This window comes from Nylanderia fulva, unplaced genomic scaffold, assembly GCF_048542155.1.
Source record: "Nylanderia fulva isolate GAGA-0341 unplaced genomic scaffold, ASM4854215v1 Scaffold618, whole genome shotgun sequence".
Taxonomy (NCBI): Eukaryota; Metazoa; Arthropoda; class Insecta; order Hymenoptera; family Formicidae; genus Nylanderia; species Nylanderia fulva.
In genome coordinates, this window is record NW_028190719.1 from 1 (window position 1) to 60,717 (window position 60,717).

Here is a 60,717-nt window from a genome sequence, read left to right on the forward strand (position 1 = left end):
CTATAGATGCTTAATTGGAATCCGGCATTCAAAGCAGCTATTGCAAGAAATACGTAGTACAAAACATTGTGTTTGCTATAGATAAGTATACATCGAAAAATTAATAAAAAATTAAGAAATAAACAGTAAAAACCTCCAAAAAATGACTTTCATCAATTTTTAAGTTAAAATACAATATATTTTGGAAAGTATTTATTGTACATGTACGTTCAATACGTATTTTTGCACATATCAATTACATTAAAAGTTTTTAAAATACACATTTACTTTTCTTTTTCCCTCAAAAATTTTTTGTCTAAAAATCTACTTTTCATAAAATACTATAATAATCTTTAATCCTTAATAAATCCATAAAAAGAATATTATTACTGTCAAAAACAGAAAATAAATTTTAGTAAGCTAGTTTTTTTTAAAATATCGCGTTTTAAAGGTAAAAATAAAAATAAATAAAAATTTTAAAACGGGTGATCATAAAAATTTAAAAAAATTTGGACAGCTTTCAAGCTGTTTTTAAACCAAAAAGCAGCTTTCGAACATTTTAACTCATGGATTGTTATTTTCACATAATTGTTAATTTAAAAAGAATGTTTTTTTTTTTTTAGTTTTGTAACTACTAATATTAAATCTACTATTTTTTAATAAACTTTGTCTCTTATAATTCTAAAAACAATTTTAAAACAGGCCCTTTTTTTTATTTAAAATAACCCCCCCCAAACACGTTAAAAATTTGTATTAATTTTAATAGATATCACATGTCTAAAACGGTCTACAGAAATTTGTGTGTTAATTTAACATAATATGAATATCAGAAAGAAATATTTTTATCGGCTCTAAATATTAAAATATAAATATGATGTTTTTTAAATGGGTCAACAGAGCCAAAGCAAAAAAAAGATTAATTTATATATGGAGTTTAAATTTATAAATTGGAATTTAGTGATCTCAACCAAAGATACATTTTCCGAATAATTAATTTTTTGTGCTTTGGCTCTTTTGGCCGATTTAAAAAACATCATATTTATAATACAAATATATATCAAGTAATCATACGAATATTGTATTGATATTTTAATACAAAAAATGGGAAATTTTAAGTAATTTGAAATAAATTTTGTAAAAATTATATTTTTTAATGCCAAAATAAACTCAAAAATGTTAATTTTTCATTTTATTATCTCTACTTGATTATAAAATAAAAATTACATTTTGTTCTGTAAATATTATAGATAATATTATTGGTAACAGATAATTTTTTTAATAATAAACGAAACATATTTATTATGTAAAATTAAAAAATTTCACCTTATGTTACTTTTTATACTTTTTTTTTTTCAATTATTTCAATAATTTTAACATTGAGTTCAATTAACACAACACATTGTTTTTAAATTAAAAACACTACGAATATATGTTAAAAAAATTTTTAAAAGAGAAATTTTAATAAGAAACTTCCAAAAAAATTTTTTACCCACGTAATCATCCATTTAAAACGGGGTGAAAATTTTCTTTTAAATTTTTGTTCTGTTCAAAAACCATTTTTTTTTCTCAAACCTCTTCCCTTGGCTTTTCCCAACCCCCCCAACAATACGCTTTTGACTTTCCTTTCCCCCCCCTTTCCTTTTAAAACCCTTCCTCCCTTTTTCCCCTTTTTGGTATTTCCCCCTTCAATCATCCTTCTTTCCCCCCTTAATCCCCCAACCCCCCCTCCCCTCCCTCCCCTTTTTTCCCAAAATTTATTTATAAATTATATTTTAATTTTTGTTAAAATACGAAAAAAATTAAAAAAATTTGCCTCAAAAGTAGCGAAAAATTAAAAAAATTTCCCCAAAAAATTATATTAATAATACGAGAAAAAGGTTTTTAAAAAATTTGCAAACAAAAAAATAGTGAAAAACAAAAATTTTTACTAAGTAATGACAACATAATTTTAAATTTTAGATAAATTTCCTATTAAAATCCAAAAATTTTTTAATTATTTTTTTTATTTTAAAACGGGGTTTTTAAAAATATAAAATAAAGAGGGTTCCGGGTTTCCGGGAAGAAAATGGGGAAAGGGTGTGAAAGGTGGCAGGTATTTTTGAGAAAAGATGAAAAAGGGGGGAGGTGTAGGAAAAGCGGTGAGAGGGGGTGAAAAAAGAGGAGGAGAATTTTAAAGGTCGGAAAAAATAAGGGGGGGCGTTTTTGATTGAAAAAGGGGTTTGGACCCTGGGCCCCGGGGGGTGTCGGGTGTGGTGTGTTGGGTTAAAAATAGGTTTCCACAGGGAATTTAACCCCAGGGTTCACTACGAGTTGGAAACGGTTTGGGCCTAGATAAGTGAAACAAAGAAAGAAACGTAAGGGAAAAGGGTTAATAAAAAATTTAGAGATAGGGGGGATAGAGCCCAAAAAGATAGGATGTTGAGGAAAGGGGGGAAAAAAGGGGGATGAGGGAAAATAAAAAAAGCAGGGAAAGGCCCGAAAATTAATGATTTTTGGGAAAAGGGAGGAAGCCTTTTTGGGTGTTTTTGGTTTTTTGAAAACCCCGTGGGGGGGGGGAAGATCTTTAAAGAAAGAGGAAAAGGCCTTTGGGGGAGGGAGGCAAAAGGGGGAACACTTTTGGGTTGCATTTTTTTCAAAGGGGGAAATTGGCCGACAAAAAAAAAAAGGGGGGGAGATATTGGGGAAAAAAAACAAAAAAAATTTTCGGGCAGGAAGGGGGAAAAAAATTTAAATAAAAAGGGAAAAAGGGGGGTTACGTATGGGAAAGGTAGGGGGGAAAGAATAAGGAGACCGGAAAAAGAAATAGGAAATTTTGGGGAAAAAAAGGGGGAAAAAAATGGGAAAAAGGAAAAAAAAGGAAAGGGGAAGAAAGGGGAGTGGGGGCGGAAAGGAGGGGGAATTTGGGGTTAAAGAAAAAAAAGGAAATTAAGGGTATGAAAGAATACAGGGAAAGGGGAAAAAAGGAAAATTTGAAACAAAATTTAAAGGGGGGAAAAAAGAAATTAGGAAGGGGGAAGGGTTGGGGAAAGAAAAGAGGAAAATTAAAGGGAAAAAGGGGGGGTAGGGAAACCAGAGATGAATTTATTTAAAAAGGGGGAAAAAAAAGGGAAAAAGAAAAGGTTGGGAATGGGGGTATAAAACAAGGAAGGAGGAAAAAAAGGGAAAAGGAAAGGGGAAGGGAAAGGGTTTTTAAAGGACCCAAATTGGGGAGATAGAAGATTGGGTTGTAAATTGGGAAAGGGGGAGAAAAAATTGGGAAGGTTTCTGTAGAAAACGGGGGGAGAAAAGGGAGGGGAAAAGGGAACCCAAAGGAAAAAAAACGGGGGGCCAAATGGAAAAGGGGAAAAAATTACGGATTAGGGGAGAATGGGGAAATAGGGAAAGGGTTTTTGGGGTGGGAAAAAAATTTGGGGGGGGGAAATTAAAAGGGGGGGAAAAAGGGAAAATGAGGGGGAAAAAAGGGGGTTGGGGAAAGGAAAGGAAAAAAGTGAATGAATAAAAGGGGGAAAGAAAAAGGAGGGAAAAGGAGGAGGTTAAACAAAATTTAAAAGGAAACAAAGGGGAATAGAAAGGGGGGGTTTCGGAAGGAAAGGAGAAAAAAAAACAATTTAAAAAAAAAAGGAGGGGAAAAGGGGAAGGTGGAAAAATAGGTTTTTTAAAAAGTGGAAGCGGAAGAATAAAGGAAAAAAAAGGGTTTCGGGGAAAAAGAAATTTGGGAAAGGGGGTTGTTTTAATTAAAAAAGGAATAGAGAAAAAAAAAGGGGGTGGGGCCAAATTAAAAAAAGGTTAAAGAAAGGGTTTAAATGGGGAAAAAAAAACAAGGTTTTCCAATGGAAAGGGGGGAAATAAACAAGGAAGGACCGATGGGGGATAAAAACCCAATTTGGTTGTAAGGGGAGAGGGGGGAAGGGGGGTCAAAGTATCTTTTAATTTGGGGGGGGGGAATTTTTGTTTTTTTGGGCGGAATTTTTGGTTTTTTGGGGAGGTTTTTTGTTTTTCTTCCCCCCCCCGGGGAAATGGAAATATTTTTGGAAGGAATTTAAAATAAAAAAGAAAGAAAAAAAAAATGGGCGAATTTTTTGGGGGGGGAGATTTAAAAAAAGGAAAAGGGGAAATGGGGGGGGGAGGAAGAAAAAGATGCAAAAAAGAAAGGTTAATGGGGAATGGAAGAAAAAAGGGTACAAAAGAAGAAAGGTGGGGGGAATTTTTAAGGGGTAAGGGAAAGGGAAGGGGGGGGGGAAAATAAAATATCAGGAAAGGGGAAAAAAGGGGATGGTATTGGGTTCCCCTGGGAGGGTGGGGGTTGGGTTTTAAAGGCCCGGATTAAAAAAGGGGTGGGGAGGGGGAGGCTTTCTTTTTCCCCCCGGCCCCCACCCCTTTTGGTTGGTACCCCCTAGGAAAGAAGGGGGGGGAGGAGGGGGGTTAAAAGGGGAAAAAAGGGGGGAGGGGGGAAAAAAGGAATTTAAAAAAAGAGGGGAAAGGAAAAAAGGGGGAGGAGAAAGAATAAGAAAGGAAAGTTGGGGGGGGGGTGGGAAGGAAGGGGATTGAAAGAAAGGGCAAGGAAAAAATAAAAAAAGGGGAAGGAGAAGGGAGAAAAGGAGTGGGAGAAGGGGGCCGGGGGGTTTTGGGGGGGGGGTTGGGGCCCCCGGGTGTGTGGGGGCCCCCAGGCCCCCCCGGGGGGGGGGGTTGGGGGTTGGAGGGGAAAAATTGGGGGGGGGGAAGGGGTTTTGTTAGGGCGGAATCTAAAGGGTAATGTTTAAAAAAGGGGGAGGAGGGCTAAAATGTCCCAAGGGGGCGATAGAGGGAAAACGGAAGGAGAAGTTGGAAGATTTTTAAAAAGGGAAAAAAAAAGAGAGAAAGGGGGGAAAAGAGGAGAAAAAAGGGGGGGAATGGAAAGGAAACTTCTTTACTTATTTTGGGTGGGTAAGGTAAAGTTGTAAAAAAAAGGAGGAAAAGAAAAAAGGGGAGAGATTAGGAATCAGGAGATTAAACAGGGAGAATTTAAGAGGATCCCGGGAAAAATGAAAAAGGAAAAACACGGGGGGGATGGGATCCCCAGTGAGGGATGAAAAAGGAGGGGGAGGGTAAAAGTTTGGGGATGGGAAATGTTCAATAAGAGTTTGGGGAAGGGGAAAGGTGGGCCAAAAGGTTTGGAAAAAAAGGGATCAAAATGCCACTTTGGAAAGGGGACGGGGAATAAGGGAAAAAAATTAAAAGGGAAATGACCTTGAAAGCCAAAGTATACAAGAATTTCGTGGGGATTTTAAAATGAAAAGGGTTTTAAAAGGGAAAAAATGGAGGGGAAGAAAATTATCCCCGGGGAGTCAGACAGGGTTTTTTTTAAGGGAATGGGGGGGAAAGGAAAATTAAATCTATGTGTTAACTTTGGTGATAATAGGGTAAAAAAAGGGGGAAAAAACGCGGCTTTTGGGCCCGAACGGCTTTGATTCGGTAATAGGGGGGGTTTTTAAGGAGCAAGAAGGGGGGGGAGGGGGGGAAATTAGGGTAAAAGAAAAAGGGCAGGGGGGAAAAGGGGTAAGGGATTTTGGGGGAAGGGGGAGGGGAAAATTTTTTTGCGAAAGGGGGGGGCAGGTTGCCCCAAATTTTCCCTTTTATTCACTTTTTATAGGGTATAAGGGAAATGCAAAAAAGGGGGTTGGGGGGGGGTAAATGGGGGGGAAAAAGGGCATTTTTTTGGGTCCAATACTGGAGTTGGGGAGGTAGGAAAAAAAAATATGTTTTTGGGAAAAAGGGAAAAATTTTAATTTAAAAAAAGGTTTAAGGGGAAAGGGAAAGACAAAGGAATTTTTTTTTAAAAGGGAGGGGGGAAAAAAAGAAGAGGGATGGAGATGGAAAGGGGAAAAGGTTGAAAAAGTGAAAAAATTCACTTTTAGGGGAATAAGGGAACAGGGGGGGAGGGGGATAAAAAAGAGTTGAAAGCCGGGGCTTAAGACGGGGGGGGAATGGGAAAAGAAATTCAGGGACTGGAGAAAAAGTAAAGGTAATGGAAAAGGGGTTGGGGGGACGGGGTTGGAAAATGGGGCGGAAATTGGGGGGGAAAGGGGAGGGGAGAGGTGGGGCAAGCGACGTGGTTTGGTCCCCAGGGGTAGAAATTTGGGACCCGGGGGAAAAGGTAAAGAGGAGATGGAAAAACAAAATTTTGGTAAAAAGGGGGGGAAGGGGGTAGGGATAGAGGAATTTTGGGGAAGAAGGGAGGAAAATTTTGCGGGAAAATTTTTTAATTAAAAAGGATAAAGGGGGAAAAAAGGGAAAAAACAGGGGAGGAAAAAAGGGGGAAAAATTTTGGGGAAAAAAGGGAAAAAAGGGAAAAATGGGGGGGAAAAAGGGGAAGGGGGGGGGAAGTTTGGGGGGGGGGACAAAAACGGGAAAACAAAAGAGGGAAAGGGGGGGGAATAAAAGAGTCAGATATAATAGATGGTTGGGAATGGAAGGGGGGGTTTTCCGGAAACCTTGAAAGGGAGGGGGGAAAATGATGGAAAGGATAGTTAGGTTTAAATAACAATGAATGAAAGGGGGGAGTACGGGAAAAAAAAAGGGGGAAAAAAAATGTAGGGGGTTTCGGGATAAAAAAAAAATGGGGGGGATGTGATGGAAATGTGGGGGGGGAAAAGGGGAGAAAAAGGAAAAAAAGGGGAAAAAAAGAAGGGGTATTGAGGGAAAGGGGGAAAGGGGGGTATTAGAGAATAAGAAAAAGAGGGAAAAGGGGAACGGAAAAAAGGGGGGGGGGGGGGGGAAAAGAAGAAGGAATTTGGGAGGGAATGGGGAGGTTGAATGGGGGGGGAATTTTTTTTTTCGGAAAACCCAAAACGAACGATAGGGAGGGACGGTCTTTTCCCCTCTAAAATGTTTGGGGGGGTGTTGTTTTGTTTTGGGTGGGGGTTGTTGTGGGTTTTTGGTTTTGGGGCCTCCTTCGCGCCTTCTCCCCCTTGGGGCAAAAAAAATTTTTTGTAAAATTCCCTCCCTTCGTAAAAATTTTTTTTTTATTTTTCTTTTTTCCCCCCTTTTGTTTTTTCCCCCGGTTACCTTTGTTTTTTTGTTTTTTTTTGTTGTTTTTTTTTTTTCTTGGTTTTTCGCCCCCCCCAAAAAAATTTTTTTTCTTTTTGGTGAAAAAATTTAAAAAAATTTTTTTATTCTCAAAAACAAATTTTCCAACTTTTTTCACCATAGGACCAATTTAAAGGGGGAAAATTTTTTTAAGGGGGGAAATTTTTTTTCATAAAAAATTATTTTAAATTTAAAAATATTTAAAAATTTTTAAAAAAAGGCATAAATAAGGCACAAAAAAAATTAAAATTTGAAATTTAAAAATTTAAAAAAAAAAAAATTTTTTAAATTTAAAATTAAAAAAAAATAAAAAAAAAATTTAGTTAAAAAAAAATTTTCGCTTTTTTGGGTTTTAGCCCCTTTGGCCCCTTAAAATTTTTCCCCTTAAAAGAATGCTTTTATTTCTTATTTTTATTTTTTTTAATTTTTTTCTAGTATTATTAACAAAAATAAAACATAATTTATATATATAATTTTTGAGAAAATATTTTTGATAATGATTAATTTTTTTCAAAAAATTATTTTGGCTATAAAACTAATTTTTGAGACGATAATATATTTGATTACGACTTTCTGTAAAGAATTATTGTTGCTTGCGAAAGATATAACTTAGCACTTTTTTACATCTGTAATGTCTTTTAGTGGGATTTCACATATTTTTTTGCAAAGTTCATTAAAAGATATGTTAAAAAATATGTATATGTAAACATATATCTATGCTTACGTACGCATATGCTTGTGTACTTACATATGTATGTGCATGCATGTAGTTTTTATATAGTGATTCTCAATATATTTTATACTACAGTTACTTTAGATAAAAATTGAGCGATACCTCAGAAAAAATGTTAGCAAACTGAAGTTTGGTAAAGACTTTCGTTTTTGCATGAAATTAAAGAAAAAAAGTTATCATTGTACAGTGGCCGCTAAAAAATAAAATTAAACAATTAATACCTAAATTCTGTTATTTGCATGAAGTATTCTATAACTTTTTTCGTATAAGCTAAACTTTTGACTTAAAAAAATTCACAAGTTGTTTGTTGCGGTGTATTGACAGAGCGTGGTGGAACGTGCCAACAAACGTTATGTAGATTAAAGTATTGCATGCGCGCACAAAAATGTCATAACTTTTGAATAAATTATCGAAACAGAAATGAAAAAAAAACTGTTAAAAATCTGGGGATTTCAGCTTTTTTAATGTAATTTGTTTTGTTATTTTATGATAAACTTTCTAAAAATTCTAAGACTATCTGTTACTAATTTAATGAGAGAAGACAAACATTACATGTAACATTTTGCTTAAACTATCGTAATTTTTTAAAGTATTAGCGTAGAATAACAAAAGGTTGCATTAAAAAGTTGAAATCTCTGGCCTCTCAACTCAGACTCTCAACTCTCGACACTTTACACAATTTTGTACAATAATTCATTCAAAAGTTATAACATTTTTGTGCGCGGGGTGTTACGCTTCAATCCACATAACGTCTGTCAGCACGCTCCGTGAATACACCGTGCAGCGTACGTCTTACAAAATTATTTACAATAAAAAGTATTACTTGTATGAAAAAACTTATAAATAACATTTTATATACAAAATATCCATTCTTTAATTTTGTACTTTTGGTATTTTTTGTTTTTTCTGTAAAATCGATATTCAACTAGACACTCTGCAAAGAACAAAAATTTGAATCCTAATTGTTTACTTCTTTTTCTTGAAGACTATATAATAATGATAATGTTTTTCCTCTTTTCAATCTTATGCAAAAACAAAGGTTGCCAAAATTCAGCTTTTGTCCGAAGTCACAACCCTAAATTGACTGTAATATTATTAAATAGAAGAGAGAAAGACAAAGGTAGGGGAGAGAGAGAGAGAATGGGAGAGGGAGAAGGATAGAGAGGAGCGAAGGAAGAGAGGGTGGAGAGAGAGTGTTGTGGGAAAGAGAGAAAAGAGAGAGAGAGGGAGAGAGAGAGTGGGGAAGAGAGGAGGGAGAGATGAGAGAGTAGGCACTGGAGAGCGAGAAAGAGCAAGTGAAGACAAAGAGAGAGAGCAAATGGAGGAATGCGAAAAAGCGAGAAAACACGCGAGAGAGCAAGGGAAATTGAGAAAGAACGAGAGAAACCGAGAGAGAGCGAGAGAAAACAAGAAAGGCGAGAGAAAAAGAGAAAGAGAAGAAAGGGCGAAAGAGAACGTAAGAGAGCGTGAGAGAACGAGAAAAGGCAAGAGATAGCGAGAGAAAGCGAGAGAGAGCGAGAGAAACGCGAGAGAGAGTGAAAAAAACCAAGAGAGAGCGAGAGAGAGCGAGAGAGGTCGAGAGAAGCGAGAGAGAGCAGGAGAGAGCGAGAGAGAGCGAGAGAGAACGAGAGAGGACGAGAGAGAGCGAAAGAAGGCGTGGGAAAGCAAGGGGAAAGGTAGAGGGGGGGGGGAGAGCGAGAGAAAAAGAGAGCGCGAGAGAACGAGAGAGAGAGAGAGAGTGAGAAAGAGAGCGAGAATTTATTTTTCGTTTGGTTGCTTAAAAGGTTAAGCAGCTGAGGAAAATGTCACTATACTAGGATGGGTGGCCGCGGATAAGGTAAGCAGCTGCGGACAAAATCACTTTTTCGGGATGGGTGGCCACGGACAAGTACGACGCCGTAGTCGGACAAAAAAAGTGACACATTTTCAACCAAAAAATGACTAAAAAAAATTCATATCTCCGCAATCAATAGAGCTATCAAGTTCGTTAAGGTCTCATTTACTCGGAAAAAATCGCGCTTTCGATTGATATGGTCATCTTTTGAAAAATATGTTCCCGTTCATAAAATATTTCAAATTTTTGTTTTCAAGGTTACGAAAATCGTGTTACGTCCGGTAAAGGATACACAGTCCTACGGATAATTTTTGCTATTGTTTCGATATTTTTGCTATTTTTTCGATATCTTTCGATATTTTTTTTTGTTTTTTGTAGATTGTATTTTAATTTGACGAATGAAAGATATAACTTAGCGAGACGCTACCGTGTCTCCTGATGTCCACCTCAAGTACCTCTCCTGCATCTTTTCCATTCTCTCTCTCTCTTTCCATCTCCATATTTCCGTTCCGTAGCTCATCACTGTCTACACCAACTTGTCAAACAACCATAATCTTCTCCCCCAATTTTTTCCAAACCTTCTTTTCCATATTCCCTATACTTGCTCCATAATAACTGCCGCTCTCCTCATCCTTTCCTTCATCTGTCCCTCTTGTCCTTCATTTCTCTGTAGCCTGTATCCTAGATATGTAAATTCCTTTACTTTCTCCATTTTCTCTCTCTCTTCCATTTCCACTCCCTTTTCTTCCACCTTCCACCCTTTCTCCTAAACTTTATTATTTTCGTCTTCTTCGCGTTCAATTTCAATCTCTTATGTTCCAAATACTCCTCTAATCTTTCGATCATACTTCTCAATTCTTCCTTTTCTACCAACAACACCATATCATCCGCGTACGCCAATGTATATATTCTTTTCTCACCTATCCTCATTTCTCCTCTTCTCACCTTCCCCTTTTTTTCTCAAAATCCGCTTTTAGAATGTTAAATAGCATTGGGCTCAATGGACAACCCTGCTCCTTACACCTTTCTCTATTCAAAATTTCTCCCCAACTTCCTCCCCTACCTTTATCCTGCAAATTGCCTCCCTCATCATCTCCTCTAACCCTTCTTCCTAATCCTTTCCTTATTCCTCTCTCTTTCATTGCTCCATTAATTTCTCCCTGTCCACTGAATCGAACGCTGCCCTCAAGTCTACGCAACATTGCCGTCAGCCTTCCACCTTTTCTTTCTAATTGTCTATTAATCAGATAATTCATAATGCAGATGTTGTCTATCGTATCCATTCCTCTCCTAAATCCTGTCTGAATTTCCGGCACTTTACCTTTTTCCTCCACCTCCTTCCTCAATCTTTCTGTTAGTATCATCGTATATACTTTATACAATGTTGGCATCAAGGTTACTCCCCTGTAATCCTCCACCTCTTTTCCTTCCCTTTTCTTCATTATCAGCACTATCACTTCCTCCTTCCATCTCTCCAGCCAGTCTTCTCCTCTCCAATTCCTGTTGCAAAATTCCAATGTCCATTCTTTCAAGTTCTTTCCTTCATACTTCCATACCTCATTTGGGATCTCATATATCCCTGTTGCTTTCCTTCTTTCAACTTCTTTATCGCCTTTAATATTTCCTCTCTACTTATTTCCTCTTCCTCCTCCTCCTCCTCCCGTTCCTTGTTTCCCTCCTCCTTTCTCTCCTTTCTTACTCTCCTCTCTTCTACTCCTCCTAACAGCTTCATAAAATATTCTTTTCACTCTTTCATCTCAATTTCTTCATTTATTTCCTTCCATCTTCTTCTCTCCCTGTTTACTATTTCCCATACCTCCGATTCTCTTTTCACCTCCGCTGCCTCCCTTTCCCATTTCTCATTTTCTTCCTTTTTCTTCCTCTCACACAATCTCTTGTATTCTCCTCTTTTCTTCCTATATTCCTCCCTCTCTCCTTCTTTCCTCCTTCTCCTCCTTAGTTCTTTCCTTACCTTCCTTTTCTCCTCTCTACACTCCCACCATCTTCTCTTCTCCCTTCCAAACATCCGTATCCTTGTTCCCTACTCCCGCTACATTCCAGAAAACCACCTTCCATCCTTTTTCTCTCCTTATCTATCTCTATTTCAGAATATCTTCTTTTCTCCTCTCCTTTTCCTCCATTACTTCTTTTTTTACATTTTCCTTCTCATCTTTCAAAACCTCCTTCTCCTCATCCCATCTCCACCATTTTTCTCCTATTCTTATCTTGCCATTACTTATCCATGTTCTTTCTCCTCTTTTCTCTTCCCTCCTTGCTATTTCTCCCAACTTCCGTCTTATCTCCCTTTCTTTCCACGTTAAATCCGTGTCTATCCTTTCTTTTCTATCTTTCAGTTTCTTTTTCTTCTCCATCATCTCCCATTTTTGTTCTTCCTTCTCTAATTCTACCATCACTATCTCCCTCCCCTTCTCTCTGTCCTCCCTTATCTTCCTTATTTTCATTATCTTCACCCTCGCTTCTATCTCCTCTAGCAATTTCTCCACCTCCTCTTTTCTTTTTCCCTCCTTGACTACTAGGTCTTTTATTACTATATTCTTTCTCTTTTCCTTCTTTTCTATTATCTCTCATTTCCTTTCCATTTTCCTTACTCTTTTTTGTAATTCATTCTCTATGATTTCCCCCTTCTCTTTTTCTCTTTCTCTCCCCCTTTCCTCCATCTTCCTCTCCAGTGCCTCTATTCTCCTTTTCATACCTTCCATGTTCTCTTTTAACTCATTTGTCTTTTCTTTCCATCTTTCCATCTGCTCCTTGTAATCTCTTCTTATCTCTTCCATTTCTTCTTTTATTCTCGCACTCTGCTCCTTTATCTCCTCCCTCAATTTCCCCATCATTTCCCTCACTTCCTGCCACATATCCTGTAACAGTTTCTTAATCTCTCCCTTCTCTCCTTTCTCTTTACCTCCTTTCTCCGGTGATCTCGTTATTTTATTGTTTCTCTTAAAAATCTCTACGCCCTCCTCTCCGTTTTTTTCCTCTAACTCCCTTTTTTTCTCTTCAGCAAATTCTCTATATTTCCTAGGCTATCACTTACTTCTTTCTTTTCCTTTGTTACTTATTACTCCTATTACTCCTCCTCCCTCCCTCCCTTGTTTCCTTCTTTCTTTCCGCACAACATGTTTACTAAACCCTTAGATTCTAATTCCTATCTTCTTTCCTCTCTATACTCTTCTTTTCCCGTGTTTTCCTTTCTACCCACTTAGCACCTCTCTACGTTCTCCCTACTACTTGTTTCTTACTTCCTAAATTTACTAGCTATTCCCTAGCGCCTGCTCTATATCTTTCTGCTCCCCCCTTTCTATGTATTCTATACTCTCTGCCCACTATCGGTTGTCAGCCAAATCCCTATTTCTCTTTTTCCTACGTCTTCTGTCTAACTAGTCTCGCACACTATACTCTTACTCTCTCACTTTTTCTCCCCCTTCTTCCTCACACTATCCTCTCCTTTCTCTCTGCACTCTATACCCTCTAATCTCCCTCAAATATCCGCATTCACACTCCACGTCTGCATCGGAAACGGAAGTCCTCAAAATTTGACTTTTTGTTTTTTCGATTTCTTCGTCCGTCGTTTTTGTTGCCATCAATTTTATATTACGAATCTCAGCAATTATAGTATCTATTTTCAAATCAATGTTAGCCAATACACGTAGAATTGATTTATTGCAATTCTCATTTATGAAAACAATAAAAATATAATTAAAAAGATGATATATAATTACGAATATTTATTTTTTTAATAGATTTGTTTCTGATTTTGCGGCAAATTTGACTGTCGAGTTAGTGACAGATCGTTAGTAATAGATTGGTCATTTATAGGTCAAACTTGATTTTTCTTTTTATTTTTGCATAAGCATTTAATGTATTTAGATCGGATTTTTCGGTCTCACTATTTTTATTACAGCTGGAGTCTACGTCGTCAAAGTTAATCGGCGGAAAAGACTCAATAATTGCAGATGACTTTTTAGTTGATTTTTTTTTTGACTTCAGAATCAGTATTAACATTGGACATTATTAAAGCCTACAAACACTTTTCCTTTGCACGTTTCAAGGTTTCTAAAAAATTTAAAAAAACGATAATTAAGGTTAATATTTATGAATCTTATAGAATCTTTTTTGCAAATGCATTGACATAGAATTATCAAAATATAAGAAATTATCATATACTTGTCGAAGCCAATATTTTTTTTTTATATTATACAAACTCCAATTTTGGGCCGTATCTTCTTGATTATCAATAGCTCTTGATGTTCTTGTTTTACTTTTATACGGAGGCCAATAACAATGAGTTTTGCAAGGTGTCAACCATTTTTCAGAAGCCATCATCAAATTCAATAATTGCATATTGATTAGATGTCATCATTGAGAGCTGAAAATTTGATAAATATTAGACTTAATCTACAATGTGCTTTTTGTTTCCTGTGTCTTAGAAATTAATCTAATCCTGTTCGATTATTCTTTTTAAAATCAACTGCAATTGGTTAATTTCTTAAGAAACAAAAAGCAAAATATATTTTGTGGCCATTAATGTGGACCATTTATTATTAAATCGTACCTACTGTGTTCTATTCTTTAAATACAATTTTAACCATTCTAAAACTGTTCCTCTAATTTCATATTGATATAATTTTTCTAATAATCTTTCTCTATCTATTGTTTCAAATGCTCGCTTGAGATCCATGAAAATTACCCCCACCATTTTTGCCTCGCTAATTAACAATTTTGATTCGTCAATGACTATTTGAATCGCTGTTTCACAGGAATACTGTTTTCTAAAACCTGACTGATGCTCTGTTATAATATAATTTTTTCCAAATACGTCTCAATTTGCTTTTTAACTACTAATTCTAACACTTTCTCAAATACTTGTAACATATTAATAGGCCAAAATTCACTTGCTTTTCTGGCTTTTTCTATTTTTGGAATCGGTATTATCGTAGACGTTTTCCAACCTTTTGGACAGCAACCTTGCTTCACAGAGTTATTTATTATATTAATAAATTCCTCCTTTATATTACATAAAATACTGCTTTAAATATATCACTAATTATTCCCTCTTCCGTATTTTTCTTTTTGGGTAGTTCCATAACAATTTTATCTAACTGCTCTATTCTAACCATTTAAAATTTTCCATTATTCCCTCGCTTTCAATAACAAAAATAATTCTTTTACCTGGACTTTCTAACTTATCTCTATCTATAGATTTTACTATGTCATCAATACTTTGTATATAATATAAGTAGGAATACTAGGCGGATTCTAACGCTGGTCCTCTGAGGGGGGTGCGGGGCGAGGGGGTATCTTGAGGGCGCGGGGGGAGAATGACGTCACGCGGGGCGGGGGTTTTTGTAGGCGAGAGGGGTATGCCATTGGGGGGGGGGGGGGGTAGGTCCCCAAGCATGTTTGACAGATGTTTATTTTTATGAGGGGTGAGGGAAAAGGTCCCAAACATGTTCGCAGGTGTTTATCTGTGTGATTTATGACTGTCCGAATTTAAAACCGAGCTCTCCAAAATCCATAAAACTCATTTTTATGGGCATTTTATTGTTCTGACATACGGAAGGGAATTGAAATTTTAGCGCCAACGCTGTGACGAACTGTCAAAATGTTATTTATAAGCGGTACGAGTGTAACAGCGCTGACGTTTGGCAGCTTTGTATCCTCGCAGAAAATCCCCCATAAACGAGAGTAAAAACAACTTCCTTATTTTTTTTTAATTGCGACACATTGGCGTCAACGTTCGACTGCTCGACTTTCTAATCGAGAGCATTCTAAAATCCATAAAAAGACCTTTGTTTCACATTTTATGGGCACTTAGTGGAAGAAAATTGAGATATTAGGGCTAATGTTGCGACGAACTGGCGTAACGTTATTTATAGATGGTGCAAATGTCAAAGCACTGACGTTCGGTAGCTTTGTATCCTCGCAGAAAATCTCCCATAAACGGGAAAGAAACATCTTCCTTTTTTTTTAATTGCAACACATCGGCGCCAACGTTCGGCTGCCTTACTCCTCCATACACAAAACGGTAACGCGACATGGGAAACTATTTTTTGAGATACGCCAAATGCTAAAAAAGGATACAGAATTAGGTGAAATACATATAAGGAAGATGAGAGCGCGTCAAGCCATAGAACGATTTGAGAATGCATAGATGCAGTAATGAAAAAGTTTAGTGACTACTTTTTTGCGTCAGTGCCATAATAGTGATTAAAAAAAGAAAAAACATGGAAAACGCAGTGCATATTGAGCGGAATTTACTGGAGCAGTTCCGCCAAGTCGCCACCTTGGGCGAATTTTTTGAATGATTGCAACAGTGCGACAAATTTATTGCACAGCTTGAAGAATGCAGCCGTGTCAAGCGTCCGCGACTCTCGATTGGACATAGACAATCTATGGTGGCTAAAATAGTGCGACTCGAGGGTGTAAAGGTACGCTTGCAGAGACGATATATGTGTATTGGTGGTGAATACAGTGACGGTGACAATATCGATGGCAGCAATAACGCGCAAAGACTCATTTGGCGCGAAATCGATATGGTGTTCGAGAGTCGTATACTGATCGGTGCGGTAATTAATGCGAACTATATCGAACCGCGATAATTTTTGGAAAATGCTAAAGACATTGTAATTGAAAACGTGCAAAATGTGTTGCAGAGACACATCAGTGTAAAGATGAACACTGTATTCAACGGCGAGTTTGTATCTGGTGATAGGCGTGCTAATAAAAGTGTCAATACGAGAAATTTTGAACTCTTTCGCACGTCTGATTTACGCGAGTGGTACGAGCACCGCGTTATCGAGCCCATGCTATCATCGCTAGAAGAGTTCCAGGAACGCGATAGCGGTTGGGCATTGTCGCGAATAATCGATTTAACTGTGAATATAAATAAGTACAATCTAATGCGCGCGGGATGTCATATTATCAAATTACCGCGAGAAATTGTGACAAAGAGAGCGGTGGTTAATGTGCGATCAGCGGACAATGCGTGTTCCGCATAGTCAGTGGTGGCCGCTCTTTACCCTGCTGAAAAAGACACGGATCGAGAATCCTCCTATCCGCATTACACAACAGTGCTGAATCTCCAGAACATTGAGTTTCCAGTGACTGTGAATTAAATTAAAAAGTTTGAACTTGCAAACGACATCTCCGTAAATGTGTACAGCATCGAGAACGACATTGTCTCACTACGTCTTTCAAAGAAAAAAAGATAGACACGTCAATTTGCTGTACGTGCAAGACAAAAACGGCGTTTGACATTTCGTTTGGATAAAGAATTTATCTCGACTTGTCAGTGCGCAACTGAGTAAAAAGAAATGTAGAAGATATATCTGTGATCGGTACGAAGAGCCTCCCACTGTTATTTGATACTAGGCGCGCCGACGAAGCCGTGGGAGGATCGCTTTACGCCGCGCGCTCGTACCTGGCGCCGATTGGCTGATCTTTTATAATTAATATTTCTTTAACTATTGCGAAAATCGCAAAATAATACAGAACTTTTTTATTCAGATTAACCTACTCTACCTGTACCTTGCGGGTGGTTCGCTCATTCTGGGACACCCTGTATTTATTAAACTGAAATTTAAAGAAATAATTTTAATTAAAATTATAATTTTTTATTTTACAGATGCTTACACTATTTTAATTCAGAAGACAAGTTGCAGACGCATACTGTAAACTGTGGAAAATTGAATGACTGCGCTATCCGGTTACCGAGCAATAAGGACAAGTGGCTCAGCTTCGATAACTACAACAGAAAGGAGCGGCTTCCGTTTGTGGTGTACGCCGACTTAAAATATGTTTTGAGAAAGATGGAAGAAGAAAAAACTTATCAACACTATCAAGTATTTAGCCTAGCTTATTATGTACATTGCTCGTACGACAATTTATTATCTACTTATAATTCCCGCCGTATTGTCAATTGCGTGGCGTGGTTTGCCGAAGAACTAAAAAATTTAGCAATACGTGTAAAAAATATTTTAAGTACAAACGTCCCCATGGCAAATTTAACATCTGACGAATGGGCAAAATTTCGCAGCGAAACGCATTGTCATATATGCTGTTCAGGATTCTCGCGATTGCGGCTCTCAGCGCGATCGCTAAACTGATCGATGGCGACATTCTCCGGCGCCGCGCGCGAGTTACGCAATCGCGAGGAATTCGGCTGTCGTCCACGCTGCGCGACCTGTGACCCGGTGGGCGCATGACGCGCGATAATTGGCTCGCAACTTGAATTCGCCCTCTGATAAGTGCGTATCGCGAACCGGCGTACGCCGACCGCGTGCTTTCAGAAAAGAAGCCGGCCGGCAGATATCTCTTAGCTAGCACCGTGCGAAGATGTACTATCGGTCTCAACATTAATTCTGATTTCGGCTTGGCCATGTTTTACCATTTGCATCGTTCGCTACTCAACGATTATAAGCCTCTTATTCTTATCATCTGTTCATTGTTCACTGTTAGAAAGGTGTGCCGAAACTTTGAGATATCTCGATTACGCCAATCCGAAGTAACAATCGCTGTCGAGGAAGTAGCAGTGACTACTGTCTTCAATAGCGAAGCTTCTATTTGAAGATCTTGTAAATTACCTGTTATCTATCAATTCGTGCAATAAAAGTTGTGAAAAGTGATAGAGAGATACAAGCTTATTTCACCAACGATACAATCGCTCACCGATCATATATCCATACAGTCATCTCAACTAAGAACACTCTCGGATCGTTCGAGAATTGTTCATAACTATTCAACAACATTCCTCAACAAATTTTGGTCCTTTGAGCCGAATGATATTGTTTAACAACAAAAAAAAAATTCTACTTATTTAACACGCTTGAAAACCTTCGAGATCTTACAACATCTCTCTCTCTCTCATTCTCTCTCGTATCATAACGTATCGCGACGAGTCTGGCTGAAGATTTCCGCCGATCATTTGTCGAAGATTTCCGAGTTTGATAGCAGTTAGTTATCGAGTCAAAAGATTTCCGGTCGCGTAAAAAACCAGACTTACGAGAAGAATTCCAATCGGTCATTTTGAGCGAAATTTCGGAGCTCATTTTGCACGTCATCATTCAACATGAAGAAGCTTCTCGAAAGACAGCGAGTTGGCATTTACTCGATCACTCGCGCTTTGGTGAATTTCAAGAAAACCAGCAAGGTTAAAATGACTGCGGCAAGCACCAAGCAACAAATCGCTTTACTTAAAGCCTTGTTCACACAATGCGAACTCAATCATGCAAAGCTTCTTTATTCGTATAATCAAGAAACTCGTGCGAAGGAAAAATACTTCATCGAAGACCAATTTCTGGATTGTGAGGAAGCCTTAAATTTCATGATGGATACCCAGGCGCTGTTGGAGGCTGCCGCACAACCCGCTCCCAACGTCGTCCATGGCAGCAATTTATCATTGCAAGGGACCAGAATCACACTGTCTCTTTCCAAGATAGACCTTCCGAAATTCAGCGGTGAGTCCCTCGAATGAGAATTGTTTTGTAATCATTTTAAGTCTGTCGTAATTGACAACCCGGATTTAGCGAAAGTTACGCGTTTACATTATTTGTTGTCGTGTCTTAAGGGTGAAGCTCGCGATAGCGTAAATAATTTAAAGAAAACCGATGCAAATTTTGATGTCGCGAAAAATCTTACTGAGCGTTACAATAATACAAGACGACTAGTTTATAAGCACATCCACGCGTTACATTCATTGCCGACTGTTCACTCTGAATCCGCGTCCGAATTAACTTTTCTGTGAAATAAAGCGTCCATGGCGATCCAAGCATTAAAGAACCTCGGTCGACCATTAGATCAAGCCGACGACTTTCTTGTTTATTTGATTTCTCAACGCTTACATAAAGCGACGAGAAGAGCATGGGAATTACAATTGGGGTACACCATAAAGTGCCCAACGTACGAGACTCTCGAGAAATTTCTCGCAACTCAAATACGCGCGTTCGAGAGTATTATGCCAAGCGCCGGTTCTTACAAAAAATTAAATAAATCGGTCGTTCAAAGTCATACAGCAAACACACTCAAATGCCCGGTTTGCAAGCAAAATCACTTACTGTCCGCGTGTACCGAGTTTAAAACCAGGTTAGTTCAACAGCGACGCGAATTGGTAAATAAATTACATCGCTGATTTAATTGTCTCAGTCATAAGCACGTGCGAAAAGATTGTCAAAGCAAGTACTCCTGTAGAATCTGTCAGAAGTCACATCATTCTCTACTTTATGAAGATGTCGGTTTGTCAACTGTTGAAACTAATAGTTCAACAGGGTCAGAATCAAAACCTGCGGAAATAGCTCAAATTTCCTCTTATCTACTTTCACAATCACACGTGTTAAAAACAGGTGTTTTGCTTGCAACCGCGTGGAGTCACTTCACCAGACGGACGCTTTAGTATTTTTTGCTCCATGCTCGACCAAGGTTCTGCAATCACGCTCATCACAGAACGTTTAGCTCAACGTTTGCGTCTAAAGAAGCAGCGTATTTCAGTAGCGATATCTGGCGTCGGCGGAGCATCAATAGCCGCCACTACGCTGTACAACGAATGTTTCGTCGCGTAGTAGGCGGGGACCCTTGTATTCCACTTCCGCTCTCGTATTAAAGTCGCTCTCGACTTACATTCCGCCGCGAATGAACAATATCCAATCGTTGGATTACCTTAGTGGATTAGAGCTTGCAAATCAGTCTCAGTCGAGTCATGATAAGATCGACATATTAATAGGTGCCGATCTTTACGGATTTCTCTTGTGCAATGATGTGCGACGTCGTGCGTTTAATGAACCGATCGCACAACATACCATCTTTGGATGGATTCTGTCCGGTGTCACTTCCGCAGAACCTCAATCGTTTGCTTCCTCAATTACAATGCAGCACTGTTGTACGAATGCCGAATTGATCACTCAATTGCGGTGTTTTTGGAAGATCGAAGAAGTTCCAGTACGCAATCACCTAACAGAGGAGAAAAGGCGTTGCGAGGAGCATTTCAAAACGATTCATCGGCGAGACTCCTCCGATCGATACATCGTGCGACTCCCATTTAAGACAATCCCTTCATTAGATATCGGAGACTCAAAATTTTCCGCTTTATGTCTATACCGAAAAACAGAACAACGACTAACAGCTAATCAACATCAAACCGATGAATATAATCTCTTTTTACGCGAATATCTTGATCTTGGGCATATGACACGCGTCACGCAAGATGAGTCGCAGTTGTTGCAAATCGTGTATATACCTCATCGCGCGGTATTTTGAGACGCGAGCTTAACTAGTAGTTGCTTACAAGTAGTGTTTAATGCCTCTCACAAGACATCCAATGGTTGCTCATTAAATGACAATCTGATGGTCGGTCCTAAATTGCAAAAAGATATCGTGGCGATATTATTGCGTTGGCGTCAATATCGATACTGTTACACCGCGGACATCGCAAAAATGTATAGACAAATTCAAGTCGATAGACGCGACGTTGACTATCAGAGGATTCTGTGAAGGTTTCCAACCGAAAATATCGTTCACGAATATTGTCTTAAAACGGTAACATACGGAACCGCGTGTGCACCATACTTAGCATTACGCGTTCTTGATCAACTATCGTTAGACGATGGTAAAAATTTTTCACTCGCTGCATCTGTTCTGAACGAAAACGTCTACGTCGACGATTGCCTGTTCGGAGCTGATAATCCACTTCTCGCCTGGCAGACCAGAGATCAGTTAATAAACCTGCTCAATAACGCTGGTTTTTATCTGCACAAATAAGTAGTATGATATACTTGTACATATGTATATACTTACAGCCTTGACATATTGGGCACAAGTTGGCCAGGAAGAGTGTGAATATTCTTTCCTAGCAATCAATGCAGTAAAGATGCGGTACATTTCTGTACCGCATCGTCACGTGCCTCTGGATGAGTGTGATTGTCGCGAATCTTTTCCTGACATATATATATATATATATATATATATATATGTCAAAATATATATATATAAAATAGTACAATAATTTATTATATTTCTATGTGCAGGTGCCGAGGCACAGTCTGACAGCGATGGTTGATGCGACCCCCTCTCTCGCAGTCGCCGCATAGATACGGCCCGCTGGCTCTCTCTCTCCTTCATGTCTCTCTCGCCGGCTCTCTCGCCGCACCGCTGAATCCCGAGCCGCCGTATCTCTCTCGCCTCCGACCTTTTTTTTTATATTTATTTTTATATATTTTTATATATATCGTTTTATAATAGTTTTACATAATTTTTATTTTTATATTTTTATTTTATAAATTTTAATACATTTTATATAATTTTATTTTATATAATTAATATATCTTTTATACTTTTATATATTTTTTATACATTGTTTATACATTTTTTTTCATTTTATATATATCGTTTTATATAATTTTACATCATTTTTATTTCATATATTTTTTTATATTTGTATCTTTTTATTATATATTTTTATTTTATAAATTTTAATACATTTTATATAATTTTGTTTTATATAATTAATATATCTTTTATACTTTTATATATTTTTTTATATATTGTTTATACATTTTTATTTTATACATTTTTTAATTTTTATTTCATATATCTTTTTTTATATTTGTATCTTTTTATTATATATTTTTATTTTATAAATTTTAATTAAATTTTATAAATTTTATATTATTTTATTTTATTTTATAAATGTTATTTTACACACACACACATACAAATTTTTTGTAAATATATACATAAAATTTATAATAAACTATATTTTACCTAAAAAATTGTACAGTTAAACCTTGTCGTTTTCCCATCCCTTGCGATACCCCACTAGCAAAATAAAAACAAAAAAAAATAAAATTTTTAATATATTTCTTTTGAAAAAAAATATATTTTTATAGTCTCTTTCTCGCATCATCATCTCTTCTCTCGTCGCGTGAGCTTCTCTCTCCTTCGCGCCTCTCTCTCTCACGCTGCGTCTTATTTCGCCATTTCTCTCTCGCGCTGCGGCCCGTCGTCTTTCTCACTGCGGGCCTTCTCTCTCCCACTGCAGCAGGCGTGAGCCGCCGAATCTATATCGAACGCCAGATGTAAACAGTTGACACTCGGTTTGTTTTTGAAATAGATAGTGCCTAGTGATATAGTCCTTTGTGAAGATTTTTTTAAGTAGGGTATAGCCTGTGGAGAGCGGGTCTGTCTCTGCAATGGGCATCATAAAGTTTCGAACGGTCGTCGAAGAAGAAATGTCGTGCAAGTGTCAAAAATTTTATAATTTAAAAGGATATTAAACCAAAATGGTAGTGCTTTTTTAAAGTAAAAAAATATTAATGAATAGTGGGGAAAAATATATTAATATTTACTTTTTTTTTAGTTTTTCCTGTTTATTATTTGTTGCTGTCGAGTGATCGAGGACTTGATAAATATCGATCAAGTTGAATGGGTGGATGCTCCGGTAAAGGAGCCAAGAGGACCAGAGCCAACAGGATCAGAGAGGGTGCGGCTGGAGAGAGTGCTGCAGCGCGAGTTCGCATACCTCGATTACCTCTGGGGTGATACGGAGCACCTCCGTGAGTTGGAGGAACATTGGCCAGAGATCTGGACAAACGCATTCAACTTGATCGAATTATTCGAAGAAGTTGAAATACCGAATGAAGAACATCTTACGAAGAGTGATTGGATAAAAATAATGAAGACGGAGGAGCGGCGTTCCTTAGAAGAGTTGTGGTGTGACGACGAAGAGTCCCGCATGCGGGAACTTATATATGCGTCACCATATAATATCTTCCGCCTTCGAGAGCTGTTCGGGTTGGACCCATATCCATCTGAACCTGAGGTGGAAGATTGGAACGGTAAGAATAAAATTTATAATACTGTATTATATTTATAAATTAATAATTATTATGTTTACAGAAGGACCGGAAATCATGGAGAACGAGTTCGGCCTGGTAGAACTATTCGATCTACCAGACCCGTACGACGTTAGACCTCAACCAACGCTGTCGCCGCCACTAGGCATGGATTCACCACCGCCGCCGCCATTATTTATTTTTATTTTTATATATTTTTTTTTAACTTTATATATTTAAATTTTTATACTTATATATTTTTATACTTATATATTTTTAATTAATGAAAGGCTCGTATAAATTAACAAAATTAAACAAATCAAATATAGTAGGCCAACTAAACGAGCAAATAAATAAGATGTAAAAATTTATTAATAGTTAAATAATTAAATTAACATTCCGTTACAGAAACAATATAAATCGTAAACGTTTCGACTGCACTACAGTCTTTATCAATACATAAAAGTTAAATATTAAAATACGAAGTTAAATGTTTAAAATACAAAGTCAGTTAAATATTAAAATATAAAATTAAAACGATTCTTCGCTGTTGACCAATAGATGTGCAAGGCGATTGGTCTGAGATACCAAGTTATGCGACATTTAAACATGCTGCGGATATAATACGCGAATTAAATCAATGTCAGAGAAAATTAAAAAATCTTTCAACTTACATTATCGTTTTAACAAGTCCTTTTTTCCGATATTACAAGTGTGTGTTGCGAAGTCTGAATATCAAATGTCAAAGTAGAGAGCGTGATGTATTTATTTATTACCAATGTGTTATTCTAAACTATGATTCAGCAAATTTTTTAAGTATGTCAAAATAACTACTGTCTAACAATTCGATGTCTTTATCAGGAGACGCGGTAGTGTCTCCGGCCATGTTCAAACCCTAAAAGACCTTAAAAGACACTACAAGTCTCCTTATCCTGCACCATCAAAGTCCATTTTTTGGGGGTGTAGAACTACTAAAATATAAAAAATTTTGAATTGCACGTAACATAACCTGAAAGGCGGCATCGCCACGAGTAATTTGAGCCAAGAAAAAATAAAATCGGTCAAGCCGTTCCGGAGATACAAGCGGTCAAAAAGTGACGTTTTTCATGAAAAATTAAGAAACGTCGTCTTCTTCTTCTTCTTCTTCTTCTTCTTCTCTGTCCGCGTATAAATCTCTTCTCACCTTTCACTCACACCTCCCTCAACTCCCACCCACCCCTTTCCCTCCCACATCCCGCCCCACCCCCACCCCCACCCCCACCCCCACCCCCACCCCACCCCCACTCCCACCCCCACCCCTCTTTCGCCTTTTTCACCCTCTTTCATTCCCTCTCACCCTCTTCGTCCTCTTTCACCCTCTTTCACCCTCTTTCGTCCTCTTCCTTCACCATCTTTCGCCTTTTTCACCCTCTTTCGTCCTCTCTCACCCTCTTTCATTCCCTCTCACCCTCTTTCACCCTCTTTCATTCCCTCTCACCCTCTTTCGTCCTCTTTCACTCTCTTTCGTCTTCTTTCACCCTCTTTCGTCCTTTTTCACCCTCTCTCGTCCTCTTTCACCCTCTTTCGTCCTACCCTCACCCTCTTTCGTCCTCTTTCACCCTCTTTCGCCCTCTTTCGTCCTCTTTCGCCCTCTTTCACCTTTTTTTGTCTTTTTTCACCATCTTTCGCCTCTTTCACCCTCTTTCGTCCTCTCTCACCCTCTTTCATTCTCTCTCACCCTCTTTCACCCTCTTTCATTCCCTCTCACCCCCTTTCGTCCTCTTTCACCCTCTTTCGTCCTCTTTCACCCTCTTTCGTCCTCTCACCCTCTTTTGTCCTCTTTCACCCTCTTTCGTCCTACTTCACCCTCTTTCGTCCTCTCTCACCCTCTTTCACCCTCTTTCGTCCTCTTCATTTCACCCTCTTTCATTCCCTCTCACCCTCTTTCGTTCTCTTTCACCCTCTTTCGTCCTTTTTTACCCTCTTTCATTCTCTCTCACCCTCTTTCGTCCTCTCCTCACCCTCTTTCATTCTCTCTCACCCTCTTTTCACCCTCTTTCATTCCCTCTCACCCTCTTTCATTCCCTCTCACCCTCTTTTGTCCTCTTTCGCCCTCTTTCGTCCTCTTTCACTCTCTTTCGTCCTCTCTCACCCTCTTTCATTCTTTCTCACCCTCTTTTACCCTCTTTCGTCCTCTTTCACCTTTTTTCACTCTCTTTCGTCCTCTCTCACCCTCTTTCATTCTTTCTCACCCTCTTTTGCCCTCTCTCATCTTCTTTCGACCTCTTTCACACTCTTTTGTCCTCTCTCACCCTCTTTCGTCCTCTTTCACCCTCTTTCGTTCTCTCTCACCCTCTTTCGACCTCTTTCGTCCTCTTTCACCCTCTTTCGTCCTCTCTCACCCTCTCTCACCTCTTTCACCCTCGTACGTCCTTTCTCACCCTCTTTCGTTCTCTTTCACCCTCTTTCGCCTATCTCGTCTTCTCTTACCCTCATTCGTCCTCTCTCACCCTATCTTCAAAAAATCATAAAAATGAAAAGGTCAAGCCATGTTCAAAAGAAGGTCCTCAAAAATTTAAACCTAGTCTGTACAATAAAAAATAATTACTCGTAATTCCAGAGTTCCAATTTGTTAATATCGAATAATGTATTTGTTTCAAGTAATGGCAGTAGAGTCAAATACATACCTACGTATATGCAGTTTTTGCTGTTAATTGTACTTGAACGAAAAAAATAATTAAATGATTTAAATATAGCACATTTTAAATCAAGAAACTTATATAATCGAACTCTGTTTAGGAAAAGGTAGAACATTTCATTTGCCTCTGCCTTTACAAGAAACATTGGATAAGGTATGTCCTCCGGAAGATCCTATAAATTTGAATCACGAGTTGCACATTCTCGTTCGAGGTATACCCAAGAAATCTAAAGTGGTTTGGGAAAATTTAGTAGATATTAATAAAATGTATAAGGCTTTACAATGGTTGAAAGAAAATAATCCTCATTACTCAAAAATTCGTCTTCCAGCGTCATCTGATGATCTATTAAAGGATAAGTTGCAGGAAACAGAATATAGGATTGTCGATGAGGAAAGCGACAATGACGAAATAAATGAGGTGGTTGAGGAATTACCAGCATTGAATTTGTACAATGTACAGCAAAACAAAAATAATGATGATCAAACCGTTTTAAAACGTACGGCTTTTCTCACACAAATCACTGAACATTCGGATATTAACGATCAGTATACAATATACCCAATACACGCGAAAAGAATCGATAACGAATCTGCATTGAAGCTTTATCAAATGGTGAAAATTGAAGATTTTCCAATGGATAATCGTTATAAATATCTGGATGTCATGTGTTTCCCTGATTTATATCCTGATGGTGTCAATGGACAACGAGAAGATAGAAACTTTGCATTGCCGGAATATATATTTATTAGAACACGATTGATGTCGAAACATAGTAGATTCAGGTTGAATCTGCAGTATCTGTTCTTCCTTCTCAATGATGCTAACTACCGACAGTTGAAAAGTGGTATCTATTATACGATGATGGTTACTAACCCACGAGAGAGATACACTGCTGGTAGATACTTGAACGAATTGAAAGGTTACCAATTAGAATCGAATTTAATGAGTATTTTCGCAAAATTGAGAAATACGGATCAATTTTGGCGACAACCGTCCAATAATGTAAAATGCATGACTTTGCATTACGGTCCAGCGACGTGGTTTTTGACTTTGAGTCCTAGTGAATGGAAATGGTCCGATTTGGGTGAATATTTACGAGATATGAATCCCGATAAAGAGAAGTTAGGCATCAACGAACTAATCGCATACGATCCTGTAAGTACTTCTAGATTCATGTGCATAAAATTCAAAGCCATGATTGATTTTATTTGTTCGTCCGATAATCCTATAGGAAAGGTTATTCATTACTTCTGGCGACTGGAATATCAACGTAGAAGTATCCAGCACATGCATTGTATAATTTGGATAAAAGATGCTCCAGTATTAGGAAAATCGCCGGATGAAGAAGTTGCTACGTTTATTCAAAAGTACGTAACGTGTGAAATTCCAGATGAAAATGTTTCGCCAACGTTGTACGATACGGTAATAAGTGATCAGAATCATAAACATAACTCGTATTGCATGCGTACGAAAAAAACGGAAACTAATATATACAGAAAGTGTCGGTTCGATTTTCCTCGGCCAGTTACTGAGAATTTCGTTTTAAGAGACGTTATCACTTCGATAGTCGGTAGAAAAAATTTACGCAGTAAGAGCAGATTGTACGATCTTCCTCGCAAGGAGTCGGAAAGGTTTATAAATGATTATAATCCGTCTATCAAATTAGCCTGGAAGGGAAATATGGACATACAATTTATTAGAGAAAAATCAGAGTTTTTAAACTCATATTTAACAAAATACACGACAAAGTCGGAAAAATGCAATACAGACTTTGAAGTGATAGATTCGAATAAGTCCTTGGCATCGAAACTGTGGAATTTTGCAATGCGTTCATTAAATAACAGAGAATGCGGTGCTTTAGAAGCTGCGGATACACTATTAGGGAATCCCTTGTACGGTACGGATAATGATACCATGGTCAAATGGATCGATGTTAAGGGGATGCCGGAGCGTTGGCCGAACTCCGACGGGTTAGCGCCCTCATTTGAGTGGAACTAAAATTGTCGATAATTATCGATAATTTTAATTCCGCTATTATCGATAATAATCCATATATGTCAAAAAGCTATTTTAGTGTGTTCAACATATTGAAATCAGACAATATAATATATTTTTACTGTCGAATCATCTCGCACAGGCATCTAAGCGTCAATGACAGTAAAACATACATATATAAATGTGTCTCTTTATGACATAGTTGAACACAATTTCAATATTGCTCTTATATATTTTGATGATATATGCATATTTTCATGTATTTTTCAAAGGAAATATACAATCTACCATATATATATATATATATACAAGGTGGTTCAAAAGTCCGGCAACGGTCAATTATGTCCAAGAAATAGTGGTCTTATGAAAAAAATATAAAAATTGCAGGGTTCAACCCGGAAAAAATTTTTTATATATAATTATATCTAAATAATTATATAATTATACATAATTATATGTGAAATATGTTCATTTTATATATAATTAAATTTATTTATATATAAATTATGAAGTTCATGTATAATCTCATGTCAAGTTATATATGAAACATTAGATATATTTATATATGTGAATACTTATTTATTATATATACAATATATATATATATATATATATTTATATAAGTATATGTATATAAAAAGCTCTTTTATCTAATTATATATAGACATATTTCATATTTAATTTTGCAATTATATGTTTAATTTTATATATTTCTATATAATTTTATATTGTTATATATAAAAATTGTTTCTAGGAAAAATAAGATATTTTATGGTGACCTTTACTTTGACGTAGGGGTCAAATTTAGAGGTCATTTCAAGATCAACTTTTATTAAACAAAACCCTCTATTTTTATTAGATATTCTTGTAGCTTATCCCGAGAATTTTCCAAAACACTAATAAAATATTTTTTGATGTACTTATTGAGTTATAAAAGTTTGAAGTGAACAATTCTTTTATAAAATTGACAATATCTTGTAAAACATTCAATTTTCGTTATACATTTATACTTTTTATGCACGGAATAATGAGACCAATCAATAGGTGCAAAGAAAACACAGTTGCAAAAGACGTATGTAATTTTCAAGAAGCAACTGCCCAGCAAACAACATAATTGCTATATAACACGTAATTCGTGCATGTAACATGTAACATACACGTTAGTTGTAATTTCCCACTTATGGATTCTATTATTTATTGTAATTATAGATAGGATAGTGACTTAGCGAAAGATTATCTTTCGGCATCCTACAATATCGATGCTATCTGGGATGTAATTACAATATATAAATAACATATGTCATATTACAAATGTTACATCTATGAGTGAGAAATTACCGTATATGTTACATGTAACATGCACGTTATATAGTATTATATACATGTAACATAGCAGTAATATTTTGTATTTGCTGGGTGCATTTTCTTTACACCAAATTAGTCTCATTATTATGTGCATAAAAATAAAAAATATGATAACGTAAAACTGAATATTTTACAAAGATATAATTTTATGTTAAACAATTGCTTCAAATCTTTATAATTCAAAAAGTACTTCATGAAAAAATGTTTTATTATAATGCTTTGGAAAGCTGTCGAGATAAGCTACAAGAATATCTAATAAAAAATAAAGGATTTTAAGTTGACCTATAAATGATCTCAAAATTTGACACCTAGGTAAAAGTCAACACCTTTAGTATTTTTTTCATAAGACCACTATTTTCGGAGATAATTGGCCATTGCCAGACTTTTGAATCACCATGTACATATTATATATATGTTTATGCATAGATATATGCATCTATATACATATATATATATGTATATATTTCTTACATATATAAATGCATGCAGAAATACATATATACAAATACATATACACATTTGTGTATGGTATAAGCATACGTGTATGGTACGTATATTGATATTACCTGTAATTTTCTATAAATTACAATGTATGCAGTACGCACAATTCGCTTTTCTCCTCTTATCAATAATTGAGAAAATAGCAAATATATTCAAATAACCAGCTGTATATTTTTATATAATATAACAGAATATTATATAATATACAAAACATTTTTATGCATATATAGAATGAAATGGGCCCCTCCATCGCCCATTCCCGTGAGAACGCAACCATAATATATGTATTTTTTTCGTCTCTCCGATTTTTGCAAATGAGACATTTGTATTAGACACTTTTTTGCAACAATATTTATTAGAATTACACATTTCTAGTATAATGATAAATTTTCATTAGTTAGGAAAAGGTGACAGTTTATTTTCTGCTATAATTTTTAAGAAATGTTGTCTCATACGTTTAACATCAGCAGAATATGTCTCATTACAAGGATTTCCTCCTAAAGCTATAGTTGTAGCAAATGCGGCAGCAAAGATCCCACAACATATACCATCAGGTTGTGTTTGAACGTTTTCAAATATTATATTATTTTTATTTATTTGTGGATAACGGCGATGAATGTAATTTATTTCTTTAGCCTTCAATGTTTCGTATGTACAGCCAGATAGACTGTCGTACACTCGAAGCTTGGTGCCGTCAAAAGAAATACATCGCCAGTGATTACTGCAATTTCCTCCAATAATTTGTAAGCTTTTGTCGTTACAACTTGCTTCAATTATATGAGGATATTCCAAATATTGCACACTTTGTGTCTCAAAACAAGAATTCTCTCTTATGACGCGCAAAAATCGGTCCAATGATTCGTCATTTATTTGACTATCTAAAGGTAATACATTTTCCTTTACTGAATCAAAAGGAGCAACCCAATTATCAAAAAATTCTTTTTGCTTTGCCATATCGCATTCTGTTAATTCTGTATTTTTTGAGTAACTAACTACGATGCAATCATCTTGTTCTGCATTTAAAGCAGTTGCTTCCATTGATGAAATATTTGATTTCTTTTTTTTTGGCAATATTTTTATCTTCTACATTACACTGTGGAAGACTCGTTTGTTTTCTTTTTTTAGCTACTTCTTGTTGAGCTTCTATTATATAGCTTGGATTTCTAATTGGCATATGTCGATTATGCCGACTGTCCAAGATTTCCGGAAGCATGCAATGGTAATAGAAACGTGTTAAAAAGGGCAGCATTTGATTACTCCAAAATACAGTGTCCCTATTAACACGTACTATTTTCAAGCTTTTTGGCGTCCACACAGCGAAAATACAATAATCTCGCTGCGTTATATTTAACTGGCCTTGAATTTGATAGAAAAATCGGTGATTTTGATTCATTTTATCTGGATTTTTCTTATCAAAGATGCCTTTCAAATGGGGCAATATTTTTATGGCCTCTTCCGCTGTTAAATGCTCAGCTGATAAAGGACATTTTATTTCTACCAGACCATCTTCATTTATGAGTCCGTCTGGAGAAGCACCCAAACACGGATTTTTAATATCAATAAATAATCCGCAAATTTTTATCTCTTTTTTTAATGTTACGGCCAATTCTTTTCTCGCAATTTTTTCCATTTCGCGACCATATTTTATAGCCGCAGTATCAATAGAGGGAGGAAATAAAATGTTTTTTACGGTTGCGGCGCAAGACGTTGTCGGTCTCATGCGACATACAGTTCCAAAATTAGACGCCGTCAACAGTTCCTGTCTCAGTGAATGCCACAAATCTGAATCACTTTGCTCTATTGTATTACGTTCAATTTGTCTCCAATTTTTCCCATTTTCAAACAACTTTTCCAAATGATTTTGTAGAAGTTGTTCAAAAACCTCGGGTAGAAGATCAGGTTTTTGTGATTGCGGACCGTAATGACAATCTGTTCCTGACTTGCTTTTACATTTTTGCCGTCCATCAATTTTCCGAGATTCTCTAGTTCTTGCAACTTTAATTTGTCGTCGCTTTTCCAGAATCTCGACAGTAGGAGGAACATTTTTATTCATGCTTTTATGCATTTCCGTAAGACCTTGTTTCGAATTATATTGCAAAACTGCCCCCGCAACTCTAGCATTGTAAGAGCCTCGGTTACTAAAATTAATGCGCTTACCAGCAATTTCTTTGCAGATTATCGAATTGAACGACTCTACAGGATTGTTGGTGTATTTGTACAACAAACCGTCGGAATAAGCGCTTAAATATATTATAGCCTTTTCTACTCTTTGGTAAAGATCGTGTAATTTGAGAAACGGTACATAATTTTTCTTCGTTTCATCAAGGTCACATATACGACCGCGTTCCTTACATCGTTTATGTTCACCAAATATATGACTAGGAATGTTTAATATATCTTTTTGTAATTCTCTAGCTTTATCATGGTGAGGTTGCTCTTGTTTATTTCGTAAATCAATTGCTTCTATTACTTCTGTTCGTATGTTCATAATGTTGTTTTTTACAACATTTCGTAGCTGGACAAAACCGCGCTTTCTATGCATTTTTGGCTGAGTTGTCCCTGCTACCGCCTGCAGCTTTTTGCATAGATTGCGAAGCAAATGATTCGTGCATTCTATTTTTTTCACGGTCACCATTTCTTCCCGATATGGTCTGCTATCAATGATGGCCTGATAGACGCTGCTATCGCCATCGGCAATAACTGTTCTAAAAATTAATCCATGCATTTCCAGGCTACTTTTAAAACCTTCTGCAATGGCATCGCTCTCCATACTTGTGGAGCTTGCGTTACGATCGAAATTTTTATAGCATTTATGCTTTTTTGGTTCGATTCTGTTTCGTTCCGCTACATCGCATATCGTGCAATATTTATTGCGGATACCGATAAAAAGAACTTTTTTCGTGTGGTAACCAATTAAAGTACCAACACCGGAAAGAGAATCGTAGGCGTGGCCGTACGATCTTTTACTCCAACTACCATCAGCTATTACAGTTATGTACGGAATACCGTTTATAACATCGTTCCTTTCGAGAGCCAGTTGCTTTTCAGTTTGGCCAGCCATTTTCATATTTTCCATGGCTGTTTTCTCAAACTCGTCTACTAACATATCTCGATTTTGCATATAACTTTTATCGGACATACATTGAATATTCATAGCTGCACACAGCTCTTCCAATTGGGCATAGCCAATTCCCACTGTAATAGTTCCTATTGCAGCAGCCATATCAATGCTTAATATTTTCGGATCTTTGGGTTCTGACCAGAATTCGGCTTCAGTATTGCACATTTGGCATTTGAAAGTAAAATGCGTCTTAAACTTTTCGGTTTTAGTTTTTATGAGTTTCCAATCTTTAAATTGGCACTCTATTCCTTTTATATGATTATTAAATAATCTCTGGAGTTCTTTCCATACATGAGAAAAGTCGACAATGCGACGGCCTTCAGGCAAGCTTTCCTGGATACGATTTATATCCAGAGAGCCTTTCTCGATAACAAAATAATCATCTTCGCAAAGTTCGATATCTTCATTACAAATATCTGTTTCAGAAATTGACTCCAGGCATTGCACTTTTTGAGTACTAACTTTAGAATCTATTGTATCGAAATCCAATTCCACCGATTTTTGAAAATCGATGGATTCATTGCTAGTATTTTTTAATGTGCTATTCCTAGAGTCATTTTCCTCTTGGCCTTCGGTTTTAGTTTTTATGACTTGCCAATCTTTAAATTGGCACTCTATTTTTTTCATATGATTATTGAATGATCTCTGGAGTTCATTCCACATATGAGAAAAATTGACAATGCGACGCCCTTGAGGCATGCTTTCCTGGATATTATTTATATCCAGAGGGCTATTCTTGATAACAAAATGATTGTTATCTTCGCAAAGTTCGTCATTTTCATTACACATATCTGTTTTTGAAATTGACTCTAAGCATTGCACTTTTTGAATACTAACTTTTGAATCCATCGTATCAGAGAATAATTCCACCGATTTTTGAAAATCGATGGATTCATTGCTAGTATTTTTTAATGTGCTATTCCTAGAGTCATTTTCCTCTTGGCCTTCGGTTTTAGTTTTTATGATTTGCCAATCTTTAAATTGGCACTCTATTTCTTTCATATGATTATTGAATGAACTCTGAAGTTCATTCCACATATGAGAAAAGTCGACAATGCGACGCCCTTGAGGCATGCTTTCCTGGATATTATTTATATCCAGAGGGCTATTTTCGATAACAAAATGATTGTTATCTTCGCAAAGTTCGACATTTTTACTACACGTACCTGTATTTGAATTTGACTCCAGGCATTGCATCGCGGGTACTAACGATTGGATACTAACTTTTGAATCCATTGTATCAAATAGCAATTCCGCCGATTTCTGATTATCGATGGATTCATTGTTAGTATCCTTAGATGTGCTATACCTGGAGTCATTTTCCTCTTGTCTCTCTTTCTTCAGCATCCGTCGCCTGCAAAAAAGAATAATGTTAAAATATTGTTAAAAAAATTAAATGTATCAGTTATATAATTATCAAAAGATTTTTGAAAAATAAATGCAGTCTCTTGTTTATAAATCTATATCTTATTCAAACTATATTATATTATACAATAAAGTTTCAATATAAATGTTTCATTTTTATACTAAGCAGAGGATACATAAACCGTATCTGATGTAAAGAAGCAGTTTACGAATAAATAAGTCTGGCATAAAATATCTTCCAGAACGCACATGCAAATCGTTTTGGGAGAAGATATTTTAGAAGCAACTAACAGACGAATAAATCGTCTCTGATATAAAATATCTTTTTTTAATAACCAGAACGCACATGCAAATCGTTCTGGGAGAAGATATTTTTAAAGCAACTAACAGACGAATAAATCGTCTGTGATATAAAATATCTTTTTTTAATAACCAGAACGCACATGCAAATCGTTCTGGGAGAAGATATTTTTAAAGCAACTAACAGACGAATAAATCGTCTGTGATATAAAATATCTTTTTTTAATAACCAGAACGCACATGCAAATCGTTCTGGGAGAAGATATTTTAGAAGCAACTAACAGACGAATAAATCGTCTCTGATATAAAATATCTTTTTTTAATAACCAGAACGCACATGCAAATCGTTCTGGGAGAAGATATTTTTAAAGCAACTAACAGACGAATAAATCGTCTGTGATATAAAATATCTTTTTTTAATAACCAGAACGCACATGCAAATCGTTCTGGAAGAAGATATTTTAGAAGCAACTAACAGACGAATAAATCGTCTCTGATATAAAATATCTTTTTTTAATAACCAGAACGTACATGCAAATCGTTCTGGGAGAAGATATTTTAGAAGCAACTAACAGACGAATAAATCGTCTCTGATATAAAATATCTTTTTTTAATAACCAGAACGCACATGCAAATCGTTCTGGGAGAAGATATTTTTAAAGCAACTAACAGACGAATAAATCGTCTGTGATATAAAATATCTTTTTTTAATAACCAGAACGCACATGCAAATCGTTCTGGGAGAAGATATTTTTAAAGCAACTAACAGACGAATAAATCGTCTGTGATATAAAATATCTTTTTTTAATAACCAGAACGCACATGCAAATCGTTCTGGGAGAAGATATTTTAGAAGCAACTAACAGACGAATAAATCGTCTCTGATATAAAATATCTTTTTTTAATAACCAGAACGCACATGCAAATCGTTCTGGGAGAAGATATTTTTAAAGCAACTAACAGACGAATAAATCGTCTGTGATATAAAATATCTTTTTTTAATAACCAGAACGCACATGCAAATCGTTCTGGAAGAAGATATTTTAGAAGCAACTAACAGACGAATAAATCGTCTCTGATATAAAATATCTTTTTTTAATAACCAGAACGTACATGCAAATCGTTCTGGGAGAAGATATTTTAGAAGCAACTAACAGACGAATAAATCGTCTCTGATATAAAATATCTTTTTTTAATAACCAGAACGCACATGCAAATCGTTCTGGGAGAAGATATTTTTAAAGCAACTAACAGACGAATAAATCGTCTGTGATATAAAATATCTTTTTTTAATAACCAGAACGCACATGCAAATCGTTCTGGGAGAAGATATTTTTCTTTTTTTTTGTTACTACTGCAACTTTATAACTATTAGTATTACTATTGTACTATTGTAACTACTACTTATTATTACTATAATATTTCTACTACTAACAACTATTTAAAATAAGCAAGAGACTGCTTTATATTTCAGAAATTGTTACTTTTAGAAAATATGTATATAATGTAAAAAAAATTTATAACAATTGAATCCCATAAATATTGAATAAGAATGAAGGAGGTGTCATTACAATATCGCAAAAAATTTTTATATATAGATAGAGAAAATCTTGCAAATTTTAAAATCATCTTTATTTTTCGAATGATACAAAGTTTCACTGTGAATATCACGTTGCAGGACATCCTGCGTATATATACACATACATACATACATACATACATTCATATATATATATACATATATATACATATATATATATATATATATATATATGTATATATGTATATATATATATATAAATGTATGTATGTATGTATGTATGTATGTGTATATATACGCAGGATGTCCTGCAACGTGATATTCACAGTGAAACTTTGTATCATTCGAAAAATAAAGATGATTTTAAAATTTGCATTTTCTCCATCTATATATAAAAATTTTTTGCGATATTCTAATGATACCCCCTTTATTCTTATATATATATATATATATATATATAATATATACACATACATATTGATTTATTTAGCAATCTATCTATCGAACTATCTATCATCTATCGATCAACCTATCTATCTATCTATCTATCTATCCATCTATCTGTCTCTTCTCTCTTTTCTACATTGCATTATTTTATATATGTACACGTATATAATATTTTTTTAAAAATATTGTACATTACAAAAGTAATTAAATTTATAATCTAATAATATATAAAAATCTTTTAAGAATATAATGATTACAAAGTTTTAGTAGATAATTTTTTGTAATAAATAAATGATTTATATGATTTATTCTTATCTAACTCTACTGCTCTGTGTGTTTTGATAATAATAGCATTATTATGTATTCAATCTCTAAAATACTTTTATATAAATCATTACAAAGAATTATTTACTTTGTAATCAATTATAATTATTATAGATAGGCCTGTTCATACACATACACACACATATATATATTGTGTGTGAGTGTGTGTATGTGTATGAACAGGCCTATCTATAATAATTATAATTGATTACAAAGTAAATAATTCTTTGTAATGATTTATATAAAAGTATTTTAGAGATTGAATACATAATAATGCTATTATTATCAAAACACACAGAGCAGTAGAGTTAGATAAGAATAAATCATATAAATCATTTATTTATTACAAAAAATTATCTACTAAAACTTTGTAATCATTATATTCATAAAAGATTTTTATATATTATTAGATTATAAATTTAATTACTTTTGTAATGTACAATATTTTTAAAAAAATATTATATACGTGTACATATATAAAATAATGCAATGTAGAAAAGAGAGAAGAAACAGATAGATCGATAGATAGATAGATAGATAGATAGGTTGATCGATAGATGATAGATAGTTCGATAGATAGATTGCTAAATAAATCAATATGTATGTGTATATATTATATATATATGGAGCATTCCACGTGAAAAGGGCCCACCTAAAAATAAACTTTTTAGGATTTTTTAAATAATCGTGGAGACTTGTTAGGGTACATATTGTATGAGGTTAAAGCAAAAAAAAATAAGGATTATATGCCTCATATCCAAGATATCGAAGGTAGAATGTTTTAAGTAATTTTTCTTTCTTTGACATTTATAGCTAAAATTATAATATATATTGAATTTTTATAGACATGATTTTTTAAGATTTTTCCCGTACTTTCAGATGAAAAAGTTAATTTTAGTGAAAATTTTTTATTACCATAAAAAAAATCATTTTTTTAGTTTGAAGTAAATAAACGGAAAATTATATCCACTTTTAAAAATCTAGAAAAATTCTCAAAAATACTTCAATATATGTAGAATATGATGCCATAAAGGAAATTTTGGGATCGCAATGGGATCTACTCGAAAACAAATATTTTTTTCAAACAAAATAGGAGTTTTAGACAAATTTCAACTAAAAACTCAATGATGTCAAATTTTTAATTAATCTAATTATTTCATACTACATGAATAATATATTTTTAACAAACAGCTATAAAAAAATAATTTTGAAATTTTTTTTATATTTGTTTTTATTTTTTATATTTTTTATATTTTAACATTTTTTAAACTTATTATTTCTTCTTTTTTTGAGAAAATAAATCTTCTTTTTCATCAAAACTAAATTCTTTTAAAATTAAATGATCGTTTGCAGGAATAATTGTATGATATTTTAAGGTACCTGGAATTGTTTTTGCTAAGGTAAATCTTGGCTCCAAAATCTTATTTAATTTATTATGGTTTGTTTTTGAACTGAATAAAATGGTTGTTTCCTTTAGATTAATTTTTGCCCACATGTATAAATACAGTATAAATACATGTATAAATACATGTGGGCAAAAAATAATCTAAAGGAAACAATTATTTTATACAGTTCAAAAACAAACCATAATAAATTAAATAAGATTTTGGAGCCAAGATTTACCTTAGCAAAAACAATTCCAGGTACCTTAAAATATCATACAATTATTCCTGCAAACGATCATTTAATTTTAAAAGAATTTAGTTTTGATGAAAAAGAAGATTTATTTCCCCAAAAAAAGAAGAAATAATAAGTTTAAAAAATGTTAAAATATAAAAAATATAAAAAATAAAAACAAATATAAAAAAATTTCAAAATTATTTTTTTATAGCTGTTTGTTAAAAATATATTATTCATGTAGTATGAAATAATTAGATTAATTAAAAATTTGACATCATTGAGTTTTTAGTTGAAATTTGTCTGAAACTCCTATTTTGTTTGAAAAAAAATATTCGTTTTCGAGTAGATCCCATTGCGATCCCAAAATTTCCTTTATGGCATCATATTCTACATATATTGAAGTATTTTTGAGAATTTTTCTAGATTTTTAAAAGTGGATATAATTTTCCGTTTATTTACTTCAAACTAAAAAAATGATTTTTTTTATGGTAATAAAAAATTTTCATTAAAATTAACTTTTTCATCTGAAAGTACGGGAAAAATCTTAAAAAATCATGTCTATAAAAATTCAATATATATTATAATTTTAGCTATAAATGTCAAAGAAAGAAAAATTACTTAAAACATTCTACCTTCGATATCTTGGATATGAGGCATATAATCCTTATTTTTTTTGCTTTAACCTCATACAATATATACCCTAACAAGTCTCCACGATTATTTATAAAATCCTAAAAAGTTTATTTTTAGGTGGGCCCTTTTCACGTGGAATGCTCCATATATATATATATATATATATATATATATAGATAGATAGATAGATCGATAGGGAGATCGATAGATAGTTCAATAGACAAATACCTAAATAGATAGATTGATAGATAGATATGTATATATATATATATATATATATATATATATATCAATCTATCTATTTAGGTATTTGTCTATTGAACTATCTATCGACCTCCCTATCGATCTATCTATCTATCTATCTATCTATCTGTCTCCGTTTCTCAGTCTCTTTGTATTCCTCTCTGTCTTTCTGTCTCTTCTCTCTCAACATGCACACGTAAAAATAAAAATTTTGTATGATTATAATTGATTATAAAGTTTTAGTAGATAATTCTTTGTAATAAATAAAAATTATTTTTATGAAAATATTTTATAATACTATTATAATCGGAACAGAGCAGTAGTTCGATAAGATATTGAAAGGAATAATTTTATTTGATTATATAGATATTGCATATATACAAGATGTTTTCGTAAAAGTGAATAATTTTTCATGGACATATAGAATCCGTTTTTATACAAGTATCGCGATGCGTTATAAAAAAATTTTTATAGGAACTTACAAGAGTATTTTTATTTGTTTTATGTCTACTCGAGATAGCCTGCTAGAAATTATAAATGTTTATTGTGCGCATATAGTAGACAAATATAAATAAATATATAAATTTTATATATACATATAAATACTCACAATATCTATATAATCAAAAATAAAATCTATCTCTTTCAATACAATCTTATCTAACTACTGCTCTATTCCGATAATGATAATATTATTATCTGCTCAATGTCGAAAATACTTTCATAAAAATCATTTATTTTTTACAAAAAATTATGTACTTTATAATCAATTATAATTATTACAGATCGGTCTCTCTTTTTATATATATACAGGGTGTCCTGCAACGTAATGTCCACAGTAAAATTTTATTTTCTTGGGATCATTCTAACAATAAGTCAAAAAGTACACGTATGCCCTAAAGTCAATTACAGAGAAAAGACGAAATTGCATATAATAAGATAAATATTATTTATTGAAAATAATAATTTTATTTATTGAACAATAATATTATAGAATTACTTTATAAACTGTGCGATAATATAGATCATAAAGGTGTTTTTCTCGAACTTGTGTGGTAAAATAAGGCATACATTGAATCGTTGAGAAATTCATCTTCAGCACGCTAAACAGCAATCAAAATTTGAATTTTCGTGACTGGCATTACAAAAAATAATTACATACGTTGTCATAGTAAAAAATAAATAATAAATAAATGTGTAAATAATAATTAAAAAATAATTTTTAATTATTATTACAAAAATTAATGTTTATTATTTATACATTTATTTATTATTCATTTTTTTACTATGATAACACATGTAATTATTTTTTGTAATGCCAGTCACGAAAATTCAAATTTTGATTGCTGTTTAGCGTGCTGAAGATGAATTTCTCAACGATTCAATGTATGCCTTATTTTACCGCACAAGTTCGAGAAAAACACCTTTATGATCTATATTATCGCACAGTTTATAAAGTAATTCTATAATATTATTGTTCAATAAATAAAATTATTATTTTCAATAAATAATATTTATCTTATTATATGCAATTTCGTCTTTTCTCTGTAATTGACTTTAGGGCATACGTGTACTTTTTGACTTATTGTTAGAATGATCCCAAGAAAATAAAATTTCACTGTGGACATTACGTTGCAGGACACCCTGTATATATATAAAAAGAGAGACCGATCTGTAATAATTATAATTGATTATAAAGTACATAATTTTTTGTAAAAAATAAATGATTTTTATGAAAGTATTTTCGACATTGAGCAGATAATAATATTATCATTATCGGAATAGAGCAGTAGTTAGATAAGATTGTATTGAAAGAGATAGATGTTATTTTTGATTATATAGATATTGTGAGTATTTATATGTATATATAAAATTTATATATTTATTTATATTTGTCTACTATATGCGCACAATAAACATTTATAATTTCTAGCAGGCTATCTCGAGTAGACATAAAACAAATAAAAATACTCTTGTAAGTTCCTATAAAAATTTTTTTATAACGCATCGCGATACTTGTATAAAAACGGATTCTATATGTCCATGAAAAATTATTCATTTTTACGAAAACATCTTGTATATATGCAATATTTATATAATCAAATAAAATTATTCCTTTCAATATCTTATCGAACTACTGCTCTGTTCCGATTATAATAGTATTATAAAATATTTTCATAAAAATAATTTTTATTTATTACAAAGAATTATCTACTAAAACTTTATAATCAATTATAATCATACAAAATTTTTATTTTTACGTGTGCATTTTGAGAGAGAAGAGACAGAAAGACAGAGAGGAATACAAAGAGACTGAGAAACGGAGACAGATAGATAGATAGATAGATAGATAGATCGATAGGGAGGTCGATAGATAGTTCAATAGACAAATACCTAAATAGATAGATTGATATATATATATATATATATATATATATATTGTTCAGAAGTAAGTTGACCCCAGGTCAAGAACTTTATTATTTGTTCAAAGAGAATGAAGAAGTAGGTCGATAATTTGAAATTCTATAATTTTTGAGTTAATCCGGCACGGGGCAGCACGCACTGAACCTACACGCCGCGCTTCAAGCGTTCGATTATCGAATCGATCGGGGATGAACTGCCTCGTCATCGAACCTGGTCATTCGCTCCTTGCACGGCTTTGCGATTAGTCACATGTGGGTTTTCCGTCGCGATTCTAATTGTTCGTAGTTCGTTTGATTAATAAAAAAAATAATCAGATTGATATTCTGCTGTGATTCAGTGATAAGTGAGATGTGAAATACGTTCACTTTGACATTCGCTAATTAACGGTAGCAACAAGGTGCGCCGTTATATACGCGACATAAAATTTGCGCTCAAAACATTGTTAACGAAGCGGAATTCAGTGATTTGGGACCAGAATTCACGCAATGGTGAAATATCAAGGTGCCGAATTCCGATTGTTTCCACGAACGTAATAATTGTATACATGAGGCTCGCGCGTGTTCGCTTGGCACGCGTAGATCACGTGAGTTGGAGCGCGCAGATCACGTGATCAGTCATCTGGGACTGATACCTGATGTCGTGATTGTGTTTGCGTTCCTTTTTTTCATCCCTTCGAGCCCGTGGTGCTCAACGCACTGTAATATTTATGTGATCAGTGATTCTTCATGTTAATTGAAACATTTCGGTTCGCGATTTAATATCGCATTCGCCGCAATCGGCAACGTGTACGAAATCTTAATGTGAGATTTCGAACGATTCGATACACGAGTTTCGAGCGTGTTCATCGTAACTAGCAATTGTTATGCAACAAATAGTTTTTCGGTGGTGTCCATGCAACACATGCTAGATACCATATAGTGAGACATTTCGGACTGCTTAACAACCACGTCGTACGTGTTTTCGCGGTGACTATTTTATTCGTTAATAGATAAAGATTTTATGTAAAGGTTTCAAATTAATTTGCGTTTATGTACATTGTGACTCTCGGACAAATTTAGTTAATAAATGGATTGTTTTTGTGTAATTGTGCATATAATTCCGTATTCTGGTTCTCGATTCGGCACGTGGCTTAAATCGTTACCCATCCTGCGCACCAATCGGAGCGCGTCCACCCTCCTTAAGATACAGTCCACTTTGAATCTTCCTGTGCAATCTATACACGAGACGGATATCGACGATCGGATTTACAACCCGATTGTCAGGATCCGTAGCTTCGTGCGTGAGCGTTCAACGTCAGCAATCGAGCGTACGCGCAAACATTTTTGGTCCTTCGAGCCGGATAGGAGAGTAATGACGAATCGAGAACACTGAATTAAGGATACCAGTGATATTTAAGTGCAGCGTGATTCGAGATACAGTCAGTCAAGTAATCGCGTTTAAGTAGACAATCGTGTTAGTGACATATTCATAAACAACTATAGTGTCAAAATGGAAGACGCTCTTGCAAATCAGCAAACTATCTTCCACTCAATTGCTCGAGCTCTCGACAATTTCAAAAAGATTGGTCGTTCTAATTTGACGGCCGCAAGGGTTCGCTCACGGATTGCGACTTTACAAGCTCAATGGACTCAAGGTGTGCACAATCACACCATTCTGCTTCAACTTGTTCCAGAGGATGATCAAGGGTCAATTAATTATTTCAAGAAGAATCAATTCGACCTTCACGAAGATCTCTATCAATCAGCCCTGGATCATATGAACGAATGTCTAGAAGACCTGGTTCCTGTCGTAAGTCGAGATACATCCCTCGAAACTTCTTTTGCGCAAATGGACGCATCGTCATTCTCGTTAAAGCATCTCCCTCCTATTAAATTACCGCCTTTTTCTGGAAAAAACGAGGATTGGGAGACCTTTCGCGACCGTTTTCAGTCGTTGATTATAGATAACAAAGAATTGTCAAATTTCACTCGTATGCATTTTTTGATCTCTAGTTTGACAGGTCCGGCCCGCGATGCGATATCAGGAATCAAAGTAACCGCCGAAAATTTTAAGGTCGCGTGGAAAGCGTTAACCACGCGTTTCGAGAACAAACGACGGTTGATCGAAGTACATGTGTCGACCTTATATCATCTTCCAAAGATGACTCGCGAATCAGCGTCAGAACTTCACGAGTTGCGAGATAAAACGGAACAAGCGTTAGCGACATTGAAACGTCTTGATCGTACAGCAGAGGATATTGTAAGCGATATATTAGTATACTTCATTTCACAAAAGTTTGATTCTGCTACGCGTCGAGCGTGGAAATTGAAGAGTAGCGATAACGAAAATCCTCCAACGTACAAAGACTTGATACGTTTCATATCTTCGCGCGCTATAGCGCTTGAGGAACTCCATCCTCACGAACACGATAAACCGAAGTCACATTCGAGAGTGACAAGCGCCACCGCAACTGCGTCAGTTAATTTGTCATGTCCAATTTGTAAACAATCTCACTTTCTCTCTAAGTGTCAACAATTTCTTTCAATGAGCACGGATCAACGACGCGAATTGATAAAGAAACTTAAGCGATGTTTCAATTGCTTAAGCGATAAGCACGTAGCACTTAATTGTCAGAGTAAATTCACGTGTCGCAAATGTAGCAAGCGGCATCACACAATGATCCACGTTGACTCGGGCTCATTGCAACAAACAACGAGCATTCCTGCGTCATCGAGTTCGCAGAATGTTACTAATATATCAAATGTCACAGCGCTTTCAGCGGTCACGTTAACTACATCACCGACTCCTGTGGTGTTGTCTACGGCAACGGTGAAAATACATTCGCTTTCTGGACGTTCCTTAACTGTCAGAGCCTTACTTGACGGTGGTTCAGAACTCACATTTCTTACGGAACGCGTAGCGCAAATTTTACGCTTACCTCGTATGCAAACATTTACTTCAACTTCGGGGATTAGCTGTGCAGATACCGGTACATGCCGATCTGCCGCGTTAATTAATATTTCGCCTCGCGATAAACCTGAGCCAACCTTCACCACGGTAGCTTACATCATGAGAGCATTGACGAAGTATGCTCCCAGACACGCTTCGTCATTACGTGACTGGAAACACATCTCCAACTTGACCTTAGCGGATGACGATCCGACTGGATCAACTCCTATTGACCTCATTATTGGAGCTGATTTGTATAGCAAGGTTCTTGTCAATATACGCAATGGACCCATAGGTCAACCAGACGCTATACAATCGCATTTCGGGTGGATTCTATCTGGACCTACGTCAATCCCTAATCATGTCATACAAAACACCCATGTAGTCGGCTCTACTTTGGTTTCATCGCATGTCGGAGCCCAACCTCAAGGCTCACCATTACCCAGTTCACAACAAAGGTATCATGCAGTTGCTCACTGCTGCTCCTTGGAACGGCAATTATGTAAGTTTTGGGAGGTTGAAGAAACTCCTCAACATGTTCATGCGTCCATAGAAGATAAACAATGCGAGGATCACTTTCAACGCACGCATACTAGAACAGCAGATGGCAGATATGTCGTGCGACTCCCTTTTAAAGAGGGCCCGCCTATTAAAATAGGCGACTCTCGCAGCATAGCTGAACGCCGACTTTCGTCGCTAATTCGTAAATTTGCTCGTCAACCCACACTGGCACAAGAATATTTGGACTTCATGCGCGAATATGAGCAATTAAATCATATGAAGCAAGTCGCTCCTTTGCATTCAAATAATGTTCAAGCGACCTATATACCTCATCATCCAGTCATCAAGGAGACAAGTTCGACAACCCGTTTAAGAGTCGTGTTCGACGCCTCCTGCCTCACATCCAATGGAACGTCTCTCAACTTTCACATGTACACCGGCCCAAAATTGCAGTCCGATCTACAAGCAGTTATATTGCGCTGGAGGCAATATAAATATGTATATTCTGCGGACATCGCTAAAATGTATCGCCAAATATTAATCGATCCTAGAGATAGAGACTACCAACGGATACTGTGGGTCGACCACAACTCAACTATACAGGAATATCAACTCCTTACCGTTACTTACGGCACTGCGTCAGCACCGTTTCTTGCTCTTCGAGTAATCCAACAATTGAACTGTGACGAGGGAGATTCATTTCCGTTAGCCTCTCCCATCCTAAGAGAAAACATCTACGTCGATGATGTATTATTTGGTGCAGACGATATCACACTGTTAAAGCAAGCTCGCACTCAACTTTGTAATTTGCTGAACCGTGGTGGTTTCGATCTCCGGAAATGGGCCAGTAACCACTCAGAATTGCTTTCAGATATTCAGCCTGACAATCATGGATTGGCTTACGCAAAAAATTTGGAGACTGATGACAGTCTAAAAATCCTCGGTATTGTCTGGAACCCGAAACATGACTGCTTTCAGTTTCAAATTACATTATCTGAAACTGTTCCTAACACCAAACGAGCAATTCTATCAACAATAGCAAGATTATTCGACCCGCTCGGGTGGGTCACACCTGCGATTTTAAAGGCGAAAACTCTCATGCAGCAATTATGGCGACACCGTATCGGATGGGACGACATTATTCCGGACGAAATCTTATCATCCTGGAAGTCTATCTACGAGTCATTACCCTATCTACGAAAAATTCAACTGAGTCGCTGGACAGGTTTTGAGTCCGGAACGGCAACTGTGGAATTACACGGGTTCGCGGACGCATCCACAATCGCTTACGCAGCAGTGGTGTTTTTACGCGTGACATCCTCCTCTGGGAAAATTACGGTCTCGCTCATTGCTGGGCGATCTAAAGTCGCGTCTCTTAAACCAATGACGGTTCCTCGCCTCGAACTTTCTGCTGCCGTTCTGCTAGTTCGCTTGATTGACTTTATCAAGCAGTCACTTCATTTAAGCGACATTGCGATTTATTGTTGGACAGACTCCACTGTAGTTCTCGCATGGCTCAAGAAGCACCCCTCAAATTGGAAAACTTTCGTAGCTCATAGAGTAGCCGAAATTCAGACACGATTACCAACCGGTAGTTGGCATCACGTAAACACCAGTGAAAACCCCGCAGACTGTGCTTCGCGCGGATTACTCGGCCGAGATTTGATATCCATCAACCTATGGTGGCATGGGCCGTCATGGTTGCATCTTCATTCTGATGAGTGGCCTCATCAAATTCTATCAGAGCACCACGAAACTCAGTTGGAACTGAAGGCATGTGAAGCTCATCAAAACAGTACTCGTGAAGACTGGAGTCTTGCTGCACGGTATTCATGGTGGCCAAAATTGATACGCGTCACTGCATATATATACCGATTCATAAACAAATGTCAACGGAAGCACGCGGCAGATCACAAAGATCACGTCCGGTCCCACGCCATTACAGCATTTGAGTACATGCAGTCTCGTAACTTTTGGTTGCATATGATTCAAGCAGAGGTGTTCAAGCAAGAACTTTACTTACTCAAGTCAAACAAGAGGTTATCAAGAAACAGCGCTCTGATATCATTAAATCCATTCCTAGACGCAAATGGTCTACTCCGCGTTGGCGGAAGATTGGAGCATTCTCATCTACCATTTCAATCCAAACATCCAGTTCTACTAGCTGATCATCCAATTACTACAATGCTCATTCGCTACACGCACATAGCCTCGCTGCACGCCGGTCTTCAGTCTACCCTGTCTAAAATTCGCCAAGAATTTTGGATTATAAAATCTAGGCCTTTAGTTAAATCAGTTATCTACAGGTGCGTTCGATGCACGCGAGAAAGAGCTCAGGTAGCCAATCAGTTAATGGGTCAACTCCCATCAACTCGAGTCTCAACGCCAACGAGGGCGTTTTTGCACAGCGGCATCGATTATGCCGGTCCAGTGCTCATTCGAGCCTCTGCTGGTCGAGGAATCACCTCACGAAAGGCTTACATAGCCGTTTTCATATGTTTGGCAACTCGAGCCATTCATCTCGAGTTGGTCAGCGATTATTCAACGCCAGCATTTTTGAACGCATTTCAACGATTTTGCGCCAGACGAGGCTTGCCAGCAGTTATGTATTCGGATAACGGTACAACATTCACAGGAGCCGATAAAGAGCTATCCCGCGCGTATCGGGATGCTCAACGCAATACGGATTTTCTCAATTTAATCGCAACAGATAGGATCACTTGGAGTTTCATCCCGCCTCATGCTCCTCATTTTGGAGGACTATGGGAGGCAGGAGTGAAGAGTGTCAAACACCACCTTCGTCGAATTGTAAGCTCACACGCATTGACATTTGAGGAGTTCACGACAGTGTTGTGCAAAATTGAGGCTATCCTCAACTCAAGGCCGCTTTCTCCACTCAATGATACTCCAGACGACTACGAGTTCCTGACCCCAGGTCACCTTTTGATTGGGACTGCCATTACTACGAATCCGGAACCTTCCGTTCTACAATTGAACGAAAACAGATTGTCGCGATGGCAATTACTCAGACAGATTACGGAGCGTTTTTGGAAGCAGTGGCAGTCAGATTATGTCAATACTCTTCAACAAAGATCAAAGTGGCGTCGAGAAACGCCTCCGATTCAGGTTGGCTCAATGGTTTTGATTCAAAACCCCCTTCTCCCACCGTGTAAATGGGAATTAGGGCGAGTTATTCATTGTCATCCGGGCTCTGACGGGTTAACTCGAGTCGTCTCAGTTAAAACAGCGACGTCCGAATACAAGCGACCAGTAACTAAATTGTGCCTACTACCTATCGATATTAACTTAATCGATCAACTGTCGGAACGTAAGACAGGTACTGCGGAAAACCCAACTCCATAATGCGCATGCAACGTCTCAATCGTTCGCATAATTAGGACAAGTCAAGTCCTTCGTAGTTAGTTAAGGCGGGCGGCGCTCAATATCCTTGACTACTCAAGACCACTCGCGTCGCGTTAATGTAAGTTAGTAAGAATCTATGTCTTAATATTGTTATTCAATCATGTAAGCAACCAAATGCCTGTTATTGTTCAATATGTAATCACTGAATCTCACTCGAAAAATCATTAAGCGATTAACGTTTTATTTTTTCTTTTTTTTTTCTTTATGTAACAAAAAAAAACCCAAACCTGGGGTAAGTTCTTTAGTTACTGTAAGACATTTCGAAATCTTTATTTCGAGGCGGGCGGTATGTTCAGAAGTAAGTTGACCCCAGGTCAAGAACTTTATTATTTGTTCAAAGAGAATGAAGAAGTAGGTCGATAATTTGAAATTCTATAATTTTTGAGTTAATCCGGCACGGGGCAGCACGCACTGAACCTACACGCCGCGCTTCAAGCGTTCGATTATCGAATCGATCGGGGATGAACTGCCTCGTCATCGAACCTGGTCATTCGCTCCTTGCACGGCTTTGCGATTAGTCACATGTGGGTTTTCCGTCGCGATTCTAATTGTTCGTAGTTCGTTTGATTAATAAAAAAAATAATCAGATTGATATTCTGCTGTGATTCAGTGATAAGTGAGATGTGAAATACGTTCACTTTGACATTCGCTAATTAACGGTAGCAACAAGGTGCGCCGTTATATACGCGACATAAAATTTGCGCTCAAAACATTGTTAACGAAGCGGAATTCAGTGATTTGGGACCAGAATTCACGCAATGGTGAAATATCAAGGTGCCGAATTCCGATTGTTTCCACGAACGTAATAATTGTATACATGAGGCTCGCGCGTGTTCGCTTGGCACGCGTAGATCACGTGAGTTGGAGCGCGCAGATCACGTGATCAGTCATCTGGGACTGATACCTGATGTCGTGATTGTGTTTGCGTTCCTTTTTTTCATCCCTTCGAGCCCGTGGTGCTCAACGCACTGTAATATTTATGTGATCAGTGATTCTTCATGTTAATTGAAACATTTCGGTTCGCGATTTAATATCGCATTCGCCGCAATCGGCAACGTGTACGAAATCTTAATGTGAGATTTCGAACGATTCGATACACGAGTTTCGAGCGTGTTCATCGTAACTAGCAATTGTTATGCAACAAATAGTTTTTCGGTGGTGTCCATGCAACACATGCTAGATACCATATAGTGAGACATTTCGGACTGCTTAACAACCACGTCGTACGTGTTTTCGCGGTGACTATTTTATTCGTTAATAGATAAAGATTTTATGTAAAGGTTTCAAATTAATTTGCGTTTATGTACATTGTGACTCTCGGACAAATTTAGTTAATAAATGGATTGTTTTTGTGTAATTGTGCATATAATTCCGTATTCTGGTTCTCGATTCGGCACGTGGCTTAAATCGTTACCCATCCTGCGCACCAATCGGAGCGCGTCCACCCTCCTTAAGATACAGTCCACTTTGAATCTTCCTGTGCAATCTATACACGAGACGGATATCGACGATCGGATTTACAACCCGATTGTCAGGATCCGTAGCTTCGTGCGTGAGCGTTCAACGTCAGCAATCGAGCGTACGCGCAAACAATATATATATATATATATATATACATATCTATCTATCAATCTATCTATTTAGGTATTTGTCTATTGAACTATCTATCGATCTCCCTATCGATCTATCTATCTATCTATCTATATATATATATATATATATATATATATATATATATGTATGTATGTGTGTATGTATGTATATGTATGCATATATAGAAAATGTTAATAAAAAAACTAACCTGTACATCCAGCCCTTCTTGAAGGAAACTCTACGTCTCGCAAGAGGCAAACGTTTGGCGTTATATGTTTGTCCCATGGTGTGGACAACACACAAACTCAATAACACACTAAAAAAAACTAACTATATATAATAAATATATAGTATGTAAAATTTGACAACGATACGTTGTATACGCTGCTTTGTTTTTACGCGTATGAACGTGTATAACACCGCGCGACGTGAGTGAGGCGTCGCGCAGTAGATCATATCAACGTATAATGCGCGCGGATTACTGTGGTACATACATACTACTGATACCGCGCGAATACGAAAGATCTGACGCGCATTTTTACGTACATAATAAATCGGAATATTTGATAAAAAAAATATATATATATATGTGTATATATATATATATATATATATATATATGTGTGTGTATATATATGTATATATATATATATATATGTATATATATATATATTTTTTTTTTATCAAATATTCCGATTCGTTATGTACGTAAAAATGCGCGTCAGATCTTTCGTATTCGCGCGGTATCAGTAGTATGTATGTACCACAGTAATCCGCGCGTATTATACGTTGATATGATCTACTGCGCGACGCCTCACTCACGTCGCGCGGTGCTATACACGTTCATACGCGTAACATACGTATATATATATATATATATATATATTCAGCATTGCCCGACAGCACCAGGTTAATAATCCCCGCACAGGGCCCAGGACTTAAATTTTTGCATTTTTTTTTTTTGAATAAACTAATTTATTCATGAAATTAATAAAATTATAACAAGAATATATAATAACAATATTTTTAAATTGATCAATCTATTGGTTTAATTTATTGTCATCGAAGAGGAAAGCAGGAAAATCTTCGATTACGTTTATTTGACAATCAAATATTCGAAACTACATATGCTTTTGTTTTGTAATTGTCAATTTATCTTTGATTGAATTTGCTCGATAAGAAAATTAGTTATATTTAACAATTTTACATTATAAATGTTGATAAAAATTCAAGTTGTGAACTTTGACTTCGGAATCGAGCAAATTCAATGGAAGATAGTATCGACAATTTATCATTTGATCGAATATCTGATTGATAAGAAATAAACATAATCGTAGATTTTCCTTTCCTTCCTCTTTGATGACGCGATAAATTGAACCAATATATTGATCAATTTAAAAAAATTATTCTTATTATATATTCTTATTAGTTTGATAAATAATTATTTTATTCATAAAATAGATTGCAAAAATAAAATCTTGGGCTTTTTTGTACGTGGATATCATTCTAATGCTACGGGCAGTGTGGGCACATTTGAAAATCTATATTTATAATTGTGCAAAAAATATATAATTATATATTTTTTGCACAATTATAAATATAGATTTTCAAATATATATAATTATATATAATTATATATTTTTTGCACAATTATAAATATAGATTTTCAAATGTGCCCACACTGCCCGTAGCATTAGAATGATATCCACGTACAAAAAAGCCCAAGATTTTATTTTTGCAATCTATTTTATGAATAAAATAATTATTTATTAAACTAATAAGAATATATAATAAGAATAATTTTTTTAAATTGATCAATATATTGGTTCAATTTATCGCGTCATCAAAGGGGAAGGAAAGGAAAATCTACGATTATGTTTATTTCTTATCAATCAGATATTCGATCAAATGATAAATTGTCGATACTATCTTCCATTGAATTTGCTCGATTCCGAAGTCAAAGTTCACAACTTGAATTTTTATCAACATTTATAATGTAAAATTGTTAAATATAACTAATTTTCTTATCGAGCAAATTCAATCAAAGATAAATTGACAATTACAAAACAAAAGCATATGATTTTTCGAATATTTTTAATTATGATTGTCAAATAAACGTAATCGAAGATTTTCCTGCTTTCCTCTTCGATGACGATAAATTAAACCAATACATTGATCAATTTAAAAATATTCTTATTATATATTCTTATTATAATTTTATTAGTTTCATGAATAAATTATTTTATTAAAAAAAAAAAAAAAAAAAAAAAATTTAAATCCTGGGCCCTGTGCGGGGATTATTTAACCTGGTGCTGTCGGGCAATGCTGCATATATATATCCTGGTGCTGCGGATATATATCCTGGTGCTGCGGATATATATCCTGGTGCTGCCGGCGGTGCAGGGGGGGGGGGGGGAGAGCGACATTTATCGCCGTCATCATCCTCGCGTCCGCTGGCAACGACGGCCATCGCATCATGCGAAAAAGGCAATGTCCTACGCGGACTTGAACCCTGGTTCGCACGGTGATAATCCCACGCTCTAAATTGGCGCCACAGGACTCTTGTATCAAAATGGATTTTTATGAGATATTTGAATTAAAGAGAAATGTTTTAGTAAAAATATTATTTATCCACTTATTTCAAAAAGATAAAATAAAAAACAAAACTACTTTTATCTTTTTGAAATAAGTGGATGGTTTATATATTTGTTCTATGTAACGAAACGTAAAACAATTTATAGTATTATTGGCGCTATATACGTTTTATGATATCAATATGGATTTTTATATTTGAATTAAAAAGAAATATTTTTTAGAAAAAATTCGTCCACTTATTTCAAAAAGAATACAAAATAAAACTACTTTTATCTTTTTGAAATAAGTGGATAAATAATATTTTTTCTAAAAAATTATTTTTAATTCAAATAGCTCATAAAACCCCATATTGATATCATAAATCGTATATGGCACCAATAATACTACAAATTGTTTTACGTTTCTTTACATAGAAAAATATATACACCATCCACTTATTTCCAAAAGATAAAAGTAGTTTTATTTTGTATCTTATCTTTTTGAAATAAGTGGATGAATAATATTTTTTCTAAAAATTATTTTTTTTTAATTCAAATATGTCATAAAAATCTATATTGATAATATGAATCCCGTGGCGTCAATTTAGAATTTAGAGCGTGGGTTTACCACCGTGCGAACTAGGGTTCAAGACCGAGAAAAATTTTTTTTTGTGTAATATATCAAACATGTTTTTTTTTATTATATACATTTATAATTATATATGATTATATATAATTATTATATATAATTATTATATATAATTATTATATATAATTATATATAATCATATATAATTATAAATGTATATATAATTAAATATAAATACAGGGGCGTTCCAACCCGGGTGTGCAAAGAGTGCAGGGCACACGGGCGCCACGGGGGCGGCACACTCATGAAAATTTTTTCAAAAACAAGTCCTACCTCTTAGAAAATTGTTTATTAAAAAAACTTTTTTATTGAGTCCTTTTAAATCGAAATATATAAGAATATAAAAAGATATAAGTAGAGGCGGCAAATTTAGTGTGGCACCCCGGTGACCCCGGCGCCAAGTACCCTAGGAACGCCCCTGTATAAATAAAAAATTCTCCTGCAATCTTTCAAAGTGAAAGCGAAAGACACAGGAAAGAAAAAAAAGTAACATTCAATATGTGTGTGTGTGTGCGCGCGCCGTGCGGCAATATCTTATTTGCAAACAAATAACAATCAGCCGCGCGGCAACAACGCACGAACTCGGAAGATGTGCAGTCCACTTTTCGTCGCCAAAGAGAGAGGAACCAAGATGCCGCGACGTAAGTATTTCATATAATCTCTCTCTCTCTCTCTCTCTCTCTCTCCCTCCCTTTTTTATCTAATAATTTTTTTTATCTATTTTAGCAAGAAGTGAAGGATACGTCATCCCGAAGAGGAAGACAGTAGACGCGAAGACGGCGACGGCGCCGCTGCCAGCGGACGCAAAGACGGCGACGGCGCCGCTGCCAGCGGACGCGAAGACGGCGACGGCGCCGCTGCCAGCGGACGCGAGGACGGCGACGGCGCCGCTGCCAGCGAAGGCGAGGACGGCGACGGCGCCGCCGCCAGCGGATGCGAGGACAGCGACGACGCCGCTGCCAGCGGATGCGAGGACGGCGACGACGCCGCTGCCAGCGGATGCGAGGACGGCGACGACGCCGCTGCTAGCGGACGCGAGGACGGCGACGGCGCCGCTGCTAGCGAACGCGAGGATGATGATGACTCCGCTGCCAGCGGACGCGAGAATGATGATGGCCCCGCTGCCAGCGGACGCGAGGATGATGATGACCCCGCTGCCAGCGGACGCGAGGATGGCGATGACCCCGCTGCCAGCGCAAACAGTAAGACAGGTACTATTATATGTAATATTTTTTTACACACACACACACACACACACACATATATATATATATATATATATACACAGGTTGCTATCGATTTATTTAGCTATCTGCCTCTCTGTCTATCGATCTACCTATCTATCTATCTATCTATCTATCTATCTGTCCCTCTGTGTTCCTGTCTCTGTCTCTCTGTTTCTTCTCTTTTCTACATTGCATTCTTTCATATCTGCACACGTATATAATAATTTTCAACATTACTTAAATAATAAAAATAATTATATACATACATATATACATACATACATACATATAAATATATATATATATTTTCTTGTATGTATGTATGTAATTATTTTTATTTAAGTAATGTTGAAAATTATTATATACGTGTGCAGATATGAAAGAATGCAATGTAGAAAAGAGAAGAAACAGAGAGACAGAGACAGGAACACAGATAGATAGATAGATAGATAGATAGATAGATAGATAGATAGATAGATAGATAGACAGGTACATAGCTAAATAAAACGATAGGTATGTATGTATGTATGTATATATCCGATCTTTTCTATACACCCTGTGTATGTATATTTACACACACATACACACACACACATCTCTGTGTGTTTTTGTCTGTCTCTTCTTTCTTTTCTACATTGCATTTTTTTATACATGCACACGTATATAATAAAAAATATTTTTTACATTACATAAATAAAAATAATTACATACATGTATGTATGTATATATGTATGTAATTATTTTTATTTATGTAGTGTAGAAAATATTTATTATTATATACGTGTGCATGTATGAAAGAATGTAGAAAAGAAAGAAGAGACAGAGAGATAGGAACATATATATATATACTATATATGTATATATATATATATATATATATATATATCACTCAGGAAAAATCGTCTTCAAATGATACCAGGAATCTGCCATAAACTTTTTCGCCAATTCTGGGACACCCTGTATATCTATACATACCTGTATATAAATATGTATATATGTAAATATAAAATTTCTTTTTTTTTGCAGCGAATTAACACCGCGGTACGTAAGGCGGTGAACAAGGAGCGGGCGCGTCAAAGAAAATACGCCGATCGCCGCCTTCATACTCCTGCAGCACCAGGATACGTGCTTGCGCCGCCGACAGCACCAGGATATATACCGCCAGCAGCACCAGGATATATATATGCACCGCCGACAGCACCAGGATATATATATGCACCGCCGACAGCACCAAGATATATATCCGCACCGCCGGCAGCACCAGGATATATATATGCACCGCCGGCAGCACCAGGATACGTGCCCGCACCGCCGGCAGCACCAGGATACGTGCCCGCACCGCCGGCAGCACCAGGATACATGTCCGCACCGCCGGCAGCACCAGGATACGTGCCCGCACCGCCGGCAGCACCAGGATACGTGCCCGCACCACCGGCAGCACCAGGATATATATCCGCACCGCCGGCAGCACCAGGATACATGTCCGCACCGCCGGCAGCACCAGGATACGTGCCCGCACCGCCGGCAGCACCAGGATACATGTCCGCACCGCCGGCAGCACCAGGATACATGTCCGCACCGCAGGCAGCACCAGGATATATATCCGCACCGCCGGCAGCACCAGGATATATGCCTGCCTAGATTTTTATTTTATAATATTTTTTTTTCATTTTATTACATATTAGTCACACTTTTTTTTTTTAGTTATATATAATTGATGACAATATGGTATAAGGTTTTTTTTATTTTTATATGGTATGATGAAATGTATTTTGTAAAATTGACAAAATAAAAAAATATAAAAGAATATTTTATTTTATAACAACACCTGCCGAGAGATAAGTTGTAGAAATCTCTACTTATAAAATAGAATATTGTTATTTCACATTGTGTGAGATAGCACGGATGGCATATTATATATATATATATATATATATATATATAATATGCCATCCATGCTATCTGCTCACACAATGTGAAACAACAATATTCTATTCTATAAGTATAGATTTCTACAACTTATATTATATATAATTATTATTTTATTTTATTTTACTATTTATTATTTTATTTTATTTTATTATTTTATTATTTATTATTTTATTATTTTATTATTTATTATTTTATTTTATTTTATTATTTTATTTATTATTTTTTCTTATTTTTTAATTTATTTATTATTATTTATTATTTTTTATTATTATTTCTACATATATATATAAGTATGTAGTTATATATTATGTCATTATTATATATATGTATATATATATATATATATACACATAAATATAATATTGGCATATTATACCATATTTTCTCTCTCTCAAATCATTCGCATACAATTATGAACGAGCAATTTGAGAGAAAGAGAGAGAGAGAGAGAGAGAGAGAGAGAGAGAGAGAGAGAGACTGTGTATCAGAAGACAAGACAGCATGAGAGAGACAAAGATAATATGACTGTCTGTCCTTGTCTAACTGTGTAGCGACTTATAAATAAATTCACCAGATCTTTGAAAAAGTAATGTTTATTCATTGAAAGTATAAAGCGAAAGAACAAAAAGAATTAATATGTAACAAATAAATGAATGAATGTGTTGTTATGGAAATATTGATTTTTCTTAAAAACATTATGTATATTAATGAATTGAAGTTATTACAAATGTATAAAGATGTAAAAAAGTGTAAAAGTGCAGTGAAAAGTGTAAGGTGTAATAAAAGTGTAGAGTGTAAATGAAAGGTGTGGATGATGAATGCTACAGTACTCCCCCCCAAATGACGATATTCGTTGCGAAATGGACTTTCTTCTTCTTTGGTGGGTAGGTGCGTAAAGCTTTTCCAACAGTAGAAGAAGAAGTAGGATTTGAAGTAGCAGAAATAGGAGCTGAAGTAGCAGGAACAGGAGCTGAAGTAGCAGGAACAGGAGTTGAAATAGCAGGAACAGGAGTTGAAATAGCAGGAACAGGAGCTAAAGATCTGGTAGAAAGTTCAGTAGAATCTGAAGTTCTAGGAATGAAGGCTGGCTTGAGACGTTCTGTCGAAATATTGACAACTCTTCCTGAAACATTAACTGCAAATAAATGATCAGAGATACGTTTCTCAATAGGAAAAGGGCCAGAATAAGGAGGTTGTAGTGACTTCCTAACAGTATCTTCTCTAATCCAAACATGAGTACAATCAAAAAGATTCTTGTGAACAAAAGGTGATCTTTTGCAATGATGACTTGTAGGAGATGATCTGATATTCCTCATATGAATCCTGTGTTTTTCAAGAAAGATTTCAGGATCTGCAGGAAAATCTTCTTCAATGAAAAATTCTCCAGGAATACGAAGAGTGGATCCATAAAGAAGTTCTGCAGGTGAAGCTTTTAAATCTTCTTTGAAACACGAACGTAATCCCAAAAGAACTGAAGGTAAAGATTCTACCCAGTTGGTTGTTTCGTGGCACATAATCGCTGCTTTCAAAGTTCTATGCCATCTTTCCAGAATTCCATTTGAAGCAGGATGATAAGCAGAAGTTCTAATCCTTTGGCATCCAATTTGGTTTGTTAAAGCTTTGAATAAAGCTGCTTCAAACTGAGGACCTTGATCTGTTGTAATGCTGATAGGAGAACCAAAACGTGCTACCCAATGTGAATAAAATGTTGTAGAAATAGTTTCAGCAGAAATCTCAGAAATAGGAACAGCTTCAGGCCATCTGGAAAAACGATCAATCATAGTAAGACAATAACGGTAATTTTGACAAATAGGAAGTGGTCCAACAATGTCTAAATGCACATGCTGAAAGCGTTGATCAGGAATTGCAATCTTAATTGGAGAATTCTTGGTGTGTCTTGAAATCTTCGCACGTTGACATGGAAGACAAGTTCGAGTCCATTCCTTCACATCTTTCTTCAAAGAAGGCCAAATGAATTTCAGTAGTAATTGTTTACATGTCAATCTGCCGCTGGAGTGAGCGAGTCCATGAACAACATCAAAAATTCTCTTGCGTAAGAGTTTAGGAACATATGGACGAATTAATTCCGAAGAGCAATCACAATAAATAGGTATGGTTGATCCTGAAAGAATAAGTTTCTTCAACAGAAGTGAAGAATTTGAAGAAAGTAAAACTTGAAGTTCTTCATCTTCTTTCTGATAATTAGCAAGTTCTTCTAAAGAAACTATAATAGGCATTGAAATAGATTCAATTCTTGACAGAGCATCAGCAACTGAATTCATTTTTCCAGAAATATAGGTAATATTTGTAGAGAATTGAGCAATAAAGTCCAATTGTCTGATCTGTCTTGGTGACGCTTTATCCAATTTCTGACGGAAAGCAAAAATCAAAGGTTTATGATCAGTTCTGATAAACAGTTGTCTTCCTTCAACAAAATGCCTGAAATGTTTAATAGCCAAATAAATGCTAAGAAGTTCTCTATCATAAGTGCTATAATTTCTTTGAGCTTTGTCTAGTTTCTTTGAGAAAAATGCTATTGGTTTGATATCGTCATCAATAGACTGTTCAAGTGATGCACCAACAGCAAAGTCAGAAGCATCACAAGTTAAAATAAGAGGAGCATGAGGAGCAGGATGAGAAAGGGTAGTAACTTGTAAAAGTTCTTCTTTACATGACTCGAAAGCTAATTCCGCTTCTTTAGTCCAAGAAATAATTCTTCTATCCCTCTTGCGACTGTCCTTTAAATATTCTGTTAACAGAGCTTGATGATTTGCAGCATCCTTGAGACAGCGACGATAATAATTGATAATTCCTAAGAATCTGCGTAATTCATGAAGTGTCTTAGGTTTAGGATAATCAATAATTGATTTCACTTTTTCGGATGTAGGTTTAACTCCTTGGTTAGAAACTAAGTAACCAAGAAAAGAAATCTCGCTTTGACCGAAAAGACATTTAGCGACATTGATTGTCATTCCAGCTTGTTGAAGACGATCAAAAATAATGCGTAAGTGAGCAATATGTTCTTTCTCATCTTTAGAAGCAATAAGAATGTCATCAAGATAACAAAAGGCAAAACTCAAATCATTAAGTAAAGAGTTCATGAGCCGTTGAAAAGTTTGGGCTGCGTTTCGTAAACCGAAAGGCATTACGACAAATTCAAAAAGCCCAAATGGAGTAGTGACAGCTGTTTTGTGAATATCTTCTTTAGCGACGGGTACTTGATAGTACGCTTTAACTAAGTCGATTTTAGAAAAGATATTCTTACCAAAAAGTGAAGAAGAAAAATCTTGAATATGAGGTAAGGGATAACGATCCGGGATAGTCACTGAATTGAGTGCACGATAATCACCACACAGTCTCCAAGAATTTTGTTCCTTTTTAGGTACCATATGTAGAGGGGCTGCCCAGGAGCTGCTTGAAGGTCTGCAAATTCCTTGCTCCATCATAGACTTGAATTCTTCCTTGGCACATTTAAGTTTCTCAGGAGTAAGTCTTCTGGGAGTCGAAAATTTAGGAGAACCTTCCGTAACGATATGATGTTCAACACCATGTGTTTTTACCGAGGAAATTGGAGAAAAACGGGTGAGTCTTGGAAATTCGGTTAAAAATTTGTGGTACACAGAATCAGGAGATGTGGTAAAAATTGACAAATGTGCAACTTCTTGAATTTTTCCAGTATTCATAAGACCGGTAACATTATCAATCAATTTCTTGTTTTAATGTCAATTAGGAGATTAAAATGACAAAGGAAATCGGCGCCTAAAATAGGACGTTGAATATCCGCGACACAAAATTTCCATTTGAATTCTCTCCTTAAACCGAGGTTCAAAATTAAAGTTTTAGAACCGTAAGTATTAATTTGAGTACCATTTGCGGCAAAAAGTTTT

At 35.8% G+C, this 60,717-nt stretch overlaps 2 protein-coding genes and 1 long non-coding RNA gene across 3 annotated transcripts; 2 read left to right on the forward strand and 1 right to left on the reverse strand.

The window, feature by feature from the left end:
* Positions 1–30,197: 30,197 nt before the first annotated feature.
* On the reverse strand, positions 30,198–50,858 carry LOC114940603 (uncharacterized). The gene is given in 4 exon segments (XM_085488068.1): positions 30,198–31,053; positions 31,055–33,510; positions 34,270–34,463; positions 50,659–50,858. Coding segments are annotated over 4 exon segments (3,399 nt in total). The 5' UTR covers positions 50,736–50,858; the 3' UTR covers positions 30,198–30,381.
* A 3,763-nt stretch (positions 50,859–54,621) lies between these two features.
* Positions 54,622–56,651, forward strand: LOC146720750 (uncharacterized). The gene is made up of 2 exons (XM_085488069.1): positions 54,622–54,883; positions 55,925–56,651. The coding sequence occupies exons 1-2, from the start codon at positions 54,746–54,748 to the stop codon at positions 56,537–56,539; spliced, it is 753 nt and encodes a 250-aa protein (XP_085344195.1). The 5' UTR covers positions 54,622–54,745; the 3' UTR covers positions 56,540–56,651.
* A 3,094-nt stretch (positions 56,652–59,745) lies between these two features.
* LOC146720751 (uncharacterized) lies at positions 59,746–60,675 on the forward strand. Its single transcript, XR_014925954.1, has 3 exons — positions 59,746–60,128; positions 60,213–60,412; positions 60,561–60,675. It is a non-coding gene; the product is annotated as an uncharacterized LOC146720751 (long non-coding RNA).
* The last annotated feature ends 42 nt before the right edge of the window (positions 60,676–60,717 follow it).

Coding starts and splice junctions, on each gene's coding strand:
- LOC146720750 (XM_085488069.1), top strand. CDS start 54,746: ATGATGATGACTCCGCTGCCAGCGGACGCGAGAATGATGATGGCCCCG. Junction 54,884..55,924: donor CAGCGCAAACAGTAAGACAG/GTACTATTATAT, acceptor TTTTTTTTGCAG/CGAATTAACACCGCGGTACG.